At 40.1% G+C, this 72,089-nt stretch overlaps 1 protein-coding gene and 1 pseudogene across 1 annotated transcript; both read right to left on the reverse strand.

Moving 5' to 3' along the window:
• The window catches only part of LOC126031526 (uncharacterized), an 83-nt pseudogene extending 73 nt beyond the window's left edge, over window positions 1-10 (reverse strand).
• Window positions 11-13,330: 13,320 nt separating this feature from the next.
• On the reverse strand, window positions 13,331-35,404 carry FBXO30 (F-box protein 30). The gene is made up of 3 exons (XM_049789334.1): window positions 35,349-35,404; window positions 21,601-23,657; window positions 13,331-15,063 (listed from the first exon to the last, which is right to left on the reverse strand). The coding sequence occupies exons 2-3, from the start codon at window positions 23,644-23,646 to the stop codon at window positions 14,860-14,862; spliced, it is 2,250 nt and encodes a 749-aa protein (XP_049645291.1). The 5' UTR covers window positions 23,647-23,657; window positions 35,349-35,404; the 3' UTR covers window positions 13,331-14,859.
• Between the last annotated feature and the right edge of the window lie 36,685 nt (window positions 35,405-72,089).

A 72,089-nucleotide genomic window follows, 5' to 3' on the forward strand; every position in this document is an offset into this window, starting at 1 on the left:
GCGCAAAGCTTCTTGTGCTGCGGATGTGTTTGCGTCCCTAAGCAAAACCTTAGTGGGTCAGATAATTCCCACTGGGAATAAGCGGGAACACGAAGCGGACGGATATGAAATATGAAATAATGATACCACACGCAGTATGTGTGGGGTCAACACATCTCTGGCAGGAGTGTGACAAATTTAATCTTCAGGAAAGGGAGTATATAAAGGGAAAAAGAGGCAGTCATAACATGAAAGGAATGTAATGTACATTGTTTGATGTTAGAACAAATACACATAGCTTTAGGTGGTTTGTAACCTTAGAATAGAATAGGTTTCAGTTAGAAGTTAGAGGATAAAAGGAAGACTGAATTCTTACATATCAAAGAAGTTCCTGGCCCTACGTGTCATTACTGATGTAAATTAAAGGATAGTAGGAATCCTGGTTTACTCCTGATAACAAATATTCTTAACCTGAGGGAAATTGTACTCTAGCTAGGGGCTAAGACCCACTTCCTATGATCTGGTAATAGAGAATAACACTAAAGAAAGGGATACAATAATTATATCTAGTGAAATAGTCTAATTCTACACTGGCCAAGCCTCTTTGCAAGCAGGGAGAGTAGACCATTGTCTTGAAGATGCTATGTTTTGACTTGGCCTTCTGGAGTAAAAGCCTGATAGAAAGAGAGGTAGCTGGTGAGCTTTGAGTTGCAAATATACTAAGCCAGCAGGGAACTTCTAGCAGCTTGCTTTGGTACTGAAATTCCTCTGTGAGTGTAGAAAAGCTAAAGCTGAATTTCTGTAGTAGGAGACAAAAATCAAATAAAAGTAAAGAGAAAATTTAATGTCACAGCCGTGTCAGAATTATAGCCAATTGGGGCCGGGCGGTGGCGCTAGAGGTAAGGTGCCTACCTTGCCTGCGCTAGCCTTGGACGGACTGCGGTTCGATCCCCCGGCGTCCCATATGGTCCCCCAAGCCAGGAAGGACTTATGAGCACACAGTCAGGAGTAACCCCTGAACGTCACCAAAAACCAAAAAAAAAAAAAAAAATTATAGCCAATAATCCACGCAAAGAGTCAATAATTGACTTCTCTGAACGGGCCTTTTGGCAGATAATTCTTAAGAGGAAAATTAGGCACTGCACCAGGAAGGCAAAAGCCACGCCTGGTGCATGCTTCCTTATGCGGATGGTAACATTCTTGTATTTCTTTTTTTTTTTTTTTTTTTTTTTTTTTTGGTTTTTTTGGGTCACTCCCGGCAGTGCTCAGGGGTTACTCCTGGCTCCATGCTCAGAAATTGCTCCTGGCAGGCACGGGGGACCATATGGGACGCTGGGATTCGAACCGATGACCTCTTGCATGAAAGGCAAACGCCTTACCTCCATGCTATCTCTCCAGCCCCTGTATTTCTTAAAACCCATAGATAAGTGAGATTATTCTGTATCTCTTTCCCTCTGACTTCTTTCACTCATCATAATAGATTCTATGTTCATCCATGTATTGGAAAATTTCATGACTTCATTGCTCCTGACAGCTGTATAATTCCTAATGATGAACATTTTTCATGTTCAGTGCTTTTTTAAAGATTTTTCAAAAAATCTTAAAATGGGGCCAGATGAAGAACACAGAGGATAGGGCATTTGCCTTATACACAGCTGACTCACATTCAATTCCTGGCATCCCATATGGTCCCCAAGCCTTCCAGAGTTTCTGAATGCAAGGCCAAAAGAATGTGAGTGCCCATGGGGATGACCCCTAATCTTAAAATGGGAAAAGATATGGTCTAATTGGAGGATTCTTCTGGGCATTAGTGGCAGAATTCAATAGACACAAATCTCCTCGTTCACGTATGCGCACTCGTTTTCAACATGACTTTGTTGCTCCTTCCATCAAAAGGTAGAGACTATTTCACCAATCCTTGAATCTGGGATTAGCTGTGCTACAACTTTGCAAAATGGGACATTGATAATTGTGATAAGCACTGTTTTAGGAAAAGATTGCACACATGAAGGACTAACCTCTTGCTCTTCTTCTTGCAATTTCTTTTTTTTTTTTTGTGGTTTTTGGGTCACACCCGACAGCGCTCAGGGGTTATTCCTGGCTCCATGCTCAGAAATTCTCCTGGCAGGCACGGGGGACCATATGGGACACCGGGATTCGAACTGATGACCTCCTGCATGAAAGGCAAACACCTTACCTCCATGCTATCTCTCCGGGCCCTTCTTCTTGCAATTTCACACCACTAAGTCTGAGCTACTCTAACAGATGAGGAGAGATGACTGGTCTAATCACCCCATCACCCAGCCAACCACTAGGCAACTGAGTAAGGTAGTTCTTAGATCCGTTAGCCTTTGGCCATCGGCTGACAACAAATGTGAGAGCCAACCAGAATGAACTGCCAAACCAGGTCACACAAGAATAGCTCAACCACATAAATCATCATTAATGAAGCTTTTCAAGCTATACAGTTTGGGGGAGGGGTGTATGTTATGTGGCAAAAGCTAAATAAAACTGCATTAAATTTATCTGATAAAAAAATTTATCTGATCATTTTTCATGACTCATTCAATGTATATTCATGTATGTCTCATGGGTGTAGTAGGCACAGCAATTCAAAACCAAGACGTAGTTACTGCCTAGAGGCGTCAGTATGTAGAGATATCAGCAAAAAATACTGAATACCAAAACAAAACAATTTTCAAAAATGGGGATACAGGACCTGGAGATATAGTACAGATTAATTCAGGCACTTGCCTTGCATGTAGCCCACCCGTTTGATTCCCCAAAACTGCATATGGCAACCTAAGCACTATTAGAAGGTACCCAACAAAGCCAAGAATAAGCAAAGCTCTGCTGGGAGTAACCCCAACATATACACACACACACACACATACACACACACACACACACACACACACACACACAAATAGGGATATAAATGATGGTGACTCATTGATTTGGATAGCCTAGGGAAATAAAATACCTGAGTTGAATCCTCACCAATGATCTGGAATTAGACAAAGTTGGATAAGGCAAAAGAAACATGGGGGAAATGTATTATTTCGGTAATGGTAAAGAAGAAATGGACCCTGCGATGAATAAAAGAAATGACTAGGGGGGCAGAGATAGCATGGAGGTGGGGCATTTGCCTTGCATGCAGAAGGACCGTGATTCGAATCCTGGCATCACCTGTGGTCCCCTGAGCCTGCCAGGAGCGTTTTCTTTTTTCTCTTTCTTTCTTTCTTTCTTTCTTTCTTTCTTTCTTTCTTTCTTTCTTTCTTTCTTTCTTTCTTTCTTTCTTTCTTTCTTTCTTTCTTTCTTCGTTCTTTCTTTCTTTCTTTCTTTCTTTTTTTAATTATGAGAACAAAGATGCAAAGAAAGAGGACAAGGTAAAGTTACAGTGGAAGGACAATCACCTGTAACATAATTCTCAGAAGAAGTCCCCTTGCTGATATCTTAACTTTGAACTTTCAGCCAAAGAACATTAAGATAAATAAAACAGAATCCATGTACAATTACTTTGTCCCTCAAGTCCCCAGATTGTAACACATTATAATATTTCTTAACAGCACACAAGGCAATCTAAAGCCATAAAACTTATGTAACTCCTTAAATATTAGAGGCATAGTATTTTTTACATTTCCATGTACATGCATATTAGCTTAAGTTAACCTCAAATTTTAAGTGTTTTTTTTTTAAGGATTAGAGTCAAAGGAGCACAGTACAAACAGTGTTAGAGTGGCAATTGTTGTTTGCATAGGCCCACCAAAATATGAGGGGAATGGAAAGGAATCACCTTGGCCTAAATACAAAGAGACCCAACCCCTGAAGTTTCCTGGCATCAGACCAACTCTAGGCTCCAGGCAAACTAGTTTGTCCAATCCAAGACATTGTCTGTAGTGCCAACACACTTTTATTTTTCACAGTCTCTGTTATTGGTATCATGTTTCTGTGTTAAATATCCTGGAATCTGCATTTCCTACATTGAAGTCAGGATGTGGAGCGTCCTCTTGTTTCACCTCACCATTAAAGGGCAATGCAAAGTACCCTGTCCTGTAAGCAGGTAGTTGTTGTTGTTGTTGTTAAGTCTTCTCAGTGTTAGGGTCTTCTGTGGTAGAGAATTGCTTCCAGGTGATGTTATAGACAAACCTGGATGTTTCGTGGATGGCTTCCCTGGTTCAGGGGTGAATGGAAAATGCCCTTTCTTCTGAGGCCTGTTCCAGGTTGTTATGTCAATGTTCAGGGTGTAAGGTCCCTTTGCACTACAAGATTTGTGTGTTCCAATCTCTATTAGATAGGATCTTATTTGTATGTATAGTATTTTCCCATTTTAATGTGCCTATGCAAAAAAGGAGCAACGTCACATGGCGTTATTGGCGCATATGGGGACCATAAGAACAAGTCCAACAATCCCCATGACATGGTTCAATCATAAGCATTAAACTGGGATTTAATGTTCCTGGTTGAACAGCTCATAAAGAGAAGATAAAAAGTGGTTAGAATCGTCACTATATACGAGAATATTTAGTAAGACTTATAGCTGTCAGAGAAAAAACACAAAATATTCTAAAGAAATACGTGTCCAGTTTGTCTTTTGAAACAGTTTGGGGTTGTCACACACAATGCACGGCTTTGGTCTGTGATTAGGATTGTGCAGTACTAAAGTTACAAAGAGAAATGTGGATTAGTGATGTTTGGGGGGGGTGAGAGAGTTAAGGAGTAAAAATGAGCTTTGTAGGGTGTGGGAAAGGGCAGAATACAAAATGGATATTCTAGATACACAAAACAAACATAAAGATAAGGGATACTCTTAATACATGCAGTGCCCCCCGCGCGGTTTTTCATATGTGGACTAGTCAGAAATTGCCAGTGACAAACTTAGCACAACCGACCAAATGTCAGCACACCCCAAGTTAAGACCCACCATTTCTGGCCGCCTGGGCTGCCACCCCAGAAGGCCTGGAGGTCGGGGGCAGAAGAGGGGAAGGCTGGGGGCCTATCAAGGCTCCCAGCGCACCCAAGTTAGGGAGGCCTTCCACATGGGGTCTCCCCAAACCCCATGTGGCTAGAGCTAGCCTCCAGCTCAAGAGAGGATGGATAGAGAGCCGGAAGCCAGGATCTGCCCGCCCTACACCCTGTGCCCTTCCCTCCCTAGAGCTGAGGGAAGGGCGGGGAAAGCTTGGGACCCCATCCAGGAGGGACCCCCGACACCCACCTTGTCTGGCCGTCTGGGCTGCCACCCCAGAAGGCCTGGAGGCCGGGGGCAGAAGAGGGGAAGGCTGGGGGCATATCAAGGCTCCCAGCGCACCCAAGTTAGGGAAAAGGCCTTCCACATGGGGTCTCCCCAAATCCTATGCGGCAGGAGCTCGCCAGGAGCGTTTTCTAAGCATAGAGCCAGGAGTAGCCCCTGAGAGCCGCTGGGTGTGACCCAAAAACAACAACAACAAAACAAAAACAACAAACAAACAAAAAAAGAAATGACTAAGACAAGGAATGTAGAGCAGTTGCTCTGCATATATGAAGTCCTGGGTTTGATACCCAGCACCTGCAGAAAGAAAGGTGATTATGAAGAAAATCTATGTTCATTAAAGCTATTTGGTAAGCAGCTCAGATTATAGAAATATCAAAATCATATAATAAAATCTATAGTGACAAATATCCCAATAAACTTGATAGTTATATTTCCTTCCTTCCATTCTCTTTGATTTGGGGTCTGTTGTAGCACATAAACAAAACTATTGTAGTGCAAATGTCTGTTCACTAAATGTTTGTTTAGTCTGCAGCTTCACTGATTGAGCTAATTTAATTAAGCTATGGTCAGTCATTCCAGCTGGGGTGTTGCACTTACCTTAAATGACAAACACATTTATAATACTTTAGACATAAGATGTCTAATGTACAAAGTACCAAGTAATTTAACATTAATCTGAATCAACACTTTTCTAAAGTCAGCTCCTTAGAACATTTTCAAAATACTGCAGTCACATGCAAATAAATGCCTTCTTCCCTAAAGTCATGAAGTTAAACCTAGTTTGGAGTTTTGCTTGCTTGTTCTAGGACCACACTGGCAATGCTCAGGGCTTACTCCTGGTCTGTGCTCAAGGACCACTCCAGGGACCATATGTGGTGCCAGTGATCGAACCTGAGTCAGCAGAGCAAGGCAAGCACTTACCCCACTGTACTGTCACTCTGGTCCCAAACGTAGTTAAATTTCCTCAAGCCTATAATTGTTTTACAATGCTAAAGGAGAGTTCTTTAAAAGTAAAAACTTTTAAAAGTTTTTCTACAAAGTTTGGAAAGAATTAAAGAACTTCCACTGAAAGAGAATCATTGCCTGAAAGCTTTCCTTCTCAATCCCTGTACAATCTGATGTTGTTATCCAGATACAATGGTAGTAGTATGAAGAGCAAAGGCGGAGGGAATGTGAAAGGGTGAGGACATGAAGAAAAACTAGTACTCTCCTATGTAAATTTGGGTAAGGCACACCTAGAATCAAGCCTACACAGGGCTTGTCATGAGCCCTCAATAAAAGCTTGCTGAATGAAGACCACAACTTCCCCAAATGGAAGTCTTTTTTTTTTTTTTTTTGTAGTTTTTGGGTCACACCCGGTAGTGCTCAGGGGTTATTCCTGGATCCAGGCTCAGAAATTGCTCCTGGCAGGCACGGGGGACCATATGGGACGCCGGGATTCGAACCAATGACCTCCTGCATGAAAGGCAAACGCCTTACCTCCATGCTATCTCTCCGGCCCCCAAATGGAAGTCTTTAAAGTACCCATCAATGCCAAGATCTGAATACTTAGCCCACAGACAAAAGAATACAAATTTTATGTACATCAGTTCAATTTTATTTAGTCTCATGTTCATTGTTATCTGCACTCAAGAGAAAAAAGTATAAAAGCAAAGTATAAAACAATAAAAAACCCTGAAGTTGATACAAAATTTTTTCAAATGATTTTAAAAACATCTTTAAAAATGTGATTAAGATTTGCCACAGTCATAATAAAACATAAATGATTTTAAAAAAATGAACATTTGGCAATAGAAGTTGATTACTCCCTTATAAGAAAATTATGAATTGCACCTTATTTCTGCTACTTCTAGCAGTTAATTCTGTGATGAGATTCGTGAATTTCATTAAAACTTTACGTAAATTCCATTACAAATGCTGTAAATTAACTCTGGTTAACTTCAGCATTTGACAAACCTTGAACACATTCTACTTTTCACTTTGGTAATGACTGCAAACCATCAACCCCCCATTATGTTAAGGTAAAATATACAAGACAATTTACTTCTTTAAAATATACAATTGAACGGGTACCTAGTACTTTCACAGCATACCATCAACACTGTCTTACTCTACAAGTTTTTTTCTCTCCAAAGAAATGAGTAACCATTAAGCATTCACCTCCCATTATAGTTTTTTCAGTTGCAAGAGGATGCTAAATCTGATTTTTATGTAGATTGGCTTACTTTCGTAAAAATGTGGCCTTTTGTGACTTTTTTACTTACATTTTTTGTTTGTTTGGGGGTCACTCTCAGTGACACTTAGGAGTTACTCCTGCAGGCTATGCGCTCAGAAATCACTCCTGGCTAGGGGATCAAATGGGATGCCAGGATCAAACCAGGTCCATCCTAGATGGGCCGTATACAAGGCAAAGGCCCTACCACTGTCATCCTACATTTACGGAAAAGCCACTGTTAACAGAAATCATGAGAAAGGACAAAATGTAGGAAATTTAATGGATTCCTGAATTACCTTGCAGAGTGCAACTGAAGTTTTCAAGTTATCAAGACTGATACTTACTGATCAAATAAACAATACAACTTGAACATTTTAATGCAGTATAAACATATTTATAATTGAAATAAACTAAAAGCGATTTATTTCATGTTAGAAGTTTTTCAAAAAGTAATTGAAATGTTGCAGGGAATCAATATCACGTGCAACTTTATTTCAAATCCCTTCTAGAGAAATATTTTCAGGAAGATCCTAGTTTATCAGCTGACATAAGTAAATACTCACTAGTATTACTTGTGAACAGGTGTAACACTATTAAAGTTTTCTTTATTTATGCCTCAATATCAAATAGCATGAATAAACCTGAGTGCCGAAATTTATTTTGCAACAACAAATACTACAAATTTGTGAACTGTGAGACTTCAAAAAAAAAAGTTGCCTTGCACGCCGTCTGGATTCAATCCCTAGCATCCCATATGGTCCCCCAAGTCTCCCAGGAGGGATTTCTGAGTACAGAGGTAGGAGTGACTCTTGAGCACCGCTGGGTTTGTCCCCCCCCCCAAAGAAAACTAAACCTATTGTCCCACAACTACTAGAAATAGACATAAACATTTTAGAAAATTTAATATAAACTTAGTTTTCTGATCACCTGGTCAGAAAATTTAAACTTATGGGTGATTAATAACAATATAAAAAGGCCAAATGAAAATACATGACAAAGGACATAATTTCCCTTCAACACCAACCATTCAGGCAATAACATCTCTACCTTATTAGATTGCTGGATAATAATGCAGAATTGATGCTATTCTATGACTGGGGAAGGTGGTAGATAGTAAGGCTGTTTCTCTAGTCAGTTCCTCTGCCAAAGAATGTACTTAATGGGATACTGAGTTGGGGAGGAGATAAATCAACATATTTATCAGTATTACCTGTTTGGAGGCCAGAGCAATAGCACGGCTGGAAGGGCATTTGCTTAACACTAGGCAGAGCTGGATTTGAGCCCCATTATTCTGTAAGGTCCCAGAGCCTGCCAGGTGTAATTTCTGACCGCAGAGCCAGGAGTAACCCGAATGCCACTGGGGTGGCCCCAAACCACACCCCATATATATAATACCTATTTAAGAATATTGTTTAGCAGGTGTGAGGAAATTAAAATTAGCAATTTAGATTAGGGGGAAAAGTAAAAATAAAACATGATATATTTTTGCTTTCACTAAAAAATTTAACCTTTCTCAAATTATAAGCTCTCATAAAGTTTTATGACTTCCATATCTACAATACTAATTATGTACTGAAGAAAAAAAATGTTTTTTGGTTTTTGGGTCACACCCGGCAGCACTCAGAGATTACTCCTGGCTCTATGCTCAGAAATTGCTCCTGCAGGCTAGGGGTACCATTTGGGATGCCAGGATTCGAACCACCATCTTTCTGCATACAAGGCAAACGTCCTACCTCCCTGGTCTCTCTCCAGCTCCTGTACTGAAAAATTTATTTCTACCACATACATAAGTTTATATATAAAGACAGATGCTTTATTACAGCATGTCAAATATTAAAGATGATTAATTTTTACTATATTTTATAGTGTGCTCATAAATTGTCAAATTGTTCCAGATCCACTTTGTAGTTTACTAGCAAATCATTTTCCATATAACACATTAGACTATGAACCATCATAAATACAAGATGTTTAATATTCTTTTTTTTTTTTTTGGTTTTTGGGCCACACCCGGTGACGCTCAGGGGTTACTCCTGGCTATGCGCTCAGAAGTTGCTCCTGGCTTGGGGGACCATATGGGACGCCGGGGGATCGAACCGCGGTCCGTCCTAGGCTAGCGCAGGTAAGGCAGGCACCTTACCTTTAGCGCCACCGCCCGGCCCCAAGATGTTTAATATTCTAAGGTAAAAATAAAATGAACTCCAAGATGTTTAACGCCATTAAATTCAGGATTTGTTAGTCTACTTGGCCGATTTCTGGGAAAGATACCTATACGTGTCTGTGCAAATAATATTTATAAAATCATCAAGCACAGAGGCAATAAAACAATAATGTGGCATGTCTTATGAGTTTGGGGAAAGAACATTCAAAGCAACATATCATACTGTTCATTTCTACATTTCCTCCTGTAATAACCCAGTAATACTTTTCAACAAAGAATCAAATTTTATATGCAACAATATTTCCGAGTTTATTTCCATACTTTTAAATGTATGGAAATATTAAATGTACTCTCTCTTTTTGCATTGTAAAGTGGCAGAAGGGTGAACTGTACCAGGACCCATTTTTTTTCTCAAATACCCAATACAAAGATGAGTACATAAATATTGAGACCCTATTTTCTCATTCATACAATGGAAATATGGAAGGTTCTATCATTTGTATCTTGACCTTTTAAAGAAAATTAGTGCATAAAAGGTGACTTTAATGGGCTGGAGAGATAGCACAGCAGTAGGGTGTTTACTTTGCACGCTGCCAACCCAGGAGGATCTCTAGTTCGATTCCCGGCATCCTATATGGTTTCCTTAGCCTACCAGAAGTAATCCCTGAGTACTATTGAGTGTGGCCCAAAAAACAAAAACAAAAACAACAAAAAAAAAATAATAATAAATTTTTCTTCGCTTATTTAGAAAAGCTCACTAATGTTGGTTTTATAAATGTCAAGGCTTGGGCCCGGAGAGATAGCACAGCGGCGTTTGCCTTGCAAACAGCCGATCCAGGACCAAAGGTGGTTGGTTCAAATCCCGGTGTCCCATATGGTCCCCCGTGCCTGCCAGGAGCTATTTCTGAGCAGACAGCCAGAGTAACCCCTGAGCACGGCCGGGTGTGGCCCAAAAATAAATAAATAAATAAATAAATAAATAAATAAATAAATAAATAAATAAATAAATAAATGTCAAGGCTTTTGGTTTGGAAATCAGATGTTGACCAAATCCTAACAAAACACATCAATGAGTTATTATAAATACTATACAAGTCTATATAGTATACTAATATAAATACAGACAAGTCACTAACAGGTTTTCTTTGAAGGTATATATTCTTCCATCAAAACATCATGAGCTGAGTAAATGTGACTACCTGGAACAGAATTTATATAATCAAACATAGCACAATTTTTTTCCAACCAAAGGTGTTTTTAAGAGAAGGGTCAAACAGTTCAATTTTTTTTTGGGGGGGGGGGGCGGAGGCACACTCAGTGACACTCAGAGATTACTGACTTTGCGCTCAAAAATCACTTGTTTTAGGGGACCATATGGGACTCCGGGGATCAAACCACTGTCCTATCTTAGGTCAGCCACGTGCAAAGCAAACGCAGCGCCACCCTTCAGCCCCAACTGTTCAATTTTTACTACAGTTCTAAACTGCCAACTTTGCAGGTAATAATCACATCATCTTCCTATGTGTCATCCTACAATAAACATTTTTTAATGTTTGCATAATTATTCCTTTTTAAAAAGAAAAAATTAGAGCTGGGGTAAGAATACAGCCGTAGGGCACTTGTTTTGCATGCAGCTGATCCAGGTTTGATCTCCAACTTTATATATTGTCTCCCGTGCACCAACAGGAGAAATTACTGAGTAGAGAACCAGGAGTAATCCCCCACTGGCATTGCCCTTGCCCCAAATAAAATAAGCCCACATTTTGAGTTTGGAATACAAAACCTGAAACAAATCTGTTTTACATATATATAAATGTAAAAAGCTACATTCAAATTGCCAAGTGTACAAAACTATTACCTGCAGCTGGAGAGATAATTACTGCTTGTATGGAGCGTTCTTTGTACACTCAACCCAGGTTTTATCCCCAGGCTCCCAAATGGTCCCTTGAGCACTACCAGGACTAATTCCTGAGTATAGAGCCAGAAGTAAGCCATAAATATATCCAGGTGTGGTCCAAAAACAACCAAAAAACAATTACCAATATAATAATATAAACTGCCATTATCATCAAAGGCTAGGAATGTTCTGTTGAAACCCCATCTTCAAGATCTGTATTAAGATCTAATATAATAAAAATGACACTGGCAGGATAAGTAGCACAGCGCCAAAGACCAAAGTCAGTCTATACTACTGATAAATCAGAAACCCAATCATTAAATCTCTAACTAATAAGATTGAAAGTACTCCTACAAGTAATTTTGTAGAAACCAATCCGATCTTCATCTACTCCTACCCTTTTCTTTTTCTAGAAATCTAATATGTGTACATATTGCAACCACTAAACAGGAATGCAAATAGTGACTATGCTAAATGCTAGTGAATAAAAAATTCACACCACAATTTAATGTAAAAAACAAACATTAAATACATAATTTAAAATCCTAGTAAACAGTCATGTTTTAAATGTCCAACAAAACGACAGTACCTTATGTATTCTATAAGTCTATAAAACTGAGAAGACAAATGCAATTTATCCATTAGTTTAAATTAATAAATCATTAACGTTGGATCACAGATATATTTACATACATACATAAATCTATTCCAGTGCTCTGAGACTCACACGGAGGTGGTCTTCCACTGGAGGCTCTGATTCACTGTCTGGGAAGAGGTCTCAAATTAACATTTCTAACAAATTCCCAGTAGACCAGTAGAAAGACTACTACTTTGAGAATCAATACTTTTAAAGCATCAGATCAGCTCAAAAACCAATTAGAGACATTTAAGCTTACAGGAACTTAGCAATTTAGACAAAGGATAAAATTGAAGTATTTTCCTTTATCATGATAAAGGTCCTTTATCTTGTTGGTTACCAAAGACCAAGGATTCAACAGTCTTCTCACATGACAAATATTCTTGGTCAAATTCAAGTCTCTTCACGCTTAAAGAGCTGTATTTGATTATTCCCAAACTTGACAAAAATAATATTGCAAGAAACTCTTTTAAAAGACTTTTAATATCCTTACTTTCAAGAGAACCTTATGATGGGAAGAGAAAGCAAACACATTAAAGAAAATTAAATGCTGACCAGTAAAACAATGGTGGACAAGGATGAACAGGTAAATGCTATCACATGCAAAAAATCCACAATACAAAAACATTATGAGGTTCGAATTTGTCAAACAAGTATTAAGATTTTATTTAAAAGAAAGTTTTTCTTTTAAAATTACTGAGCCATATAAAGATAAATAGAAATATTAATTTTATTAGATTTTGGACAAATGTTTCACAACAAAAAACATTTTTAACAAAAGTGATGGTGGCATAACAGATGTGTAAAAGAAATGTAAGGTGGTAAAATATTAAATATCTCATGATCCAGTGTGCAAACAAGAATCTAAACTAGAAAATAGAAGATTTTTAAGAAACACAACCATAAAACATTAATTGTGCTATCCTAACCACAAACACATTCTTCAGCAAAACTTTAGAAGGCAAAGTGGTATTTTACAGTGATATCTGTGTAGTACTGTCTTTACAAAGATACCTGGAAACTTATGTTTGAGTTTTGCAGAGAGAGAGAGAGAGAGAAAGAGAGAGATTGTATATATAATCCAATCTCATCACTGGAGTCTCATGAGGACTGAGTATTTTACTAATTAAATTTACAGGTGAGGCAAAACAAGGGATGAGTCTTCAATGTCTTATTTTTTTTTAAATGTCATATTTTGACTATAATAAGGACTAGGTCTAATCCAAGTCATAAATCATTCTGAATTTGTTTGTAATGTCAAAGGAATGTTTCTTCCTAGCCTGTTTGCCATTTATGGGAATCAACCTCTGAACAATAGAACACGTTTAGGAACTAGTTTAGGAAGAGGAAACATTCAAGTTTTGTTATAAAGTAACTTGCTACCAAGTCATACTTTCAGATGTCAGAAATTACCTAGAAATAAATATATTAAAGTATGGATACCCATTTTATGATTTATTTTCAACAGCTTGTATATTCATTTTTTTGTAATTTCTTCTTTCCAATCACCTAGTGCAGTGACTGAATCCTGAGCTTTAAAAAAAATGCATGACAAGTGCTCTACCAGTGAACTATCACAGTCCTATTCTTTTCTATTGACCATATCAGATTAATAGTTAAATCAAATTGTATAGCACAATAAAATAATTTTTGAACAAAACTTCTGATGTTTTTGCTATATTTTGATTTTTTAAACAAATATATGATTGTTTTGGTAGAAAAGTCTGGGAAATTAACCTAAAAAAATTTTAGAGATTGTCAACAAAAAGGAGGTTTCTTTCTTCTTTTTATGATTGTCATCTTACAATATCAAATTTCACATTTTAAAACTTAAAACATAACTAATCTTTAAATCAAGGTGACAAAAAATTTTAATGCTTATAAAAAGTTAAGCCCTTTGCATTCTGAATATCTGAATATCTTTTTCGCACATTATACCCAATTCATGCTTAAAACGAGGTATTGTTTCTTCTATCCAAATATTAAGTGGCTAGTAAATACCATGAACAGTTTCCAATTAAATTCACAGGACTTTTTTTTTTTGCATCAATTGTTATTTAACATACTGCTATGAATCTTTGGCCGTACGTAGTATCTCATCAAAAACAAAGCTGCCTAAGATCACACCTGTATTAGAGTGATAAGTACATAAAGCAAAAATACTGGTAGTTTAAAACTTGATAAATGGCATTACCAAGTATTAATTATGATTTCAAATATTATGAAAGCAGAGTAAGGGAAGCGCTAGAAAATGGAAACACTGTAAAACTTTGCAAGGATTTTATGTGAATGCTTAAGCAACTGAATGCTTACTTGAAAAACTAAGGTTGAAAAAATTCTGAATCAAAGTTCTGTTGTTTGAATGCATGAGTTATACCACAAAAACAAGGAATTACGTGTTTGGTCAGGATCATGTTAGTTTAAGAAGCAAAATATTTAAGAACCAAAATATGCACACCATTAGAAATACCAAATCTGAAGATCATATAGCTAAGAATTAAAATCACCCCTGTCCAGCAAGTTCACACATTTCAAACAGTAAGGCAGCTTTTTCCAATTAAACAGTACTTTATAAAAATATATGTCACTTCAAAACATTATATACATTGTGACAATAAATTTAACTAGCTGTAATATTTAATACATTAATAAAGTGTTTCATATTATAAAGAAAATTGTACTAGGTGCTTGCATATTTGAGCAAGTGCAGTTACAGTTTTTAAAGTACAGGTTTTAAAACTGAGCGAAGTGAACGTCCTTCCTTAGTGAGTTCTCGTGTCACACACATACAGGGCAATGGGATTGCTTCCTCACGTTTTTCTACAATATTGTAACTGCACTTCTTCAAGTGGTCGGCCATGCTGAGGATGTCAGCAAACTTCCATTCATTGACAGAACAAAATGCAGTACTGAATCGCCAGACCTGAAAAAAAAAAAGTCTACTTCAGATTTAAACAAATCAATTTACTAGAATCAAAAACACTTCTTGCTCTAACTATATGTTTGTCCTCCTGGAGAAATAGCCAACATAAAGTCCCAATTAACTAGAAACTGAGGGGCCAGAGTGGTGGCGTGAGCAGTTCACAACCTAGGATGAACCAGTTTGATCCTCTGGCATCCCATAGGGTAAGCCAAGCCAGGAGCAATTTCTGAGCGCATAGCCAGGAGTAACTCCTGAGCATCACCGGGTGTGGCCTAGATGAAGGCAGAGAGACAGCATGGAGGTAGGGAGTTTGCCTTGAATGCAGAAGGAAGGTGGTTCAAATCCCGGCATCCCATATGGGATTCACCTGAGCCTGCCTGGAGCAATTTCTGAGCGTAGAGCCAGGAGTAACTCCTGAGGCTGCCGGATGTGACCACCCCCAAAAGAAAAGAAAAGAAAACTAGAAACTGAAATGTAGTATATTCATTTGAATAAAAACATGTTTATTAAATATTTATAAATCACCTATGACATTATTTCAATAAATGTGATAACCAAAAAGAAGTTCCCAACATTAAACTCTAATGTGGTTTACTAAACAACACCAAAATCATAACGTCATGGATTTATATATGAATCCATGTATAAAATAATACATGAAATAATGCATGTTGTACATTATTATTTTGTCTTATCCAAAGATCTATGCAGAATTATTTTACATGACAAAACAGAGGCCAGAGAGATAGCATGGAGGTGGGGTGTTTGCCTTGCATGCAGAAGGATGGTGGTTCGAACCCCGGCATCCCATATGGTTCCTCGAGCCTGACAAAACAGGTGTTATTTATTTCTCGAAGACTTTCCCCATTCCCATAATATTATGTGAAATTTATTAACAAACATACTCGGATATTATGCCAAGGCAACTTATCCTTCTACTGTAAGTATTATAGGTAATATTCTAGGAAAAAAGAGCTTCAATTTCTTAAAAACAATATAAAAATTCAGTATGCAGTGTTTTGTTTTTTTTTTTTTTTTTGGTTTTTGGGTCACACCCGGCAGTGCTCAGGGGTTATTCCTGGCTCCAGGCTCAGAAACTGCCCCTGGCAGGCACAGGGGACCATATGGGATGCCGGGATTCGAACTGATGACCTCCTGCATGAAAGGCAAACGCCTTACCTCCATGCTATCTCTCCGGCCCCAGTATGCAGTGTTTATAAAGAAAATATTACTTGATTTCTATCACTGTAAGATGCTTTTGTAAGCAAAATATTCTCCTGTAATCTTTGTGTGTCTGCTAGAAATATGTAGGTTACTTACCCTTTTGTGCATTCACCCAGCTTTAAACCCTGAGCACTAGCGATGTATTTATCCAGCAGAAACTACAGATACTACTCACTTAATGACCTACATGTTTAGCGACCACTCGCACTTACGACCATCTCTTCACCAGATCTACTTTACTAACTTTATGTTCTGTAATACATTGCAGTACTGTGTGTAAATTACACAACCTATGCAAATTAAAACAAGTGGAAGTTTTCAGTTTGATCTTTCTCGTTATTTTACTTATTCAGAATGCTGTATCATCAAGTACTATGCATATACTGTACTACTGTATACAGTACATGCAGTTCCTCACTTAACGACCAATTCGTTTAATGACCAAGTCGTTGAAACAAAACCTGGTCGTTAAGCGAGGAATATCTGTATTGTGACTTGCCCTCTCATCTTTCTGATTCAAAATATAAGATCTACCTGAACACAAGTAATAAGCGTGCAGAGAGTAGGACACACTCCAAGCTCTTCTACAGAATGAGAATATTGAATACACAAAAACAACAGACACTTGAAAAAGTAGCAGTGGAGTTGAGAAGTCCCGAGCACTCTGCAGGGGTCTCAAACTCAATTTACCTGGGGGCCGCAGGAGGCAAAGTCGGGGTGATCCTTGAGTGCATAGGCAGTAGTAAGCCTTGAACAATGGGGGCTGTGACCCAAACAAACAAACAAAAAAAGATTCCTCTAGGGCAGGGCCACAAAATGTGGTATGGAGGGCCGCAAACGGCTTGCGGGCCGCGAGTTTGAGACCCCTGAAGTTTCTCAGAAAAGGATGGTTGGGTTCGGAGAGATAGCACAGCGGCGTTTGCCTTGCAAGCAGCTGATCCAGGACCTAAGGTGGTTGGTTCAAATCCCGGTGTCCCATATGGTCCCCCATGCCTGCCGGGAGCTATTTCTGAGCAGACAGCCAGGAGTAACCCCTGAGTACCGCCGGGTGTGGCCCAAAAACAAACGAACAAACAAACAAACAAAAAAATATATATATATTAGAAAAGGATGGTAATGATGTTTCTGTTATTACCTCCAAATTCTGAGGGAACTTTATTTTCAGATGGGCATAGAAGCCAACATTGTTTACAAGGGGAACTCACTGGCGATCCTCCTTAAATGCTGTATCAATTATACTGAATGGAGCCATTTCTAGGAGTTAATCAAAATATAGAGTAGCTGCCACCACAAATTATAGAAGTCAGTAGCCTCCCTTACAGCTCCTCATACTCCTGAGTCTGGTGGGAAAACTAGAAGTCCTTCTTTTAGCTAACAGTCGATGGAGTCAGGTAGTCTTCATTACAAAATGAATCTGGGAAGACAAGCTCAGGAAAAGCAGGATAAGTCCCACCTGCTGGGACTAAATGGGCCAACTGTCACTCATTTACCATCAGATCTTCACTTAGACTGCTATATGGCAGGTGCTTACTAGGCAGTAGTTATTTTGGTTCCCAGAGAACTCTGCTTCTTAGGGAACTTAATCTAATGAAGAAAAATGACAATTCTGTAGTCAATTTCAAAATGGCACAGTGAATACTTTAGAAGTGGTACAAAATGGGTGTAGATAACACACACCATACAGATACTGTGCAGTGTACATAGGGATTTGAGTGGAGTGTCCTGAAAAGCTTCCTTGAAGATCTGAAGTAAAAGGGCATGAAGATCACAATCTTAAAAGAACCTCTTCCTTAGGTCCAAATTATCCTCCTATAACCTTGTGATACTCCTAACCATAAAACAAGGAGAGTTGACTAGTAAAGAGAGCAAAGTACTTATTAATTGCAGGCTAATATATTTCAAGCGTCAGTGTGGGCACTATGAACTGCATTATCACAGAACTTAAAGTAAGAAACAAGCAGCTGTAAGCAAATCAGTGTGGCTGGACACACTGCAACCAGAGGAAAGTGAAAGCAAAAATAATGACAATATTATCATAAACAGTCTTAAATATTTAATTAACAAAATCTGTCTCTACTGAAAAAGATATTATCAATTATTTGAATCCAGTGGCCAAGACAACAAAAACAAAAGCAAACGGGAATATTAACTAAATACTAAGAACATAAAACATTAATTTGAATAAATAAATGTACACCTATGTTCAGGGCAGTTCTATGTACAATAAGCAGGATAGGGAAACAAGGCAAAGTTCCATGACAGTTAAATAAATAAGGAAGCTGTGATATGTAGTACAAAGAAATATTATGCAGCCATAATAAAAGATGAAATCTCATAGTTTGCTGCAACTTGGATGAAACTGAAAAATCATGTTAAGTGAAGTAAGAGGGAAAAAAGAAATGCCAGATGATCTCACTCTTGTGATATATATACACAGAGGAACAAAACACAGAACAATAATGAAGGAGTGCAGAATCTCAGTGCAGAACTGGACTCGAGTACAGAACTGAGATTATCAAGCAACTGTGGGAGGTGGTACAAGGAAAAAGAGGCAGAAAAGAGGAGAGATATAGGACAAAGGTGGAGAGAGTCTTGGACATTTTGATGGTAGTGGTCAAGGTACAGTAACTTTGTATATCAAAACTAAGAAAATTGACATTATAACCATGTTACCTAAATAAATAAATACACACGCATATAAAATGTTAGGGGAGTAGACAGCTTAGTCTTTAAACACTGCAGTAACTATCTAAAAATCTATTAACTGGAATACTAAGCAGCTATTAGGAAAAATGAAGTAATGAAATTTGCTTAACATGAACAGATATGCAGAATACTATGTTGAGTGAAATGAGTCAGAGAGAAAGGGATACTCACTCACTTATGGGATATAAGAAAAATAAGAGTGTGACAATAATATCCAAAGACAACAGAGAGGAGGGACAGGAGGAAGCTTGCCACAAATAGTGGAGCAGTGAAGGTAGAGAGAAGAGACCACTATGACAATGACAGTTGGAAATGATCACTCTGGACAATAACTGGATGTTGGACGGAGATATGATATATGCACGTTACCCCTCTATTAAAAACCAGTGTAAACCAGTGTCTAAAATATATATATATATATATATATATAAAAGGGGGAAGACTCAAATGCCTGTCCCAGAGGTGAAGAGTATGAGAAGCCTTTCAGGGACATTGGTAGGAAATGTCCACAGGTGAAGAGTGATGTTCACTCTTAAGACTGAAACTCAATCATGAACAACTTTGTAATCATGGTGTTTAAATAAAAGGGGAAAAAAATTTTATCAAAGAAAATCTATGGTATTTTCCGGCATATAAGACGACTTTTGAAACAAAAAAAAGTCAACCAAAAATCAGGGTCGCCTTATACGCCGAATATATCCCGGAATAAACGAAAACTGTCTGAATTTTCCAACTCGATCCTGCACCAATCACTGCAAGGCTGCTCGGACCGCCTTTCTAACTCAGCCAATCCAAGCAGACTTTTTATGCATGCAAATTAGAAAATGTTCTGGACCCAAATCTACACAGTAAAAAGCCTGCTCAGATTGGCCAGAGTCATAACCTTTGAACCTTTGCTTGTTGTGATTGGCTCACTGTGGTACATGAGCACAGAAACACATGCAGCACATGCAGCACAGGAATGTTCTGTCTGATACAGCGAATATAGGCCTAAACCTATGTTTTAACTGCAAAATTAGGGGGTCGTCTTATACGCCGGCAAATACGGTATATCATGCCATTTCCTGTATAAAGATCAAGAGGAGAGATTCCCAATTTGAAGTAACAACACAGGATATAGGGTATTGTAATAAATCTAGGAAAGAATTAAAGGTGGACTAAACTAAGGAATTAAGAGTAGTGGGCCGGAGCAATAACACAGCAGTAGGGCATTTGCCTTGCAAGCGACCAACATAGGATGGACCCAGGTTCAATTCCCAGTATCCCATATGTTCTCCCGAGCCTGCCAAGAGCAATTTCTAAGCGCAGAGCCAGGAGAAACCGGAGTGCCACCCTGTGTGACCAAAAAAAAAAACAAACAAAATAAAAAAGTAGTAACAGAGCAATCCTGAGAGATAAGGCGAGAGATGCATTAGAACTATTTGATTCCCTGGTCATGGACATAAAAGGAGAAAAAAAAATAGATAAGCCCTTAACAATCAAATTATTAATTTAGGTAACTTAATAGGCAATATTGCCATTCTGATATTAAGTGGGATACACAAATGGATATTAGAGAAGTTTGGCTGAGAAAATGACTAGAGGATGTGTCTTGTACACATAAAGCAGGTAGATAGAGTGCTTGCTTTGCACGCAGCTAACCTGGATTCAATCCCTAGCATTCCATATGATCCCCTGAACCTGCCAGGAGTAATTTCTAAGCACATAGCCAGTAGTAACCCAAGTCCCCCCAGGCATGGACCCCCTCCAAAAAAAAAGAGAATGAAAACGATAACAAAATACACAAATGAAAAAACAAATGGCCTTAGCTCAATAAAATTAAGATTAAGTTCTATAGTGTCTAAATTAATATAAATAAAATAATTCTAATTGTCTTAGTATTTCAAGACTTATCATTCAGTAAAAAAAAAAAAAACTGCTATCATTTTGTGTTTGTTTTGTTTGGAGGCCATACCCTGTCTGCTCCTGTATACTCTTGGCTCAATGCTTGGGTACTGACCTCTGGATCATATACAGGGAACAAATAGGTATATGCTGTATGCAAGGCAAGCTGTTCTCTCTCTGGCTCATATTTAGTGGCCAATTTATTTGTTGGTTTTTGGTTTTTGGGTCACACCCAGCTGGGTTCAGGGGTTACTCCTGGCTCTACGCTCAGAAATCGCTCCTGGCAGGCTCGGGGGACCATATGGGAAGAGGGATTCAAACCACTGTCCTTCTGCATGCAAGGCAAACACCCTACCTCCATGCTATCTCTCTGGCCCCTTAGTGGCCAATTTAACTGGTTGATTTAATGGTTATATTTAGTGGTCAATTTAAATTTCCCACAACATACTAATTTTATTATTTCAGAAATATTACTATATCAAATTTACATTTACATCTAAATATAAATACTAATATAGATAAGATTAAACTAACCTGGGCTGGAGTGATATAGTAGAGCAGGTAGGGCACCTGGCCTTGTACACAGCCAACCCAGGTTCTACCCACAGAATCACATGTGGGTCCCTGAGTACAGACAGGAGAGATCCTGAGTGCAGAGCCAAAAATAAGCCCTGACACTGCCAGGTGTGTCCTGCCAAAAAACAACAAGAAGATGAAACTAACCTTTTCTTTTATCTGCCATGATGAGTTTCCCTCTGGATACTTCCTTTTTCCCCATTGCAGTATGACCATTCCACGAGACTGAAGCAGACTGCCACACACATCCCTCATTAACCTGGACACGCATGAGAGCTGGCATAAACTGAATCCATCCAGAAAGCCTGCAATATGTTGCAGCACCTCAAAAGGAAGACTACTCAGATGGTCAGTATGTAATCCCAATACACAGTTTCTAGCAGGCTCCACTAATACTGTAGAAACACAGGGCTGAACCCCAAATGACCTCAACTGTCGGTCATGGATTATCTTTGCTCCTTGCGTGGAAGGACAAAATCTACGCTGAGAGTAGGTACAACCATAATATGCTAATGGACACCTCTGTTCCATCCATCCATTGAGTCCAGCATGAATGTCACCATGCACATTCTTAAAATGTGATGAAAATTCTTTTCTTCTAAATAACTGTCCACAAACAAATGTAAACATTGAACGTTGCTTGGGTTGGTACCTGGCGACACATTCCAATACTAAATCCAGTCCCAGTGTCTGAAAAGGACTTGGATTTGAAAGTTGTGGGTTGGCATGATCACAAGCTGAAGCTGAAGCTATTTCGCCTACCATCGTGTTTGTAACTAGTATTGCAGACGGAAGTGAAAAAGTCTGCGTCCCGAAGTCAATGTGATAACCATCAACAATACGACTATCAGATATGCCCCTTCCTCCTGGAGAATCTCCTAGACAAAATAGTAATGCTGCTGTGATTAGATCTATTCCTTGGAGACCCATTGGGTCCTCGGCAACATCCAAATCTGATGTATCTACTGCTTTGTCTTCCTTTGGCTTAGACCAACATGAATTAGAAAGAAATTTAAATGAAGGAGTATGACTGAAAGGTAAGATGTCCAAATTCCTCAAGTCCCCTAAACCTACTTTTCGCCAATACAATTCTCCTTCATCCTCATCGCTGGGCATGAGGATATGCTGAACTGTGCCATTAGGTAAGGTATTGGATGGTATTACTTCCCGAAGTTGTGCTGCTACCGAAAGTGAACCTGAGGGATCTGAAGTGTCATCTGATGCTACACATTCTCCATTTGTTAAATTACTTTGCTTTGAATCACCATGTAAATTCTGATCCTGGTCTAGGACATGCTCACATATATTTTCCAAAGGAAAGCCATTACAAAGAGTAGAAGTTCCATGTGAGCTGGTGTTCAAGTCACATAATAAATCGCTTGAACCGTTCTGTTCAGACTGGACATTCAGACTTGTGTCATTATGATCAATTCCACCTACTGCCCCAATTTCATTCTCATAAAGATGGTCTTGGTCTTGGTCTTTTGAGTTTCTGTTCTCTAAGATTTCTCGGCCATTTTGTTCTTCCTCCATTTCATTTGCGGATGTACAAAGATTTGTACTTAACATGCCAATGTCTCTTGTGGCAGTATTCAGGATATCTAAAGCAGCAGCCAAACTTCTGGTTGTTTCTACAGTAGCTTGATAAAGTGCACCATAAGATTCTTCATCAACTGATATCAAGCCATTGGGATGTGGTATTTCTGGAACACTTGATTTTACTGAGATTTGTTCTCTGGGATCAGATACTTTGTCAGTGGCTTTTGACATCATGGTAGCTACTTTGAGAGATTCTAAGAGCATTCGTTGGTCTTGAAGGGCCAACGCCATATCTAATTGTGCTACTTCATCCACATCTCTGCTGAGATTCTCATAGGATTTCCGGTCTGCATAACTAACCGGCCAACGGTTCCACTCCATAGTACAGCACACCACACTCGCAGGGCACGTTTCTAGATGTTCAGCAACTTTATTTCGAGCCACTATAAACGGACATCCAAAATCACTATTTAAACAAGGCACTCGTTCAAAAGGGCATAAAAGTCGATGCTCAGCAGCTTTACAAGAATGAAAAACAGCTCCACAAACCAATGGACAGCCAATCAAGTCACAAGAAATCCCAGGCTCTGGTCTAGTCATACACCGTCTGCTGACACAATTCACACAGTGTGAATGCTGCAGCTCCTCCTCCATAATGGCTGGACCTAATTGTTGAAACAAAAAAAACATACTTAAAAAAGTGGCTAGTTAAAAATAATTGTTTAATAAATAAGTCAGGTTTACTTTTTTGTTACTGTTTGTTTTTGTTTTGGGGTCACGTCCGGCAGCGCTCAGGGGTTACTCCTGGCTCTACGCTCAGAAATCGCTCCTGGTAGGCTCGGGAAACCATATGGGATGCCCATTCACACCACCGTCCTTCTGCATGCAAGGCAAACTCCCTACCTCCATGCTATCTCTCCAGCCCCAACAAGTCAGATTTATTAATGAGATAGTGGTTTACTTTATGAACATTATAGTTTATTTTGCATGTCATGATTACATGTTAGAAGAACTTTAGTACTTAAAGATAATTCAGTGCATTAAATAGATGTTAAAATGATAGTTTCAGGGACCAAAGAGATAGCACAGCGGTGGGCTGTTTGCGTTGTAAGCAGCTGACCCAGGACCAACAATGGTTTGAGAATCCCGGCATCCCATATGATCCCCTGTGCCGACCAGTAGCAATTTCTGAGTACAGAAATAACCCCTGAGCGCTAAAGGGTGTGAGCCAAAAACCAAAATAAAAAAAAAAAATGACACTTTCATTTTTATATATAAAGCATCTTCATGAGCAAAAAATTCAAAATATAATGATTACATTTTAATATGCTATGCAGCATATAAGTCAATGCCAAAAACAAATTAATGCACATACATCTTTGAGACTTAAGATAAAAGTTAATGGGCCGGGCAGTGGCGCTAAAGGTAAGGTGCGCCTGCCTTGCCTGCGCTAGCCTTGGCCGGACCGCGGTTCGATCCCCCGGTGTCCCATATGGTCCCCCAAGCCAGGAGCAACTTCTGAGCGCATAGCCAGGACTAACCCCTGAGCGTTACTGGGTGTGGCCCAAAAACCAAAAAAAAAAAAAAAGATAAAAGTTAAAATTTTTAACTTTTTTTTTTTTTTTTTTGGTTTTTGGGTCACACCTGGCAGTGCTCAGGGAATACTAGGCTCTAGGCTCAGAAATCTCTCCTGGCTACAAAAACCCCTTTCTTACACCTATATTCATTGCAGCACTATTTACCATAGCAAGACTCTGGAAACAACCAAGATGCCCTTCAACAGACGAATGGCTAAAGAAACTGTGGTACATATACACAATGGTATATTATGCAGCTGTCAGGAGAGATGAAGTCATGACATTTTCCTATACATGGATGTACACGGAATCTACTATGCTGAGTGAAATAAGTCAGAGAGAGAGAAAAACGCAGAATGGTCTCACTTATCTATGGGTTTTAAGAAAAATAAAAGATATTCTTGCAATAATAATTTTCAGACACAAAAGAGAAAAGAGCTGGAAGTTCCAGCTCACCTCAGGAAGCTCACCACAAAGGGTGATGAGTTTAGTTAGAGAAATAACTACATTTTGAACTGTCCTAATAATGAGAATGTATGAGGGAAATGGAGCGCCTGTTTAGAGTACAGGTGGGGATCGGGTGGGGAGGAGGGAGATTTGGGACATTGGTGATGGGAATGTTGCACTGGTGATGGGTGGTGTTCTTTATATGACTGAAACCCAAACACAATCATGTATGTAATCAAGGTGTTTAAATAAAATAAAATAAAATAAAATAAAATAAAATAAGAAAAGAAAAGAAAAGAAATCGCCCCTGGCAGGCTTGGGGGACCATATGGGATGGCAGGATTCGAACCACCATTCTTCTGCATGCAAAGCAAACACCCTACCTCTATGCTATCTCTCCAGCCCCTAATTTTTAACTTTTAAAGTTCAACTAAACTGACTTTTAATGTACAGCATATTACAAAAATATTCATCAAAAACGTAATCTTGAGGACCAGAGTGAATGCACAGGAGGTTATGTTTGCCTTGCACAGGGCAGACCCGATTTGATCCCCATTATCCCATATATTTCCACACGCACTGCAGGAGTAACCTGAGAGCCACAGGATGTGGCCCAAAAAGAAAAAAAAGCAAATAATTTTGAAGCCAAAGCAAATGTACAACAAATAGGGTGGTTGCTTTGCATGCAGCCAACTAGGGTTCAATCTTTGAGTGCAGAGCCAGGAGTAAGGTCTGAACACTATTAGGTCTGGACCAAAAGAAAAGGCAAGATTGAATTCCATGACACATTCAAACAAAACCAAAACTGAGGATGGCGTGTGTGTGTTTGGGGATTCTGAGGGTGGAAGGCAAAATTTTTATTTTTTCATTTAAAGACTGTTCGATTTCCAAGGAAGCGCTGATTAATTTTTTTCTGAAAAGATGATGACAGCTCATCATCTTGGGAACTTCATATATAGTTCAACTATTTGTCTCTCCAATCTATGTCCTTAATAAATTCTACCACAAGCCAACAACTCATTTAAAATACACAGGAAATTTACCCATAACGTACTTTCCTGCAAATGACTCTGAAGACTAGTTTCCTTCCATTCACTCATCAAATACCTATTCATCATTTAAGTATTTAGTATCAGTCATGGTGTTTTGGTATGGAAGCACAGATTAGTAAATCATAGCACCTCCTCCTTCCTATGGAGCTCAGAGACAATAATATTACGTATGATCAATCTGATAGCATTTGGGGGGGATCTATCTTCAGTACACTGAACACTCATTAAAATGATACTACAGTGACCCTCAATGTCAAGTCAAAAAGGCATTTCCCCCATAACACTACCTCTCTACGATTCTCAGAATATTCTTTAATTATCTTCCAATATATAACTATTCTTTAGGGAATCTATGTAATTTCTTGCTCACACTATACTTTTCTCCTAGGAGCTCCAAATTTTCAAACGCCTCAATATATGCTAAAAACTCACCCAAAGCTCCACCTTGATTCCTCTCTTAACTTCAGATCTCTGTAGCCAATTACATTGGTAGACAATAATTTTATGGACAAAAGTCAATTCTTAGTCTATTTATTTCAGTGTATGAAAGACTGATAGCAGATATAATTTTTTAATAAATTCTGTGGTTGCAGGTGACTAATATGAACTAATTACCCTCAAACAGTAATTTATTTTTTCTATTCTAGACTTAATTTTTCTCACACTGTAATAACAGACATCTATTTTTGACAGTTTTTGCTGTTTAAGTAAATAAGTGTTGAATTAGTATCATAGCTTTCATTTAATTATGAAGGATAGAGGGAAACAAGCACACATTTACCAACTAAACTGTATTTTGAATTATGTTAAAAATTTAAGTTATAGGGCCAGAGAGATAGCATGGAGGTAGGGCTTTGCCTTGCATGCAGGACGGTGATTCGAATCCCGGCATTCCATATGGTCCCCCGAGCCTGCCAGGAGCAATCCCTGAGCTCTGCCAGGTGTGACCCAAAAACCAAAAACCAAAAAATAAATAAATAAATAAAGTTATAAGTTAAGAGGCTGGAGTGATACTCCAACCGAAAGGGCATTTGCCTTGCATGTGCCAACCCAGATTGGGTTCCCTGGCATCCCATACGGTCCCGCAAGCCTACCAGGAGAGATTTCTGAGCATAGAACTAGGAGCAAAGCCTGAGAGCTTTCAGGTGTGGCTCAAAAACCAAAACTAAACAAAACAAAAAAGGACTTAAAGGTTATGAGTTAAATACTTCTGAATGTTAATGGCCATTTTATAGGACAAGCTAAACCTATAATTAGATAGACATGCTGAAAAGACTCAAGAAATAACATACTGGGGCCAGAGAGATAACATGGAGGTAAAGCGTTTGCCTTGCATGCAGACGGTCCGTGGTTCTAATCCTGTCATCCCATATGGTCCCCTGAGCCTGCCAGCAGCGACTTCTGAGCATAGAGCCAGAAGTAACTCCTGTGTGCACGCCGGGTGTGACCCAAATAACAGAAAGAAAAAAAAAGAAAGAAAGAAAGAAAGAAAGAGAGAGAGAGAGAGAGAGAGAGAAAGAAAGAGAGAGAGAAAGAAAGAAAGAAAGAAAAAAAGAAAGAAAGAAAGAAAGAAAGAAAGAAAGAAAGAAAGAAAGAAAAAGAAGAAAGAAAGAAAGAAAGAAAGAAAGAAGAAAGAATAAGAAAGAAATAAAGAAAGAAAAAAGAAGAAAGAAAGAAAGAAAGAAAAAAAGGAAGGAAGAAAGAAAGAAAGAAAGAAAGAACATACTAATGATGACAAACATTACTAAGTTAAGCAGACATTCAGAGAACCTTTAACAAGAATTAAGACAAATTTTCCTGAGTGATCAGACTGTGAAAACAGTTGTAGCTTTCTTATTTTGCAACAACTAGACTGAATCTCACATGCTGAAGGTTAAAAGCTTGACTTGTGCTGAGAGAAACCTAAAAATACAAGCAGATCAAAGGAAAGTGGCAGTGCTCTCAGAAATTGTAGGCACAATTTATGTTACATGCATAGCACATGACTACAGTGGGCAAAACATAACTTAAAAAAGCTCACTTAATTCTAAAGTGTTTTAAATAGCAACTGTTAAGAACTGAGTTAAGCAAAGCAACTCTAGAGTGTAGAAGGCTCTCAAACTTCAAAATAAATAACATCTTCCTCTCTGACTATAATAAAATGTTCTATAAAAGGCAGCCATAGCTATGAGTCCATGATATTTATTAATTACTATAGAAGACTCAGAAGAAACATCTTTTATTTTCTGTGCCTATTTGATCCTTTTTAACACATATCATGCCATTTAATGCTCCTAACAGCCTAGAGGACAAAATTCAGAAAGGCTTGGTCATCTATTAAGTGGCAGAGACAGGGATTTAAATTTGAATCATACACAGTAACAGACATATTTATTACTTTTAAAAGTTTAAGAATAAAAGGCAGCACACTTCAGTAACTGGTGGTACAATTTTAAGATGTTATTTAAGGAATGAAAATTGCACAACTTTGCTAGTAGTTTACTCCAACACTTAATCACCCCTGTAGTCAAGTCTTTTTGGACCTTTTTTTTTGGTGTTTGGGTCACACCCAGCATCGCTCAGGGGTTACTCCTGGCTCCATGCTCAGAAATCACTCCTGGCAGGCTCAGGGGACCATATGGGATGCCAGGATACGAACCAATGACCTTCTGCATGAAAGGCAAACGCCTTACCTCCATGCTATCTCTCCGGCCCCAATCTTTTTGGACCTTTATAACAAACTTCTGCGCTTTCAATATGTGCTTTGATTTATTTTAAAAATAAATTACACTTCCAATGTTCTGTATAAGTGTAAGGAACAACAATTTAGCAATCCTAAATACAACTATATAAACAAGGAATAAAAATGTAATGACATTTACAATTAAATATACTAAAAAAGAAAAAATTTAAAATGCACTGAGGCCAAAGCGATAGCACAGCGGTAGGGTATTTGCCTTGCAAGCTGCCAACCCAGGACAGACCCAGGTTTGATCCCCGGCATCACATATGGTCCCGAGGAGTGATTTCTGAGTGCAGAGCCAAGAGTAACCCCTGAGCACCGATGACCCTGTGACCCAAACAACAACAACAACAAAGATTAAGAATACTACGATTAGCAGTGCTTCAAGTTTAAAATGAACTAATACTAAAACCTCTCAACATTGCTTCTGTAAAACTTTCTTGAAATTCATTATTATTGTTATTATTTTTGTTTGGGGCAAAGTCAAGTGATGCTCAGAGGTTATTTGTAGCTCTGCACTCAGAAATTACTCCTGGCTATGTTCAAGGGACTATAAAGGATGCCAGGGTTCAAACTTGGGTCAACTGCATGCAAAGTCAGTGCCTAACCTGCAGTACTACCAGTCCAGCCTTTAAAATTAGTCTTAACGGGGCCGGGCGGTGGCGCTAGAGGTAAGGTGCCTGCCTTGCCTGCGCTAGCCTAGGACGGACCAAGGTTCGATCCCCCCGCGCCCCATATGGTTCCCCAAGCCAGGAGCAACTTCTGAGCGCATAGCCAGGAGTAACCCCTGAGCATCACCGGGTGTGGCCCAAAAACCAAAAAAAAAAAAAAAAAAAAAAGAAAGTTAGTTCTGAAGGGGCCGGAGAGATAGCATGGAGGTAAGGCGTTTGCCTTTCATGCAGAAGGTCATCGGTTCGAATCCCGGCGTCCCATATGGTCCCCCGTGCCTGCCAGGAGCAATTTCTGAGCACGGAGCCAGGAATAACCCCTGAGCACTGCCGGGTGTGACCCAAAAACCACAAAAAAAAAAAAAAAAAATTAGTCTTAACATTTCTAATGCCATTATCTTCTAATAAAGTTACATTTAAAGCTGAATGAGTAGGAAGGTCGGATTAGATTATAAAATACCTGTAAATAATTAAAAGCTTTATTTTTATTTCCATTTTTAACAGAAAATTATTTTTTTTAACATTGAAACTATTTCATTGACACTAAGAAGACACAAAGAATTAAGGAAGATCACTATTATGGCTATCTACTCAAAGAACGTTTTTATTAACCTTAATAACTACATTATTAAGGTTTATAAATAATACAGGGGTGAGTCTTTAAAGGAATTGTTGGCTAAAATTAGTTTAAAAACATTAACACTAATACTACAAATTGTGTTAAGCCACCTCCAAGAGTAAGCCACAAACGACATCAATGTGCTTAAGCACCTAAATTAAGTTTTGGACTTTTAAAAGTTACTGCATGGAAGAAAAAAAAAAAGTTACTGCATGAAAAATCCGTAATTTGAAAATATAGGGTCTATAAAGAATTTTACAAGAAAGTCTTTTATTTTCTATTTAATTTTGTATTTTCATGTTCAGGAAATACATTTGGTTTCTTGAGTTTTGTTGGTAGGTTCTTTCTTTTGATTCCAGAAAAAGAGAACATTAAAATTCCTCCCATAAGGACTAGCCTGGGCTAGAGAGACAGATAGTAAGTAAAGTACCCGGGTATGGTGCTTGCTTTCTTTTTTTTTTTTTTTTTTTTGGTTTTTGGGCCACACCCGTTTGACGCTCAGGGGTTACTCCTGGCTATGTGCTCAGAAATCGCCCCTGGCTTGGGGGGGACCATATGGGACGCCGGGGGATCGAACCGCGGTCCTTCCTTGGCTAGCGCTTGCAAGGCAGACACCTTACCTCCAGCGCCACCTACCCGGCCCCTGGTGCTTGCTTTCTATGCTGCCAACCTGGGTTCAATCCCCTGGCATCCCATAGGGTCCCACAAGACCACAAGGAGCGTCTCTGAGTACAAAACCAGAAGCAAGCCTGAATACCGCTGAGTATGGCCCCAAAACAAAACCAAAAAGGAATGTCTGTAGAAAGATGGCTTTGCGGTCCTCTCTGTGGACAGGCCTGAGTGATCACTGCTTACTTGGGCTGGCAGACCGGACTTGTGTTGATTACTGCAATAATTGTATATCAGATTATCCAATTACAACTTTCTCTTTTTCATTTGAGGCGCCGGGTGGCGACTACTCCTCTCTGATCCTTTATAATTAGCACAAGACAAACATACATAATTTCTGCAAAATCTAAAACTTTGCAGTTCAAGTTAAATTTCTTTATTCCCCTGAAATAAGTTTGGAGATATCACACATTTCTAATAAAAATAACAGAAAAAAAAATCTCAACTTCTTACATCTGAGCTAGCCTCAAACCTGAGGTGCTGGACTCCAGCAGTAACATGACAGCCCATATTTATTCTTTCGTTTTGTTTTTTTTTTTTTTTGGGGGGGGAGGGTTTGGCCACACCCGGTTGTACTCAGGGGTAACTCCTGGCTCTGCGCTCAGAAATAGCTCCTGGCTGGCTCGGGGGACCATATGAGATGCCGGGATCTGAACCACCGTCCATCTAAGATCTGTTGTGTGCAAGACAAAACGCACTACTGCTCTGCTGTCTCTCCAGCCTCGAACGGATAATTCTTTACCAACTTTATATTCAGTGGTAGGCATGCAACCCTTAAAAATGTTTTTATGTAATTAAAAAATCAATTTCTTTAATTTTCCAAATAAGGAGATGTCACATAAAATATCTGAGATTATAACACCAGGATAATTTTAAAATACAAAAAGCAAAGGGACGTGGAAAGAAAGCACCAAGGCCACGCCTAATGATGCTGCTCCAGAAGCATGCAGGACCAGGCAGTGAACCCAGGGCCTCCACATGAAAGACATGTGATCTGCTCTGGGGTGGGATTACCTCCCTCAGCCAGGTACTGTTCTTATCATCTGCCTCTGAGGCTCAAAACACACACCTTTGACTCTCTAACTAGTATCATGCTGACTTCTAGGGAAAACTGAAATCAAATGTTAAGGTTTAAAAAAGAAAGGCGGAAGAGATAACTGGTTAAGGTATAGGTATAGGTATAGGGTGAGGAAAAGAAGCTCCTAGTCCACGGGATAAACACACGACTTAACTTTATAACTCATACAGTATTAGATGAGGCAGAATGCTATTTAGACAAGAAATGGTTGCTTCCATTTAAGGTTGAATTGGAACGACTAGCTTGTTTAGTTAGCCCTCATTACAAAGAATATACAAATGAGATGTGAAATTTAGCAATTAAAAGCTTTCATAGAGTTGGGCACAGGGGTTCATCAGGAATGCAAACACTTGCTGACTGATTTACTACTGGCTAGTGTGTTCTGCTTTAATGATCATAATAAATCTATAAGCTCAGATGGGTATTCCAGACCAATAGTTATGCAAGGAGGAGCAAGGGGAAGGAATTTAACATTAAAACCCTAACTCCAAAGCACATGCCCTTCTTTCTGATAAGCACAAAACAGCAAAACAAATTATAATGTAGTTAGGCTTTTTCTTTTTTTTTTTTTTTTTGGTTTTTGGGCCACACCCGGCGGTGCTCAGGGGTTACTCCTGGCTATCTGCTCAGAAAGAGCTCCTGGCAAGCACGGGGGACCATATGGGACACCGGCATTCGAACCAACCACCTTTGGTCCTGGATCGGCTGCTTGTAAGGCAAACGCCTGCTGTGCTATCTCTCCGGGCCCTGTAGTTAGGCTTTTATTAAACTTTGGTTCCAGCTTTTAGATTTTAGAACTTGAAGTGTTCACTGTTATGGTTCCAGTAATGATATAATCAAAACATACATGAAACATTTCTAAATATGGTCAGGAGTAAGTAGCTTATTTCAAACTAAAAGTTCAACTTGTAATGTTCTTCTAAAGAAGCAAATGGAAAATACTGTACATGTACATAAAAACTAAAATAATAAATATTTAATCCTTAAACCAGAACCACTTCAACTAATACTAACAAAAATAATCCACCCAGAGCCAGAAAGACAGCACACGGACTGACTGGAGTGCAATCTTTGCACGCAGGAGGCCCAAGTTTTATTCCTGGCACCAAGTGGTTCTCCAACCACAAGGAACAACCCGCAAGGAGGCAGGAGTAGCCCCTAGGCACGGCCAGCGGAGGCAGTAGCCCCTAAACACCCCAAACTAAAAGCATAGATAAACATGACCCACCCAAATAGTGGAACTAGTTGATCAAAATGAGCAGGTCAGAAGGAAGCTCAATGGAGTGAGTGAGTACAAAGCATGCAGCTGCATGTGGCCCCCAAAGAAAGGCAAAATGAGCAAGGAAAGAAATGGGCATTAATCTCCAGTAGGAGATGAAGAGAAGGGGCTTCCAAGAAACCTAAACTTAGTAGTAACCTTAAGGCAATTACTCTACCATGAAAAAGATCTCTAACTCTTACAGGCTGTTTGTAATTACAGTCTATGTGTTCATTAGACCACAAACATGTATTCAAGGAAATGGATACACTTTCTGTATTGCTTTTCTTAAATATTGGGCCATTACAAAGTTTGCTAAAATCAAATGAAAAACTACTGCTGACTTATGCCAGTGGAAAAGATTTGAAAAGATTTTTACAGGTACCTTTTAACCGAGGCATGTTTGTTTTTGTTTTTGTTTTTGTTTTTGCTTTGGGGCCACATCCCATGGCTCTCAAGGGTTTCTCCTGGCAGGCTTTGGGATGCTGGGGACACAACCCGGGTGGGGTGCACAATACCCTGTACTATCGCTCTGGCCCCAACTGAATTCAACCAACAGTCCATCGCCAGTCTAACCTACTTCATTCATTAAAGTGAATTTGAAATTAAAGCACACTACCTATATCTATTCTTTTGGTGGAAAAAATCATTTAACTAATTGGCAGTCAATTAAAAGACTTATTGAAGACATGCAGCACAGGGCCGAATGCATACAGAAAAATATCAGTTTAATTTACATATCAAATCTATATTTAGCAATATTTAGTTTGGGTGACCTAAAAGTATCTATTTTCTATCTCCCAAAATGTGCTGTTCCTCTTTACAGTATATTTTAAGATAAAGTGTATCTTTTAAAATACTTTCCTAGATACAAACTCCTAACCGACATGAAACTATCCCAGAAGTTTGGAGTGCTTCAAGTGTGCCTAGATTGGAAACGTCCTTCCTTAGGAAACTGTCGAAAACCTCCACCCGCAAACACGTAAAGAACCACGCCCATCCAACAACAACAACAACAAAAACAACTTACGTCAGCGCACTTAAAAACCAAGTAAAAGCAAGCTGGCGATTTCCACAGCTACCCAAATACCTTGGTGATCCCTCAATTAAACTTCTGGAGTAAGAAACAATGACTAAGCATAAAGAGGAGTGATTCAGCAGCAAAGGCAACCAAAAGGTGTTTTTTTTTAAGGCTCCTTTTTGCACTACGGGTTGAAACACTGAACAGATAGCAAGATGCTGCCTGGGTGCCTGCAAGCCAGCACGCAGGGAGCAAAGAGAAAAAGAAAAAGCCAACCAAAATTGGGGGAGTCGGTTTGCTGTTGTGTTTTTTTGTTTTGTTTTGTTTTGTTTTCCTATTTTCATTTTGCAGGCGGGGGAGTTCCAAACGTTCATCTACTACAGCGGTAGATCAACAAACAGAAGGCCCATAAATAACTCTGGAAGCTTGGCTCCGGGTGGGGTGGAGCAGGCAATGGGGGAGAAGAAAAATCAAAACATAAAGAAAAGAAAGGAAGGTCCATTTCTTCCCGACAAGCATCTTCTCTCTCGGGGCCTGGGCGAAGGGCAGCAGAGCAAAGCAGACACGGCGAAGAAAAGAAGAAGCAGAAGCAGAAGAAGCAGCAGCAGAAGAAGAGACTCAGGGCGGCGGCGTTCGCTTCCAGGAATGGAGAAAAGTTGCCAAGTTCGCCCGGGCCCGGGGACGGAGGGAACCCGGGGGGCGCCGGGGAGCCTCGAGTTTGCGATGAATCAACAGGCAAATAAGTAAATAAATGGGTAAATAAACAAAGCAATAAACCAATAGTTAGATGAGTAAATAAGTAAAAAAAAAATAAATAGGAAATGCATTCAAGAAGTCGATAAGTAGAGCAAGCAAGCAGGCTGCGCTCCGCAGAGCCGGGCCGGGGTCTTGGGGCTCGCGTGCGCATGCGCAGGGGCTTCTTTTTTTCCCCCCCCCACCCGAGCCCCCACCCCGACCCCAATCCAACTCTCGCGACGGGACGGGGACGCGACGAGAGGCCACGCGACGTCCGGGGCCAGCGCAGGGCCGAGCCGGGCGAGCCTTGACCTCCGACCTCTGACCTTTAGCCTCCGACCCCTGACCCCGCCTGGTGAAGGAAAGAAAAGGCGGCTCACAGGGTCGCCATTGGCGGCCCCACCAGAGCCTGAGGAGGGGAGGCGGGATGGAGTCGGCCGCCGGCCTCAGCCCACACCGTCTCCGTCTCCGTCCCCGGCGCCTCCTCAGGCCGCGCCTCACGACACTCACCGGCCCAGGCCGGCCCGCACGGCGCCGACGACTCCGTCCGTCCGCCCGTCTCCAAACGTCCCGCCGGCTTCCGCCTCGCCGCCTTTTCTTCGCTCTCTCCTCACCACTCCTCCTCCTCCTCCTCTAGCGCCCCGGCGCCGCCCCTCGCGCGCCCCGCCCACCAAGCCTACCGGATCTCCGTCGCGGGGGCGCGCGCACGCTGAGTCGGGCGGGGGCGCGCACGCTAAGCTGGGCGGGGACGCGCGCGCCGCCCACCCAGCCTGCCCGATCTCGGAGGCTGCGGGGACGCGCGCGCATGTCCGCTGAGCCGGGCGGGGACGCGCACGCACGCTGAGCCGGGCGGGGACGCGCGCGTACGCTCGCTGAGCCCATCCCATCTCGGAGGCGGCGGGGGCGCGCGCGCCGCCCCTGGCCTCGCCGTGACCCAGTGTTGGGTCTTAGCACAGCGCGCCAGACCTTGGAGGTCTGATGGGCTCCATGGTTCGCGTGGGCACCGCCTGGCTCTCCAGTAAACACTGCTCTCATCCAGTTGGGGTGTAGAACTTTTTTTTTTTTTTTTTTTTTTTTGGTTTTTGGGCCACACCCAGTAACGCTCAGGGGTTACTCCTGGCTATGCGCTCAGAAGTTGCTCCTGGCTTGGGGGACCATATGGGACGCCGGGGGATCGAACCGCGGTCCGTCCAAGGCTAGCGCTGGCAAGGCAGGCACCTTCCCTTTAGCGCCACCGCCCGGCCCCCTGGGGTGTAGAACTTTTTATCCATACCCTGGAAGGACTCCTGTAGAGGAGTTTGGAGACTGAGGACATGAGCCAAGTGTGTCCGCCCCAACTTGGAAGCGGAGCTTGCTACCCGCAGCCACTGAGAGTTCATTTCTGGTCGAAACCCCCAAGTTGCCTCGTTTACGTTTGATGAGCACCGCCGCAGGCCTTACCGTTAGCTAACAGATTTATTATGGAAATTGTGGAAATTGTCACGTGCACCTCACTGTTTGTTAGTTGGCTTGAGAATGAATGTCCATCTGGATCAAGTCACTGTCACTTGGCCCAGTGACACCAGTGACAGTGCTTGGGCCTTTGTAGGGGCCTGTGTCCTGTCGGAGACGACAGGAGGGGCCACCGAGGCCTAGTCCACACTGGCTGCCTGTTCTGCAAAGGCCTCGAAGAGTGTCCTAAAGTTATTTTTCCCGGTTGTTTTGCGCTTACATGACCCAAGGATTGAAGAAGTATCCCAAGGCCAAAGCCTTTGTTCAAAGCCAAGGAGCAGAGAAAGCCGGATTCACGATGCCCAATGGGTAGTAGATGACCTTCATCTCCACATCCCTCTCTCTACCTTCATGCCCGTCATGCCAGGAACAGACACAAGAAATTGATGGTAAAAAGAAGATACATGGAATCCTGCCCCTTAGAGTCCCTGCCCAGAGTCAGGAAAAGACTGCTTTTATTCTCCTTTTTGGGGGGACTACATTTTAAGCTTGACTTCTGTTTCATGGGTAGAATCCCATTAATAGGCTCTCTTGTAGAGATTTAACTCCCAGACTTCAACTCTAAGAAAGTCTCTAACAATTTTGTCTAAGCTGATTCAAGGACTGGGGTCTGCAGTTTTGAGAGTAGAGCCCTGTTTCACCTATCACAGAGTTCCATCTCCAGCACTAGCCTCCCTCACAAACAAAACCAAAAGGTGAGGAAGGAATTTAGATCATTTGCTTTTTATTGTGCTGTAAAATTGTGCTGTTCATATCCATGCCTCATGCCACAAATGAAAGGTTTTAACAGCAGTTTTTCGCAAGGTGTCATACTGCATTGTGAGGTGAAAAAAAAGAAATTTGCTATGTTTGACCTACCTACGTCTTAAAGAAGAGTGCCTTGGATCACCTCGAAATACACTCTGTAGGCTATCTCAAATGTAGACAAGACATAGCTCCTAACCTTTTTAGAAAGCCACCCTCACGTGTGATAAGATAGAAGAATCATAATCAAATAACACCCCAAGTAAAGTATGTCTCTAGTTCAGAGTGAAAGTGAAGTTACCAGAGAAAGCAGTTCAATAGATAAGACATTTAGCCATCTAATTGCATAGGTAAGACATCCTACAACCAGATTGTTCTTCCCTATGTTCAATAACATGCAAGTAGTGCAAATAGTGTCAATGTTCAAGTAAGTTTTCTTTCCCAGTTAGACCAGTCTACAATGTTCAAGAAGCTTTTCTTTTCTCGGGTAGCTCAGGGACCAATGCTGCAAATAAGTGAGAACCAAAGTTTAAGTCATTTGCTAATTAAGGAAAGCTCCAGTGACCAGACATAAATGTGAGACTGTTGGGGGCTATGAAATCGCAGCTGTGAAATCATGGGACAACCAAAATGACCAGCTGTGATTGTGGTCGGAAATACCATCTGTGTGTGTGTGTGTGTGTGTGTGTGTGTGTGTGTGTGTGTGTGTGTGTGTGTGTGTTTAAAAGATATACTCCTAAGGCATTTTAAGAAAAATAACCTATTTGAATCACATAATTGCCAGTGTAGAATTATTACTAATTATATTTCCTATATAAATTTATTTGAAGTATAAAGACTATGACAATATTCAGTTATATGATGATTTTGAAACAGCCTGCCAATGGTTGTGTGCATAACTTCAAATCAGCTTCACTGTTTTACACAAATACTCAAAATAATGAATAAAAAGCAGCCTGGAATATTGGAAATGCAAAACATCCAGCTTTTGTCTTATAAATTTTGCTCCTAGGACATTGTGAAAATTATCAGTGTTTGTTAGTTGACTTAATGCAGTACCTAGCAAATAGAATAAATGTCCATCAATCAAGTTTCATTCTACTCTTAAATAGACTGTTGAGTGCCAAGGTATTGTACCATTCTGAGTAGCCACTATTAGCTAGAACTATTTTGCACACAAGCAAATAAGCTGCTAACCTCTGAGGTAGGAGTAAAAAAGATTTTATCTGGGTCAATTATCTATAAATGTATCTTGTACACATTTTAGGGTAATATTTTTTTGCATAAATTGCACATTATTAAAAAATTTATATAGGCTAAGTATGTTGAAAGAACCACTTGGTTTACACTATTGGAACTCTTCAGTTCATAGACATGCTGTATTTTCTGTTTGATTGCACTGATGGCATAGTTACTTACCTATGTCTTAGCAAGTCACAGTGGGCCCAAAGAGTATTTGGGACAACCAAGTTGTTACTTAGTGCTAGTTAATAGCTGTTTCCAGTTTATATCTCCTAATATTGTTAAGCTTCTGGAATTCTCGATAAGTACAATAAAGTCACTAGAATTGTTTTTAAGGTTTTCAAAAATGTGTGTGATTGGGGGAAAGGAGTAGGACTCAACAACCCAAAAGATTATACCTCGTTAGCAACCCTATCCTAGTAGATTTATCCCAAGGAGAAATAGAAGTAACCTAGTTCTTAATTATTTAGTTAGAGCATGAGGGCTCTTCCCTCAAAAATAAAATTTGTATTCTTATAAGAGAGACCTGAAAGACTTTCCTTGTCCCTTCCACTCTGTGAGGTTACAGTGACCCTAAGCCTCATCACTCTTGTTTTAGACCTAACAGCTTCTATTTCTGTTATTTCTGTTATTTTTAATCAAAAAAATTAAAACAACTATTTAAACAAAATATGTGTTATTTTTAAGCCAACCAGACTTTGGTGTTTCATAATAGCAGCCTAAAAGTGCCAAGACTGTGAGTGAATTACTCTTTATATATAGCACACAGATTTTTTAAATTTTTTCTTTGTTTAAGCGCCATGATTACATACATGATTGTAGTTGGGTATCAATCATAAAAAGAACACCCCCCCTTCACCAGTGCAACCTTTTCCACCACCAAAGCACCCCATCTCCCTCATCCCCACCCCCTACCTGCATTCGAGACAGGCATTCTCACTCATTAACATTGTCATGGTAGTTTTTTGAGGAATCTCCATATTGTTTTCCATAAAGGCTGGATGAGACAGCATTCCCACTAGCAGTGAATGAAGATTTTTTTTTCTTTCCACATCCCCCCCCCCAGCACTTCTTGTTCTTTGTGATGTGTAGTACACAGATTCTAAGATAGTCCCAAAGACTCTAGTCTCCTCATCTGCCCACTTTTGTATAATCCTTACTCTTTGAGTTTAAACAAGATCCTAAATTGTTTCTACCTGATATAAGTCAAAGTTAATGGATTATCAGTTCTTCTTCTTTGCTTCTTAAACATTGTGACTTTTGGGCCCGGAGAGATAGCACAGCGGCGTTTGCCTTGCAAGCAGCCGATCCAGGGCCTAAGGTGGTTGGTTCGTATCCCGGTGTCTTGCAAGCAGCCGATCCAGGGCCTAAGGTGGTTGGTTCGTATCCCGGTGTCCCATATGGTCCCCCGTGCCTGTCGGGAGCTATTTCTGAGCAGATAGCCAGGAGTAACTCTTGAGCACCGCCGGGTATGGCCCAAAAATAAAAAAAAACAAAAAACAAAAAACACATTGTGACTTTTGTTAACACTGATTTAAAAAAATCATTTTGGGGAGAACATGTAGCCTGGAACTGAAGGTTTCCATTGGACACTTGCCAAATAGGAATTGAGATTCACCACCTCTAAGCAAATATCCCAAAGAAGCAAAATCTTGTCAATAACCTTGAATATTGGGATGGAAGAAGGGAAGAATATTCCTTCATAGCCAGAGTAGAAATGAGAGTAAGTTCTAGCAATGGTCTTGATTGCAACATGATGGCCTCGAAACAGAGGCCCTACTAAACCATGTTTCATAGAAACTGTGGTAGAAATGCTTTTGTTTTGAGCCACTACGTTTGTCACCATCTGTTGTGTAGCAATAGATAATATACCACAATTTTTTTTACTGATTATGCATACCCCAAACATTGGCTATTGAAAGTTTCAGTTCTTGCATGTAAAGTGATCATAATAGTGTCTGGCATGTATAAGGACTCAATACTGTTGTACATGTATTCCTCATCCAGATTCTAGAAGGGAAGACAGACTTCACAGCAGTGAAGTTACTGTAAGCAGAAATTGGGAGAGAGTGTTCTGTGCTGCCTGTAACTGAAGCATTGTGCAGGACAGAGGGCAATTCTTTTTCTCTCAGGTACACCATAGGAGCAACTTTGCTGCAGTTTGCCTGATCTGCAGAGGTACCTCTTTAAGAAGGGTATCAATTTCTGTGGAGAGAAGAACGTCCTCAGTGAATTATCTCCCAGGGAAAGCCTAGAAACAACTGAGCCAGACTGGATGATGAGCTTGTGGGGGTAGTGAGTCGTGCTACTATGAGCTGAATCCTTCCTTTAAGTGTTGTAGTACCAATCTGGTAAACCCATAAACCTAGGGAAAATATTCTTTAATCTGTCTTGCTTATTCTTGAGTCCTCTGGTCCCTGAATAACATGTGAAAGTTGATGTTAAATGCTTACCAAATAACTTTTGTAGAACTGCCAATAATTGGAAATCGATATCTGTTCCTGATTAGATATGACAACAAGGTTTGTTTCTTTTACATTAATGGCAATGAGCAGAGAGATAATAAATACTCTGGGCTAGAATGGTACCTGGTACATTGATACCTTGGTGCCCTTTTTTTTTTTTTTTCTTTTAGCTTTTTGGGCCACACCCATTGACCCTCTAGGTGTTACTCCTGGCTATGCACTCAGAAATTGTTCCTGGTTGGGGGGACCATATGGGACGCTGAGGGATCAAACCACTGTCTGTTGTAGGTTAGCATGTGCAAGGCAAATGCCCTACTGCCGCTCCAGCCCCTAACCTTGGTGCATTTCTGAGATGAGGGGCGAGCTGGTCCTCAGGGCAAGAGGATAATTTTATACTCCAGTGACATATCTAAAATAACAAGCTCAGTTTATCATAGTTGGGGCAGTGATAAAAAAGAGATGAATGTAATTCAATCAATAATTATGAATCAGAAAAAATACATGAATCAGGGGGCCGAAGAGATAGCACAGTGGTAGGGTGTTTGCCTTGCACACAGCCAATCCAGGACAGAAGGTGGTTCGAATCCTGGCATTTCATATGATCCCCTGTGCCTGCCAGGAGTAATTTCTGAGTTCAAAGCCAAGAGTAACTCCTGAGCGCCACTGGGTGTGACCCAGAAAACAAAAATAAAACCATGAATCAATATTAGCAAGTCATTATATTAGGAATAATTCTAGCATATACATCTTGAAAGTGAAATGCAGCTATAGAACAGAACAGAAAACCTAAAAAGCAAGTGTTGATCTTGACCATTGACTCCTCCAGCCTCAGAGGGTTGGATTAGAGAGTGGGAGTATTCTCCAGACACAACCATTTACAAATCAGATGCTCATGTCTAAGAAATAACCTCAGATTCCTTTCTGGACTTTTTCTTCTTGAAGAAAACATTTTTTTAATCTTTTTTTTATATATAATTTTTTATTTTGATCATAGTGGTTTACATGTTGACAATAATATTTTAGTTAAATATTTACATAACATCAGGGGGGATTCCCATCACCAAATTGTCTTCCCTTCACCTCTGTTTTTGTCGTATCTCCCATATCCACTTCCTTCACCCCCAGGGCTGCTAGAATATGTGGTCCCCTATGTACCTATCCTACCACCTAGTAGTCTTGCATCTGATTGGTCTAGGTGTCTCCCTAATTTCCCCCTCTAACTGGGAGGTAGGCCTAGCTAGTTAAGTTTGCGTGGTTTGGTCTGAAGAAGAGAAAAGTAGTAAACTGGGGTAAAAGTCTAATACTCCAAAAGTGGGCAGAGTCCTTCTAGAGGTTCTCATCATCGATTTGGGGGGCGATGGAGAAAAAAGAAAATGAAACATTCCATCAGTACAAAACAAAACAAAACAAAACAAAACAAAACAAAAAAGTGTCCATTATCCAGTGAGGACTCCAACAATAATGGTAAGCACCACACATGCACAGAAGAAAACATTTTTAGGAGAGAGTTCTTTATATCTTCTTGTTCCCTCCTTCCTGGCTGGACTCAGAAATCTATGAAACTGTGTGACTAACTGACAAACCCTCTGGCTAAGAAGCAAAGTTATAAATACATTTCTCTGATAATTAGGAGGTCTTCTATAATTACCTGTTAAAATTAGTCAACTCTGGCTGGAGAGACAGTTAACTGGGGAGGAAGCTTGCTTTCTACAGGACTGACACCATTTAGATTCTCAAAAGCCCAAACTCTACCTAGAGTCCCCCAAACCCTACCTAGAGTGATTCTTGAGCACAAAGCCAGGAGTAAGCTCTGAGCACTGCCAGTGTTCCCCCCTCCAAAAAAGAAACTAAATAAATAACTCGATAAATAAAAGCAACCAATGATTTGAATAGGAAATCTTTATTTAAAATGATTTAGGATAGTAGGTGTAGAAGATCTGAGCCTGAAAATGGAAAATTCTCAGGGCTATGAAACAGAAAAATGGATTGATGGGGAGAGGGAATGGCTCTTACTTCAGCTATGAAAATGTGCATCCTATTTTTCCTACCTATGGTTTTGGTGAAAGATGAACTGTTCATAGAACAGTCCTAAGTCTGATATAATCAAACCTGTCTTAGGTACACCATCTTCAATTTGCCTTGATGCCCAGGGCAAATTTTGTTCCATGTAGAAGTTTTATTGAATTTCTAGAAACAAAGGAAGAAGCAAAGTTAATTGCCCTTGATATCCTTTCACAGAAATGCTGAAGCAAAACTCACTGCATTTTATGTTCCAAAAGGCATTAGCACTTTCATATCACCCATCTTTTGTAAGTAAGAAAGACAGTAAAATCAGTTTCTGAGCCAAGACGCAAGTCTGGGACCTGACTCCCACACACTGTGACTTAATTAATAAGATATTGAAAACAAACACACTCATCTGAAAACAAAATTAACCCTAAGTTGAGTTGCAATTCACTTTTCAGATGCTTGATTTAATTTCCAACTTGAAATGGAAAAATTGAAAGCAGGCTCACAACAGTCTGTGTCATCACAACCTAAACGTCTAATCATCTTTGGGTGCTTAATCTTCCTTAACTCTCTCTCAGACATTCCAGACTTCAGTGGATGTCTGCACCCCAATTCTGCTCACCCTCTTCTCAAGACATCTCCTGCAGAAAAACATTCTAAGCAACATATGCTTCCATTTCTTCCCTCCCTTATTTGAAGTCATACAGTCATATTCATTGGAGAAACAATTTTCTGCATGACTTCCAGTTACTTCCCAAATTTTGTTAAATGCTTATATTAAAACAAACAAATAACAACACTTGTAGTCAGAGAGTTAATTAAGTGGCTAAGATGTTTGCCTTATGTATTGTGACTCAGTTTGATCTCTAGCTCTGTATACAGTCCCCCAAGCCCCAGGAGTGATCCCTGAACACAGGAGAGATTATGATCTAGGCACAGCCAAGTATGATCCCAAAAACAAAATCAGGGTCACTTTTTGTAAAATCACCCCACACACCATATCTCCAACCCCAAATGAACAAGTCTGAATCAGGGTCGCGCATGAAATAATCCAAACCAGGCTGAGGGCATAACATGTATAGTCTGGCAGTCTTTTACCTCATATGGAGATTGCTTGGCCTGCCAGAACTGCCTTTTTTTTTTTTTTTTTTGGTTTTTGGGTCATACCCAGTAGCGCTCAGGGGCTACTTCTGGCTCTGCGCTCAGCAATTGCCCCTGCCAGGCACAGAGGGCCATATGAGATGCCCGGATTCGAACCACCGCCCTTCTGCATGCAAGGCAAACACCCTACCTCCATGCTATCTCTCTGGCCCCAGAACTGCCATTTTAATTGAGTACAGGGACCACCTGTGGGTGGGGCAGTAAGAACATAAAGCTCAGACTATCCTGAGCCAGTCCCACCCAGGTTTACAAGGAAGACAACCTCTATTTGGAGGTAAATCCAAATTGTAAACAAAAAGACAAAGGAACCAGGGATGCTCTTTGTTTGGGATAAAATAAGGTGTAACGTAACAACTTTTGAAATAGGGAAAGGCAGAAAGAAGACATTTAGTACTTTTCATGGCTGATGGTAAGAACAAAATAGTAAATTCTTCCAATATAAATATTGTAGAGCCCCATGGTTAGGAACAGCAACACAAAAGCATCCTAAATTTTGAGAAAAAGATGGGATTCAGGATTAGGAATAGAGAAGTATTGGTCCTGGTGAATGACTAAAAAAAAGGGGGGGGAGGAGCTATCTAAAAAGGAAGAATCTACTCAAGAAAGTCTACTTTATTCCCTGTGACCCTCGAAGCGTGAGGCAAACTGGGCATACCATAGTAATGTCTAAGTTCAGTGAGACTTGGCTTGAGCAAGAGTAGGTCTTCTGCACTGGAAGGCCACATGCCCAGTCAGAAGAAATATTCTTCATGTTGACCCTTTGCTCTAATTTCTGTGAGTGTGGAAGTGGTTGGATAGCAGTTTGAATTTGCTAATTTTTTTTAATGATTTCTTTATTTAAGCACCATGTTTACAGACCTATTAATAGTTGAGTTTTACTTATAAAATGTACACCCCCCTTCACCAATGGGCTTTGCTAATTTCATTAGCAGAAGCAAGTTATTTTCTTCCCAAAGCAAGAAGAATCCACCTTCACTGTTGTATTGGAACTAAGCAAACTAGGGGCCGGAGAGATAGCATGGAGGTAAGGCGTTTGCCTTTCATGCAGAAGGTCATTGGTTCAAATCCCGGCATCCCATATGGTTCCCTGTGCCTGCCAGAAGTGATTTCTGAGCCTAGAGCCAGGAGTAACCCCTGAGCACTGCTGGGTGTGACCCAAAAACCTAAATAAATAAATAAATAAATAAATAAATAAATAAATAAATAAATAAATAAAAGATGGAACTAAGCAAACAGTGTCACACACTTACATTTATAACACATTTAAAATTATTTCACTTTTTGTTTTATTCTGTTTTTGCTATTGTTTCTTATTGCGTTGCTGCAATAAGATCTATTCCCAGTGATGTTCAGAAGCCATGTGGTGCCTGGGATCAAATTCAAGGCCTTAGACATGCCAGCATGCCTTAACTTAAGGCACATCCCCAACCCACACATTGTTTTTATAAAATTTATCATATTTTCTTTTTTTACAAAAAACAAACAAACAAACCTGATTGATTGTTTGGTTTTGGGGCTACACCAGCTGTGCTCAGGGGTTACTCCTGGCTCTGCACCCAGAAATCACTCCTGGCAGACTCAGGAGACCATCTGGGAATCAAACCAGGTCCCTCCCGGGTTGGCCATATGCAAGGCAAATGCCCTACTGCTGTGCTATCTCTTCGACCCCTGCTTATTGTATTTTTAAGCTATACACAAAATGGACCTGTTACATTGGCAGTCCAGGGGACATGCTGGGAACTAGGGTAGAGGGAGGTCAACACTGGTGGTAGGAATGGCCCTAATTCACTGTCAGTATGTGCCTGAAATAGAACTGTAAAAGACTTGTAATTCACATTGGTTTCAATAAAAAAATATTTTTATAAAAAGAAATAATACAAAAAATATTGTTGTATTTTGATTATCAGCCTTGTGAGTTGTTCTGGTTATTTTAAGTTGTCATGAGAAGAAATAAAAATATGCTGCTTCTGGGGTTGGAGTGGTGGCACAAGTGGTAAGGCATTTGCCTTGCATGCAGCTAACTAGAATGGACTGCAGTTCGATTCCCCAGCATCCCATATGATCCCCCAAGCCAGGAGAGATTTCTGAGTCCATAGCCAGGAATAAACTTTGAGAGTCACTGTGTGTGCCCAAAAACACAAAAAATAGAAATGCTGCTTCTAAAATCAACTCTCCCTCCAGAACTCAGAGCATAGTGGATAGTGGAAGGAGAGTTAGACTCCCCTCTGTATTTGATGAGCAAATACTTTGTGCCCTTGGAGTGAATAACCTATCACTTTGTAAATGAAGGCACATGGCTGTGGGGGGCCAGTGTATTCACCTAGAGTCCTAGACAGAATCAGCGCAGCCTCACTAGCAGACTTGCTATCAAAAGCCCATCCTACATGAGGCTGTACCGCCTATTAGAAAGAGCATCATAGAGCCTGGAGAGATAGCATAGCGGCGTTTGCCTTGCAAGCAGCCGATCCAGGACCAAAGGTGATTGGTTCGAATCCCAGTGTCCCATATGGTCCCCCGTGCCTGCCAGGACCTATTTCTGAGCAGATAGCCAGGAGTATCCCTGAGCACCGCCGGGTGTGGCCCAAAAACAAAAAGAAAGGAAGGAAGGAAGGAAGGAAGGAAGGAAGGAAGGAAGGAAGGAAGGAAGGAAGGAAGGAAGGAAGGAAGGAAGGAAGGAAGGAAGGAAGGAGGGAAGGAGGGAAGGAGGGAAGGAGGGAGGGAGGGAGGGAGGGAGAGAGAGAGAGAGAGAAAGAGAGAAAGAAAGAAAGAAAGAAAGAAAGAAAGAAAGAAAGAAAGAAAGAAAGAAAGAAAGAAAGAAAGAAAGAAAGAAAGAAAGAAAGAAAGAAAGAAAGAAAGAAAGAAAGAAAGAAAGAAAGAAAGAAAGAAAGAAAAAGAAAGAAAGAGCATCATAGGACCATTACTTCCATTTTCTGGGTGTTTAGAATGTCTTCTTTCTAGTTTTCACAGCTCAACTTTTCTGAACTAAGAGACATGGTCTGTTCCGCTTCTGTATAATTGGAAACAGGCTAATAACAAACCAAGTCTCCTAACTTAACAGTGATGTTACACCTTTTTAGAGTGGCAGTGTACGCGTTTAAAACTTAGAGTCTAGGAGTTGGGAAGATAGCACATGGTTAGAGGTACATGGATCAAGCTGGGTTCTATTCCCCCTATTCTATTTCCAGCATTGTAGAGTGTAGCCCTGGAGGGCCCTGAGCAACTGGAGTGGGGTCCCTGGCACAGCAACTAACATTACATCTATCTGACCTTGCATCAAGCTGGCCTGGTTGGCAGAGTATCAGAGCAGTGAGCCCTCAAATTCCCTGAACTGTTTGGTAGACCCAAAACAAATACTTTTCATAGTTCCACAGTGGTCCTCAAATTGAGCTGGATTAGATAGTTTAGTTTCTGATGTCAGAATGAAAGTTACTTCAAGTGAACTACATTACAACAGAATTTCATGCTTGTTTATGAGTTAGAGTCCAATAGCTTTGTTTGTCAACTTTATTCCCAGATTCATTTAAATAATAAAGTTTACTATAAACCACATAGACAAGAACCATTTTCTAACACAAAGAACAAAAATTTTGCCGTGAGATTTGGAAATAAAGTATCTAAACTTTACAAGAAATGCCAAGTTGCTTATGAATGTAATTTGCAGTTTCCCTCAATTGATATTGGTTAAATACTGGATGAATAATAATAAAACAAAGTCAGAATACTACAGGGAAAAAGTCTACTGTATTTAATGTCACTCAGAAACAAACCAGGCAGAGAAGGGAAAGCAATGTAACTGGAGTCAGAACTGAAATACAACCGCTTTAGGAAAGCGTGGTCACAGGGAAGGGCAGGACCAAGGCCAAGTCTCCTGCCCTACGATTTCTGAGACTATGCTCTGCTGTGACCTCCCCCAGCCCATTCGCCTCTGGCTGCATGACCTGTACTCCCAAGCCAAGTCATTCTGGCATGACTAGTGTTGCTGGCTGCTTCCTACTCTGGCCCAAGCCCGTCTGGCCTCAGGCCACTGGTTTGCTTGTGAGTCCTCCCTGACTATCTTGGGAATGAAAAACAGGCATACTAAGAGTTAGAAGATTATATTCACTGAGAGGATTTTTAAATAAAATAATTAAATCCAGTACTATAAAATGATTATGGACTTTGCATTAAGATGTATGTGTCTACTATCTCCTATATTGTTACTTCCATTGAACATTCTTCTTTTTTTTAATTTTTTTTTATTTTTCAGTTTTTGCTTTTGGGACACACCCAGTGGTGCTCAGGGGTTACTCCTGACTCTACACTTAGGAATTACTCCTGTTAGTGCTCGAGGAACCATTTGGGATGCTGGGGTTCAAACTAAGGTCAGCTCTGGGCAAGAAAATTGCCCTACCTGCTGAATATTGCCCTGGCCCTGTTCACTATCTTCTATCTTCTATTAAAATATGGTTGTCCTCTGTATGTGCTTAACTTCCCCCCTTCGAATACATTTGCCATTTTCAAGAGTTATAAGAGTACATGAAATAAAATTCAAGACATAGGTATACTCAGACTAAATAGAAGAGAAAGAAATCTAAATCAAAGGAACATGTCTGGGCCGGGCGGTGGCACTAAAGGTAAGGTGCCTGCCTTGCCTCCGCTAGCCTTGGACGGACTGCGGTTCGATCCCCCGGTGTCCCATATGGTCCCCCAAGCCAGGAGCAACTTCTGAGCACATAGCCAGGAGTAACCCCTGAGCATTTACCGGGTGTGGCCCAAAAATCAAAAAAAAAAAAAAATAAGGAACATGTCTAATAAAAAAGCAGGTCTCAAATGACAGAAGTGTACAGAAGTCTGTAGCTTGTACTAGATATATTAAATTTTGTAAGTTAATGTAAGACTAATCTTTGTATTAAGCTTAACTGACATTTAGGACTTTATACAAAGATACTAAACTTGGTGCTGAAGTGTTTTAGAAGAGCAAAGTACAGTCAAATATGACAGATTTCTTTTGTTTTGTTTTGTTTTGTTTTTTGTTTTGGGGCCACACCCGGTGACGCTCAGGGGTTACTTCTGGCTATGCGCTCAGAAGTCGCTCCTGGCCTGGGGGACCATATGGGACGCCGGGGGATCGAACCGCGGTCCGTCCTAGGCTAGCGCAGGTAAGGCAGGCACCTTACCTTTAGCGCCACCGCCCGGCCCCCGACAGATTTCTTTTCTTTCTTTTTTTCCTTTTTGGTTTTTGGGTCATACCCGGCAGCGCCCAGGGGTTACTCTGGATTCTGCACTCAGAAATCACTCCTGGCAGGCTCGAGGAACCACCATCCTTCTGCATCTAAGGCAAACGCCCTACCCCTGTGCTATCTTTCCGGCCTCTAATATGATGTTTCTAATTAAGAGATTAAGAGGTCAGCAGGTGTGTGCCTAACCATTTACGAATTTAAAATCTACTCAAGCTGGGACTGGAGTGATAGCACAGCAGGGAAGGTGTTTGCCTTACACAGACCCAGATTCAATCCCTCCATCTCATATATTTCCTGAGCTTGCCAGGAATAATTTTTGAGTGCAGAACTAGTGGTAACCTGTGAGCACCACTGGGTGTGGCCAAAAAAAATAACAACTACTCATGTAGTTTCTTTGGTTGCCTTGGCTTCTCTAATAAACTATTATTTCCTGATATTTTGATTTTATTTTTCTATTGAGTGAGGAAGTTCTGTTTTTTAAAATAAACTATGGTTCATTTAAAAAAAGTTTTACTGGGGGGGGGGGCACACCAGTAGGCACTCAAGGGTTACTCCTGTCTCTGTACTCAGAACTCGCTCCAGGCAGGCTTGGGGAACCATATGGGATGCTGGGATTCGAATCACCATGGGTCCTGGGTCAGCAGCTTGAAAGGCAAATGTCCTACTGCTATCTCTCTGGCCCCCCAAAAAGTCTTACTATTTTACCTGCTTATGCAAGTGGAATCATGATGTATCTCATGTATTTGCTAAGAATAATGTCATACAGGCACATTCATGCTATTGCTATTGGCAGGGTTTCTTTTTAAAAGTTGAATATAGGGCCCGGAGAGATAGCACAGCGGCGTTTGCCTTGCAAGCAGCCGATCCAGGACCAAAGGTGGTTGGTTCGAATCCCGGTGTCCCATATGGTCCCCCGTGCCTGCCAGGAGCTATTTCTGAGCAGACAGCCAGGAGTAACCCTGAGCACCACCGGGTGTGGCCCAAAAACCAAAAACCAAAAAAAAAAAAAAAAAAGTTGAATATAATTCCATTTTATATAACTACCACATTTTCTTTATTCAATCTTCTTTCAGTAAACATTAGAACTCTTTTTTTTTTTTTTTTTTTTTTTTTTTTTTTTTTTTTTGGTTTTTGGGCCACACCCGGCAGTGCTCAGGGGTTACTCCTGGCTGTCTGCTCAGAAATAGCTCCTGGCAGGCACGGGGGACCATATGGGACACCGGGATTCGAACCAACCACCTTTGGTCCTGGATCGGCTGCTTGCAAACACCGCTGTGCTATCTCTCCGGGCCCACATTAGAACTCTTGGCGTATAGAAATAATGCTGCAGTGAGGGGCCGGAGAGATAGCATGGAGGTAGGATTTTGCCTTGCATGCAGAAGGATGGTGGTTAGAATCCCGGCATCCTATATGGTCCCCCGAGCCTGCCAGGAGTGATTTCTGAGTGGAGAGCCAGAAGTAACCCCTGAATGCTGCCAGGTGTGACCCCCCCCCAAAGAAAAAGAAAAAGAAATAATGCTGCAGTGAACATATAAATGTAAATATGTTGTAGAAATCTTTACTTCAAAGTTGGGGGTTTTTTTGGGAACTTTTTATTTTTTATATTTTATTTTTTATTATTAATTTCAAAGTTGTTATTTAGTCTTCATTCCATCTCCACAACACATTATTTCATGAAATTTAAACTCTCAACAAAATAAATCAATTTTCTGTCTTTTTAAACTGCAGGAAAATTTGCTCCCCAACACAACCTCTATGCAATAACAAGATTTATCATCTCATAAAATATGTGTTTATTGACCATTTAATTTGTCTTATATGTATCTATATTTACTTCTGCTGAACTCAACTATATCTAAACACACTTATCAGGAAGTAGTTCAATGTCTCAGAAGCCCAGAAGAACTAAAAAAGTTCCTCAAAGAGCAGTTAAACTGTCTCAAAATACTCATTAACAAAAGCACACACATTAATAGAAGATGCAGTTGAATCATTTAAAATCTGAATGTTCTTGTTTTATTTCTAGTACCGTTTAGTGTCGCTTTCACTATCTCAAGGTAAAAGATTAGGGACCACAAACTGAAATATGATTAATAAGTTGAAATAACCTTTCATAATAAAAGCAGCATAAATTCCTGAGTATCTGATAAAAGTGACATAGTAGAAATATTTAGGCAAAAAGACGTCAAAGACGTGACTCCAGTTTGATCATTCCTGTGAAAGTGTAGCAACTGATATACCACTCTGTAGCATGTAAGAAAACTGAACATGTTAAACATTAAAAAATAGAATCATGTGTGCTTATTATAATTTCTATTTTATAAGACAGATATTACACAAAATAATTTTTCAAAAATGTTTAAAAAGGTAAAACTTTTAAAAACAGCTGTTCATATTACTTGACTATTAGGAATCAAGGAACAAAAGGAAAACCGATTCATACAACCACATTGGTGGGGAAAGGTGGCATTGAGAAGAAGGAGAATTGTAGTCCTGCAGGGAGGGAGGTGGGTATACTGGTGAGTGATGTGACGAAAATTCTGTGCATGGGGGGGGCCAAAGCCATAGCACAGCTTTTAGGGTGTTTGCCTTGCAGGCAACCAAGCCCCAAGCCACGTTGAGTCCTCAGTCAGCATTCCAAGCCTGTCTGGAGAAATTTCTGAGCACAGAGTTAGAAGTAATCCCTGAGCATTGAAACTCCAATTCACAATACTCTTAATAATGAGATTTCAGGTGTACATTGAAGTTCTCTTATTATCTCTCCCTCCAGAAAGTGTTGAGAGCACTCTAGGGGATGAACAACTCAAACCAGGTGTTTCCTGCTTGTCTTGGCAGAAGGAGTGTAGTATGTGTGAGGCAGTACTATCCTCTGATGGAATTGAGATGTAAAACTTGGTGCCGGTAAGTGATCATATTTCGACACATTGAGAGACCTAGATCAGTGTGAGAAAAAGCTGGCACAGGTCAAAGAGGCAGCAAATGACAGTGAATGTAAGTGAGTAAAAGCAACATTCAAGTTCTTGGCTCCAGTGGTTTTTAAGACACAACTGAGAGGCCAGAGCGGTGGTGGAAGTAGTAGAGTGTTTGCCTTGCATGTGGCTGACCCAGGACAGACCTCAGTTCAATCCCTGGCTTCCTATATTGGTCCCCAGAACCAGGAGCCATTTCTGAGCACATACCCAGGAGTAACCCCTGAGCATCTCCGGGTGTGGCCCAAAAACCCATTAAAAAAAAAAAAGACTCAACTGAATATTTGTTTTTCCTCTGATATGGATATACAGTCTTTTTTTTTTTTTTTCATTTTTCTTTGTTTGTTTTGGGGCCACATCCAAAGTGCCCCAGGGTTACCCCTGACCCTGCACTCAGGAATTATTCCTGGTGTTGCATAGGGGAGCCAAATGGGATGCCAGGAATTGAATCCAGGTCAGCAGCATGCAATGTAAATATCCTACCCACTGTGCTATTGCTTCAACCCCTGAACTCTATCTTCGGAATTTGTAAAATAACTCATTCTTTTTCTCTTTCCTATATTTGTTCTCATTGTGTTTCTGCCACATTCAACCAAGAGTCTTTATTGATGTTGCTTTCAGTTGAAAGCATTGAAAAGTCTGGAGTATCCATTTATTCATGAAGGAAAACTTTGCCCTCGTATTTTTCTATTCTTGTTATCCCCCAGCCTATATTTGCACAAAGTGATTTTTTTTCTCACCTTGGAATGTGTACATGTGGCATTACAGGGTTTTGTTTGTTTTCTTTTGTTTTTGTTTTGTTTGGTTTGGTTTTTGGGTCACACCCGGCAGTGCTCAGGGATTACTCCTGGCTCTACACTCAGAAATTGCTCCAGGCAGGCTTGGGGGACCATATGGGATGCCAGGATTTGAATTGCCATCCATCTGCATGCAAGGCAAATGCCTTACCTCCATGCTATCTCTCTGTCCCCTACCGTTTTTTTTAAAGAAATTCAGTCATATATCTTATAGATGTGGCTTATACAATATTTTAATTTTCTTTTGCAAAAAGAGCAGTACTGCAACAATTTAAATATCTCCTTGCTTTTGTGAATATATTAGAAGTGGACTCATAATAAGCCCTCCTTGGGAAAAGAAATATGGGAGGCATTACTTTCCCCAACTTTAAACTGTATTACAAGCAATAGTTATCAAAACAGCATGGTATTGGAATAAAGACAGACCCTCAGGTCAGTGGAATAGGCTCGAGTACTCAGAGAATGTTTCCCAGATATACAATCACCTAATTTTTGATAAAGGAGCAAGAAATCCTAAATGGAGCAGGGACAGCCTCTTCAACAAGTGCTGTTGGTACAACTGGTTAGCCACTTGCAAAAAAAGCAAACTTAGACCCCCAGCTAACATCATGTATGAAGGTAAAATCCAAATGGATTAAAGACCTTGATATCAGACCTGAAACCATAAGGTCTATAAAACAATACGTAGGTAAAAACATTCCATGACATTGAGACTAAAGTCATCTTCAGGAGGAAACTGCACTCTTCAAACAAGTGGAAGCAGAGATAAACAGATGGGAATAAATTAAACTGAGAAGCTTCTGCACCTCAAAGGAAACAGTGCCCAGGATATAAGAGCCACCCACTGAATGGGAGAAACTATTCACCCAATACCCATCAGATAAGGGGCTAAAATCTAGAATATACAGGGCACTGACAGAACTTTACAAGAAAAAAACATCTAATCCCATCAAAAAATGGGGAGAAGAAATGAACAGACACTTTGATAAAACAGAAATACAAATGGTCAAAAGACACATGAAATACTCCACATCACTAATCATCAGGGAGATGTAAATCAAAACAACTATGAGGTACTACCGCACATCACACAGAATGGCCCACATCACAAAGAATGAGAACAAGCAGTGTTGGCGGGGATGTGGAGAGAAAGGAACTGTTTTTCACTGCTGGTGGAATGCTGTCTAGTCCAACCTTTATGGAAAACAATATGGAGATTCCTCCAAAACCTGAAATTTGAGCTCCCATATGATCCAGCTATACCACTCCTCGTGATATACCCTTGAAACACAAAAATACAGTACAAAAATCCCTTCCTCACATCTATATTCTTTGCAGCGCTATTTACAATAGCCAGACTCTGGAAACAACCAAGATGCCCTTCAACAGATGAATGACTAAAGAAACTGTGATACATATACACAATGGAATATTATGCAGCCATCAGGAAAGATTAAGTCATAAAATTTTCCTACACATGGATGTACATGGAATCTATTATGCTGAGTGAAATAAGTCAGAGGTAAAGTGATAGACACAGAATAGTATCAGTCATCTATGGGTTTTAAGAAAAATACAAGGCATTTTTGCAATAATCCTCAGGACAAAGAGAGGAGGGCTGGAAGTTCCAGCTCATGACATGAAGCTCACCACAAAGAGTGGTGAGTGCAGTTAGAGAAATAACTACACTGAGAACTATCATAACAATGTGAATGAATGAGGGAAGTGAAGCCTGTTTAGAGTACAGGTGGCGGTGAGGGAGATTTGGGACATTGGTGGTGGGAATGTTGCACAGGTGAAGTGGGTTATTCATTACATGACTGAAACCCAACTACAATCATGTTTGTAATCAGGGTGTTTAAATAAAGATATATAAAAAAAGAAATTGAAGAAGTGGACTCATAAAAAAATATAGAGACATGATAACTAGCATTTTCCCAGGAAGTTCTACTTCTGTGGCTACATTAAATTAACAGGATTCTACATGCCTGGATGGATAGAGTAGAAGGAACCTTAACTTTTGAATAGGCAGAAAACCAGGTTCTAATCTTTACAACTTGCACAAGTTTCTTAATCCCTCTCTCTTCCCACCTAAGTAATTTTTGGAAACATAATGGAGTCTATCTGACAATGTTAGTGAAGAAAATATGTAGCATGCTCTATTTAGTATCAAAATAACTGGAACAATGATCACTGTTGGCTCCCTATAAAATGACATTTTGAGAAGACTGGAGTAAGCAGGCTGAGTAAATGCTTTGCATGTAGGACATGGGGTGGGTAGTCCTCCAAACACAGCCAACAGTGACCTTGAGCCCAGAGTTGGGATTATCCCTGGATACCACTGGGTGTAGCCCCCCAAAAAATAAACCTTTTGAGAGTTTTATAATTATTCTTCAATTTCAAAATATACAAACAAGTTTTACATATATACATCTTTTGAAGTCTACAATTTACTCAATTCACTTTATACAAATACCTTTTTGTTTTGTTTTGAGGGGGAAACCATACTCAGTGGTGCATGAGTGGTTTAGTGCACATGGGACAAAATGATGTCAGAAACCAAACTCAGGGCCTCATATATAAAAAGTTAGTGCTCTATGGCTAGGCCATATCCCTGGCTCAAGGAGAATATTCTTGTGTGTGTGTGTGTGTGTGTGTGTGTGTGTGTGTGTGGTTTTTGGGTCACACCTGGCAGTGCTCAGGGGTTACTCCTGGCTCCATGCTCAGAAATTGATCCTGACAGGCATGGGGGACCATATGGGATGCCGGGACTTGAACCGATGACCTTCTGCATGAAAGGCAAACACCTTACCCCCATGCTATCTCTCCAGCCCCAATGAGAATATTCTTAACAATATGACTCTAAAAATTTTCCCCTCCAAGGAAGAATGGACACATTTATGCATAGCTAATTTTCTTTTTAATCTTCTTGTTCACCATCTGTCATTTTTCTCTATCCTACTTTCAGTGAAAATAGAGCCAAATTCAATTGCATTAAACCAGTGTAAATTACTCACCCCTTAGATTCTTTAACTTTATTATTTTATTTTTTTTCAGTGGCCATATTGTATGGATATCTTTTATTTAAGTGAGTATTCTCAAATTCATTCTTGAAATCTGCAACAAATTAAGAACAAGGAATGCAATAAATATTTTTGCTATCTTAGCATGTTTCACTGAAGAAGGGGGTAAAGCCGTCATATGAGGTGTAATAATACTTGTGTTTCATGATTACACAGTGACTCTTCAAGTGTTGGAATATTCTATTTTTACTCAAAACAAAGGGGTTTCTCAGCTTCTTCTTTCCTTTTTACCAATCCATTTGACATGTAAAAGTCCACTTAGACTAGATTAGGTTGATAGGTACTTTTGTCTTTCACTTGTTTAGCAGGCCAGAGAGGTCACAAGGTGAGAAAGAAACCACCCAACTCCATGCTTTTCTCCGTTTTGACTGTCTTGTTTTATTAATTTTCTCAGAGATCCAGCTTTAGACCCTCTGACCTGGGGTTGGAAAGAGGTGTGGGGCATTTTTTTTGGTGGGGGGGGGCATTTTTACATCATGATTAGATAATGAGCCTTCGAGTATCTATTCTACATTGATGTTTTTGTTCTTATGCTGGATAAATTCTATGAGAGATGCCCCTGATTTTTAAACTTTGTAGTCAATGGATTTCAATGCATTTTTTTGGCCATCTATGAAGAACACTACAAGGTCAACATTTCTTCAATTTAGTTGAATATGTTCAATGCTGAGGGCTACATGGATCAATGAAGGCTGTATCTAGCTCTGAATGCCTAAAAGACATTTAGAGGATTTATAGTCTTTTCTTTTTTTTTCTTTTGGATTTATATTTTTATGTTTACTAAGTTTGTCAATCTCCTTCTGAAGAATAGATGATATTTTAATCTATTTGGTCAGGAAAATCTGAATAACCTCAAGGCTAGATGCTATATTGTCTGCGTTTTATGATCCACTTTTACAATGTGTTACAGAAAAGTAAACACTAAGAGAAGTGGCTTATTTAGGTTCACAACATTTTTTCTCAATTTAGTGGATTTTTATTTGTATTATTTGTACATAGCATATGGTAATAGTGTCTCAATTATACATGCATGTACACATACAGGATTTTGGCAGAATATGTAGTAATTACTTTTAGTAACAATTAAAGAATTTGAAAGCAAATTATTGTCCTAGAAAAATTTGTACCTCTAACCCAAAAGAAGATCTTATGAAAACAAATACAAAATGTTATTAATGGTTGGAAACAAACCTGAATGCCCATTAGTAAAGAAACAGATGACAGAAAATTTAGCACACACGGTTCCCACATATTAAATACCAAAAGAGGCAGTCACTGTAAAAGCCAAATATCCACATGCATCGTATTTTACTCCTTTGGAGCCACAACCTGCAGCATTCAGTATTTACTTCTGGCTCTGTGCTCAAGAATCTCTGCTGGTGGTGCAGAGAGAGACCATCTGGATGCTGGAGAATGAACCCAGGTGAGCCCTTGCATTTGCCAAATGACTCCCTGGATGGTGCTACAATTCTCTATTGACAACACCTAGCAAACTCTTTGTAAGTATTCAATTATACTTGTAAATTAAAATAAATTAGTATAAAGAAAAAGTTGTTGTGACTGTACAATAAATATTTTTAATTTTTTAAATTTTATTTTATTGAAATTCCCATAGTTGACATTAATATTTATCTATTTGAAAAAGTAGGCATTTCTTACTCTAGAATAATTAACTGTATGTTACACACAATATTACAGTGATAGTCAGATAGGACAAGTAAGGCACCTGCCTTGCACTATGCTACCTACCCAGTTTCAATCACTGGTACCCTATGTGGCAGGGGTGGCGAACAAGTTCGACACAAAGAGCCAAATTTTTAAACTGTGAGAGTCAGAGAGCCACACCACGCAGTGACCTGTCAAAACAGACAAACACTCACACAAAAGCATCTAATTTTAACAATAGTCTATTAAACACATATTGCATTTTGCCATTTTGAGTGAGGGTCAAAATCTTGCAGTGATTGTGAGGGTGTGCTGCGTCCTCCACACTAAGAACTAACAGCCAGATGTGACTCAACATGTGACACACGGGTCCCCCCCGCCCCCCCCGCTCGCTGGCCCGTGCAGTTGTTTCCGAGGGATGGGAGACGGGATGACGCGCTCTCTGAGGAAGTCCCTCCTCAGAAGCAGCAGAACAAAATGCAAACTTGGCAAAGAGCCACAGGATACAAAATGATGATGAGAGGGAAAGAGCCGCATTCATTTTGGCTGGGAGTCGCATGCGGCTCAAGAGCTGCGTGTTCGCCACCCCTGCTATATGGTCTCCTGAACCCACCAAGAATGATCCTGAGTGCAAATTTAGAAGGAATCCCTGAGCACCGCTAGATATGACCTAATTCCTGTGCCCCATCCATGTAAGAGCTCATTATATGCTCTTGTCCTCACTGCAATTCAGAATAACGTATGGTTTTAAAAGATACTATTTCAACTCTAACTTTCAGCATCTTGGTTGAAAGCTAAGCAACAGAATGAAACCATTCGCAAAGTCATCATTACATTAGGAACTCATTTCTTTTTTCTTTTCTTTTTTTTTTTTGGGGGGGGGGGGTCCACACCCAGCAGTGCTCAGGGGTTCCTCCTAGCTCTGTGCTCAGAAATCGTTCCTGGCAGGCTCAGGAGATCATATGGGATGCTGGGATTCGAACCACCGTCCTTTTGCATGCAAGGCAAACGCCTGACTTCCACGCTATCTCTCTGGCCCCAGTTACTCATTTCTTAAGATTCTCATCTATATGCTTGAATTTGGTTCTCTTCTGTTTTTGAAAGTAAGAAATGAAGGATGTGAGATGGGGATAAGAGAAAAATTTGTTCTAGACCATTGCTGTGATGATGGGTAGCTAACATGCTAAAATTGAGGTAACACAAGTGCTTTCCTTTTTCTAACCCTAATCACTGCATGTGATAAAACAGAAAGTAGAGACAACTTGATTTCTCTGTCTGATTTTCCCCAAAACTTCCATTCATCACTTTTTATATTTTTATTTATTTATTTATTTATTTATTTATTTATTTATTTATTTATTTATTTATTTATTGGGCTGCATCCAGTGATGCTCAGGGGTTACTCCTGGCTACGCTCTCAGAAATCGCTCCTGGCTTGGGGGACCATATGGGACGCTGGGGGATCCTAAGCTAGCGCCAACAAGGCAGACATCTTACCGCTTGCGCCCCCATTCATCACCTTTTAAATAGCTTTTGTTTGTTTGTTTTGTTTTGGGGCCACACCCAGTAAAGCTCGGGGGCTACTCCTGGCTATGCGCTCAGAAGTTGCTCCTGGCTTGGGGGACCATATGGGACGCCAGGGGATCCAACCGCGGTCCATCCTAGGCTAGCGCTGGCAAGGCAGACGCCTTACCTCTAGCGCCACCATGCCGACCCCTTAAATAGCTTCCAAAAACATGAGTTTTTCTCTGGAGAGATATTCCAGTTCATTTTATTGATGCCAGCATTTTCCTCAGTTCTCAACCAGCTTTGTCTTTCTTGAGTGCCTGTTTGTTGATTGTCCATTGTAGTAAAACTAGAGGGAAGAGCCAGTACACTAGGTAGAAATCCAAAACTGAGGTTGGAGAGAGTACAGTGCATTTGCCTTGCATTTGCCTTGCAAGTTGTCAACTTGGGTCCACCCTTACAGCCATGCATATGGTCACCTAAACCCTGCCAGTAATGATACTTGAGCATAAAGCCAGGAGTAAACCATTTGCATGTAAAGTTTAAACTTTACAGTTCCATTAGTCACTTATTATAAGGCACTTTGCTTCTCATTATGTATTAACTAAGTTAACATCTTGCAATAGTACTTTTAGAAAAAAGGATTATTTGGGCCCGGAGAGATAGCACAGCGGTGTTTGCCTTGCAAGCAGCCGATCCAGGACCAAAGGTGGTTGGTTCGAATCCCGGTGTCCCATATGGTCCCCCGTGCCTGCCAGGAGCTATTTCTGAGCAGATAGCCAGGAGTAACCCCTGAGCACCGCCGGGTGTGGCCCAAAAAAACAAAAACAAAAAAAACAAAAACAAAAAAAAAAGAAAAAAAAAGAAAAAAGGATTATTTGTAGGGTGACCATGTATCTTATCATTCATACCAGAACTCTTTATTTAGAGTTAATAAATAATGTATGGGGGTGTAGTTAAGTGGCAAAGCACTTGCTATGAGAGAACCTGGGTTTGATAACATGACCATCAACCCTCCCACATCCAAAAACACAGTGTAGAAAGGGTCACTTAATAATTACTCAAGGCAAAGCAGCAGATATCTAGTCTTTAGTAACTATTCCTGATTTTTTCGTTGTCAGCCAAATTTCTCATAATACCATAAGCTGCTTTGTGAATGGGAAAGTATTTTGCTTCTTTTTTTTTAAGTGCCTAACATCCCTTTGGTTCATTTGGATTTTTGTTTGTTTGTTTGTTTGTTTGTTTTGGGCCACACTCTGTGAGGCTCAGGGGTTACTCCTGGCTATGCACTCAGAAATCTCTCCTGGCTTGGGGGACCATATGGGACGTTGGATTGAACCGTGGTCCGTCCTAGGCTAGCACGTGCAAGGCAAAATACCTTACTGCTTGTGCCACTGCTCTGGCCCCCTCAACAGCCTTTGTTCAAAACTGCTCAACTAATGCAATAATCAAATAATCAAATAATCAAATGCAGTAATCAGACCCTGTGTACACAAAATACCATACAACTTGGGAAACTTTCCCATGGGTCCTCAAACTTTTTAAACAGGGGGCCAGTTCATTGTCCCTCAGACCATTGGAGGGTCTGACTATAGTAAAAACAAAACTTATGAACGAATTCTTATGCACACTGCATATATCTTATTTTGCAATGAAGAAACAAAACAGATACAAATACAATATGTGGCCCATGGGCCATAGTTTGAGGACCACTGGACCATGGTAAAATATGGTAGATCATGTTTCTGACCCAGAAGTCAGTCTTTGCTGAGGGTGGGAATAACCACGTTAGACAAATCCAGTCCTCAGGGTTAGTTTTTTGATTCTAGTTCCAGAGCTACTTTCTATTTAGGAAGAGTCCACAGTACAATTCAATTAAATTTGAAGATGACACAAAAAAAGTTATATCAAATTCATCTTTAATTTTAAAAAAATCTGCATACATTTATGAAATAGATGCTTAGTTAAAAAGATAATTAGGGGGCTGGTGAGGTGGCGCTAGAGGTAAGGTGTCTGCCTTGCAAGCACTAGCCAAGGAAGGACCATGGTTCGATCCTCCGGCATCCCATATGGTCCCCCCAAGCCAGGGGCAATTTCTGAGCGCTTAGCCAGGAGTAACCCCTGAGCATCAAACGGGTGTGGTCGAAAAACCAAAAAAAAAAAAAAAAGATAATTTAGATAGACTGAAGAGATGAACGAGATAGGTGGTTTATAGGACTATTACTTCAGGAAACACTCTAGGTGGAGGTCCTATAACTATTTCTGTAATTGCATTATTAACTATGCTAATCTCTGCTACTTCCTCTAGAGAAGATTCCTTCCAGACAAACACATACTCCAGAGATCAGCTGCCATAGTCCCCTTTGATATGTAAAAGTATAGCTTGGTTAGATTAACATAGACAGGCAAAAGTCTGTCAATGTTTGGCTTTCTCCTCCTATGATAGTTGGTTGAAGGTAATAAATATGCAGTACTTCTGCTTCAGGCTGATCCCCGGTATTATTTCACTTGTAGAAAAAAATGGAAGATTGGAGACGATGCCATAGATCAAATTTAAAATAGGAGACTTTGATTTAACCTCAGAGATGCTGTCAATGTCAGTCTTTCCTTACACATTACAAAAAGAGAAACTTTCCTCTTTTTGTCTCTGGTTTCTTTCACAATCTTGAAGGTAGAGGATTGTTTAACTTGTGAAATTCCCTTTATATAATCTGCTCTGGAAGGCACTTTGTATAAAGACTGTGCCAACCTTTATGCTCTCTCTCTCTCTCTCTCTCTCTCCTTTTTTCTCTTTTCCCTTCCTAAATTCTAGGATGATATATTTACTGCACTTTTTGTTCTCCTGCTGCCTCTCAATGTTATCTACCAAAAGGATAGATAAAGAGTAAACATTTAACAATAATAGGAGAAAGGGATTTTTTCTTAAATTAGGTCTAAAGATATGATTGTCAGTATCTTATTAAATGTATCTTGTAGGGACCGGCGAGGTGGCGCTAGAGGTAAGGTATCTGCCTTGCAAGCACTAGCCAAGGAAGGACCACGGTTCAATCCCCCAGCGTCCCATATGGTCCCCCCAAGCCAGGGGCAATTTCTGAGCACTTAGCCAGGAGGAACCCCTGAGCATCAAATGGATGTGGCCTGAAAAACCAAAAATAAATAAATAAATGTATCTTATACAATTAGGAATTTTCAGCAATAAAATAGTGGGTTTTGTGCATTTAGCAAAACAGAAACAAACCCTTGGATTCTGGACAAGAAAATTGAAGTTTCAGGGTAGTGGTGGGGGATTAGGTAGGAGTAACATACTGATGGTAACCAGTGTCCTGTGGATGTGGTGTTGTGTTGTCTTACATTTGAAAGTGTGACTCTATACTTATCAAACATACAGTGCTGTAAATAGTTGTTAACTAAAAGAAAAATAAGGAAAAATATCCAGGGTGCTCCTATATTTTGGGCTTCTGCTGCTCTGTACCAAGTGGTGCTGTTTGTTAGAAATGCCTAAGGCCTTGTTTATTCATGTGGCTGAAGTAAGATTCTTGGGACAGAAAAGCAATAAATGCAAATAGCCAGAGTCCATGTTTATTTCACATTACATGAAAATCTCTTGTATACGTTTTTAGCTTAGTCATTGGCTTCTTTTACAACTTCTACTATTTTGGGGGGGGAGGAGGGAGTTAGAGTTTTAGAAATATTTATTCCAAATACATATTTAATTCTTCACTTGTAGGGAAGAAATAATTCAGTAAAGAGTAAGAATGCTGGGAGAGAGAAATTACAGTGAGTAAAGTGCTTGCCTTGTATACAGCCAGGCCGAATTCAATTTCTGGCACCATGTATGGTGGTCCCTTAAGCACTTCTAAGAGTAATCCCTAAGCACACAGTCAAGAGTAAGCCCTACTTACCACTGGATGTAGCCCCAAAATAAAACAAAACAAAACAAATAGCAATACTTTTCTAAGAATAAAATCTGGGGGCTGCAATGATAGTAGAGTGGGTAGGGGATTTACTTATCTTGCACATGGCAGACCTGGGTTTCATCCTCAGCACCCATATGGTTCCCCCAATCCTGTCAGGAGTGATCCATGAATGAAAAGTTAAGGGGAAGCCCTAATATGTAAAGTGTGGTGTAGCTCCAAAGCAAACCTAATCAAACAACAACAGAAAAAAACCCAAAAATTTGACCTTATGGACAATTTCTGTACTGTTCATATACCAGCAGTCAGCTTCCTCGTCCTTACTCCTGCCCCATCACTACTGGCAAAGTTTTTCCTAGTTCTATTATTGACCTCAATCAGCCCATCCATGGTGAAGATTTCGTTTAATATCCTATGCATATCTTCAATATTCTCTTTCTTATACCATCAGAGTTCTGGGAATGTTTTGCCATAAACTTAGATTTGAGTTATCTCTCTGTAGTACCCTGCTCCCTTTAAGCCAGTCCCTAGCTTCTTAAACTCTGGGTTGCAACTCCAAAAGGTTTAGTGGTAATTAAAAGTAGGGTCCTGAAAGATATACGAGCTGTAAAAGATACAAATACAATGACCAAAATAGGATTTAAAATAGACAGAAACTCAACATGTTCTTAGCAGCATTCGTTTGTCTTGCATTTCGTGGGCAAAAAGGGGTCATGAGTGGAAAAAACTTTAAGGAGCCCTGGATGAGTGTTTGTCACACCTGGTGTCCAGTTACTCATATTGCTAGGATAGACCAGTCATCACATTACTCAACAGTATTACAAGCTTTGTTCCTAACCTTGCCAAGTTGTTGTGACTATGCAACTTAAACTCCAAGAAAATTTTGGTTTGTCATTCTTACTCAGTTCATTTACCCAGGAGGGTTGTTGTTTTAACTTGAATTCTCAAGACTGAATACCTTTTAAAATAGAAGCAAGAACCCCAGGATCCTAATTCTGTCGAATGAGTCACTTTTTTATTTCTGCTGACGACCCTCTAGGGAATCAGTCTAAGGTCTAAATCTTACTAGAGCCACGGATGAATTTCCCAATGGGTCAGGCTGTGGGGTGTGGAAATATGTGGTTTAGGAATAACTTGTGAGTTACAGCACAAAAGGCAGAACACCTGCTCTCAACATTCCTCCCCTGACCACCTAACATTTCTGCATCCTGGGAACAGTCCCAGGAACTGAATATAGAGCTCATTTATTCAACAGGTGTTAGCGAGTCATTTTGCTCTGAATGCAGTTTCTCTTACAGAAATGACATACACTTAAGACCAGAGAAATGGCTTAATTGGCTGGCTGCATGATTGCTTGCAAAGACCTGGGTTTGATCATCATGTACACCGTGTGCTCACATGCATATGCGTACACGACACACACACTCTCAAATGGCATAGACTTCCAAACTATTTTTTGTGGAGAATCTAAGGCATATGTGAAAATGATTTAGAAATTAAGGCTCCACAAATATATCTTTCCTTTCTGATATCGGTCCCATTTTACTCTCTCCAGTTTTACTGTCACCATTACCTGTCCTCCTCCACCCTAAAAAACCTATTGAATTTAAGTTCAGGGACACTTTAATTCATTGCTCATGTTCCACTTCAAGCTTGCTTATCTTAATCTTCCTTGAGTTTTTTTTTTTTTTGAAAAATAATTTGGGGGGCCAGAGAGATAACATAGCAGTAGGGCATTTGCCTTGCATGCAGCCAAGCTGAGATGGACCCGTGTTTGATTCCTGGCATCCCATATGGTCCCCTGAGCCTGCCAGGAGTGATTTCTGAGAGCAGAACCAGGAGTAACTCCTAAGAGCCTCCAGGTGTGGCACAAAAAAAAAAAAAAAAAAAAAGAAAAAAAAAAAGAAAAAAATGGTTCAGCACATTCAGCAGTGCTCAGAGATTTACTGCTGGCTCTGCCATCAGGAATCACTTCTTGAAGGCTCAGAGCGATGATGCCAGATTCTAGGGATTAAACCAGAGTTGGCCCTATTCACTGTATTATTGTGCAGTAATGTACTATTACTTTTTTCAATTGCTGAGTTAGCATGTTATTCTTTTTTGGGGGGGGGGCCCACACCCGTTTGATGCTCAGGGGTTACTCCTGGCTAAGCGCTCAGAAATTGCCCCTGGCTTAGGGGGACCATATGGGACGCCGGGGGATCAAACTGTGGTCCTTCCTTGGCTAGCGCTTGCAAGGCAGACACCTTACCTCTAGTGCCACCTCACTGGCCCCAAAGCATGTTATTCTTATGTTGGTTTTCTTATTTTTTTATCCTTCACTAATTCACTAGTTTTTGCATTTGACCCCAAGCTCGGCTTTTTATGAAAATCACCAAGGATGGTTTCAAACAAGATAATTATAGATATAAACTTTTGACTAAAAGAAATAAAAATTACACAAAAATTTAGTGCAAGTTATTCCAGGTTCTTAACCTTTCTTATATAATTATTTGACTCAGATGAATAATTTAACTCAAAGGCTGGAGAGTTAGCACAGAGGGAGGGCGTTTGCCTTGCATGCAGCTGACACAGGACCAACCTAGGCTCAATCCCCAGTGTCCCATATGGTCCCCTAAGCCAGGAGCAATTTCTGATTGCATAGCCAGTAACCTGGAGCATCACTGTGTATGGTCCAAAAACAAACAAAATATATATAACTCAGAAATGAGAAATGTAACTAAGTAGATGCCATCTTTATTATAATAATCAGACGAAAAGGAAAACATGAAATTAGTTTTGAACATTGAAAATGTTTGGACTTCAATGTCTTGACTTAAATTGCATCAGATTAGTCAAAAGTCTCACAATATTTATATGTATTTTTGTTTTTCTCCTATGCAAAAATAGTCTAACGGGAGTTGGCATAGAAGAACTAGATCATCACACATTGTCTGTTGCAGTAACAAATAGCAACCTATTACTTTTGTGACTTGACAAATTTTGAGGAAAGTTCTCATAACAGTGTAACTTACTTCCATCTCAGAAAGATCCTTCCATGACAAATCAACTTTTGTAGCAAAAACAAGCGAAAGATGGACAAAATGTGCTTGTTTCTCTTATTATTTCAATCTATTCATGGATGGAACCAAGTTCTAAACTTACATGGGCCAGATTCCAGTTTCTAAATTTGGAAAGCTCTTACTTAATTGTAATAGTTTAAATGCCATGGGAAGAGGGCAAGAAAATATAGTCCAAAGCACAAGAAATGCCTCAGGAATGATTTTAGTAAAAAAAAAATAATAATAATAAAGGCAAATAGTAGAAATACGCAGAGAAAATCTCAGGTTTGGTGTATGAACAGGTCTGTGTCCCATAAATAAAAGGGGAGTAGGAAGGATGAATGGGTAGTGACACTCATGCAGCAGCATAACTGAGTAAATCTTGGCCAACTTATATATGTGAGAGCTTTAATGGCTTCTATAGTGGGGAGAGGTAGCTGAAAGCTATTCCATTGGGCTGGAAGCTACATGGAACTGAGGCTGCATAATAACTGCTTTCCTCCAACTGAAACACAAGTTCTAGATACAAGAATAAAGAAATCGGAGGCCAAAGAGATATCACCGAGGTAAGGTGTTTGCCTTGCATGCGGAAGGACAGTGGTTCGAATCCCAGCATCCCATATGGTCCCCTGAGCCTGCAAGGAGTGATTTCTGAGCATAGAGCCAGGAGTAACCCCTGAGCGCTGCTGGGTGTGACCCAAAAACCAAAAACAAACAAACAAACAAAAAAAGAATAAAGAAACCATGGTATAACTACCCAATGAAATATTATCAGCCATTAGAAAAAATGAAGTCATGAAATTTGCTTCTATATGGATGGATATGGAAAGTATTATGCTGAGTGAAATGAGTCAGAGAAATAGAATAATCACTCATTGGTGGTATATAAAATAAAATATAGTATAATAATATTACCCAAAGACAATACAGACAAGGGCCAGGAGGACTGGTCCATGGTAGGAAGCTTGCAAAGAAAGAGGAAGTGTAGTTAGGTCAGAGAAAGGACCACTATGGCAATAATAGTTGGGCATGATCACTCTGGACAAAAACTGGGTGCTGAAAGGAGGTAAAAGAATATGCACGGTGGAGCCGAAGAGATAGCATGGAGGTAAGGCGCTTGCCTTGCATGCAGAAGGACGGTAGTTTGCATCCCGGCATCCCATATGGTCCCCCGAGCCTATCAGGAGCGATTTCTAAGCAGAGAGCCAGGAGTAACCCCTGAGCACTGCCGGGTCTGACCCAAAAAAACAAACAAACAAACAAACAAAACAAAACAAAAAAAGAAATATGCACGGTACCCCTTTAGTAACAGTATTATGAACCACAGTGCTTAAAGGTAAAAGGGGAGAGAGAGAGAGAGAGAGGAGAGAGAGAGAGGAGAGAGAGAGAGAGAGAGAGAGAGAGAGAGAGAGAGAGAGAGAGAGAGAGAGAGAGAGAGAGAGAGAGAGAGAGAGAGAGAGAGAGAGAGAGAGAGAGAGAGAGAGAGAGAGAATGTCTCCACTAGGGGCAGACAAGAGTGGGAGATAGGAAGAAAATTGGGGACATTATTTGGTGGGAAATGTTCACTAGTGGAGGGGTGGAAATGGAACATTAAATGAAATTCAATTATAAACAATTTCGTAACTATGACTCTCATGGTGATTTGCTTTAAAATTTACTAAAGTAAAAAAGGGCATGTTCTTTTTTTTTATGAATTTGTTGTTGTTTTGGGGCTACACCTGGTGGTGCTCAGGGGTTACTCTTGGCTCTGTTCTCAAGAATTACTCTGGCTGGCTCAGGGGAGCACCTGGGGTGCTAGGGATGAAACTAGGTCAGCTGGTGTACAAGGCAAATGCTCTACCTGTGGTCCTATCACTTTGACTTTATTATTTTTTGGAGGTACATCTTGGGGGCCTATTAATAGTTAGATGTCTTATGCTTAAAATCTTTTGAAAGTATGGGGCCGGAGAGATAGCATGGAGGTAGGTGTTTGCCTTGCATGCAAAAGGACAGCAGTTTGTATCCCGGCATCCCATATGGTCCCCGAGCCTGCCAGGAGTGATTTCTGAGTGTAGAGCCAGGAGTAACCCCTGAGTGTCATTGGGTGTGATCCCCCCCAAAAAAAAAATCTTTCAAAAGTACATTTCAATATCTCTGCATCCTTACAAACTATGCGACCACTTGAACTTTAAGATCATATCAAAGGGAAGATTACTGGCTCCTACATGCATTTTGCTTGTTAAGTCAGACCTGAGTATTGTGGTGAGTCATTAGTCTACTTTAGGAATCTCCACAGAGCAATTCTATACCCTGTGCTGGATAATGAGGTCTGTATAGGAGACAAAGTCTAATTATTCAGCTGAAGGAAACACAGGAACAGTATATAAAATAATCTTAAGGGTAACTGGGGGTCAAAGCTGAAATTGTTGCCAAAAATACTTGTTTCTGGGGCTTCCAGAAGTAAGAGAGGCTGCCCACCTCCCTCTAAGAAGATCCCAGAATTCTCAGCTCCATGAAGAGTGTACCTGGGATTTTTGTCAATTTGGTGTCTCTGCAGAGCTTAGTTGTGAAGTTGGCTATTGGCATGGCAGAAGCTGTGGGGTGTGGGTGCGGCTGTCCAGGTTTTATTAGGGCAGGCACTTGGCCCATCGCCTTCCCAAGGGCATCTCAGAGTTTTCATCCCAAACATTGGCTTGCTCATGAGTTGTATCAGCTTAATTTGGCATTTCTTTCGAGATGAATCAAGAAATTGGTCTGTTGTCTACATGGTGGCAATGGTGGATATGCAAAAAGCACTTTTTCATATACCTATTGGTATAACTTCCTTGAGGAAGTGTCTTCAATTTTTCCAATTTTTTGATCAGGTTGTTTAGTCTTTTGTTGTTGAGTTTTGATATTAAAATATTTTAAAACTCTTTGTCATGATCATTTTTATTATATATCCACATGAGTAGTTAACTTAAAAAGCAAATTGTCACATGCTCCCTGAATTTCACAAGAGTAGTATTTTATCTGAGAGATGAACTAGTTCACCTTTCTCAGTTGAGTGACTTAAGACAAATTCCTTAGGGTAATTACTTATTGCATCTCCTTATTTTTTTAATTTATATTCTACTGTGTTTTGGTTTGGGTCCTAATTTAGGGGGAACTTAGAATTTAGTTAAGGATATTTATTATTATACAATTCAGAAAAATCTTAAAACCATGAAGGATCCTGAGCAGGGGAATGAATTTTTTTTTTGTTTTGTAAGAGCAGAGAGATAATAGAGTAGAGATGTTAAGGCATTTGTCTTGCATGCAGTCAACAGAGTTTTATCCACACTGTTGTTTATAGTACTTTGAACACTGTCAGGAATGACCCCTGAACACTGACAGGTTCCCAGCTTTGTACAAAGCCAGGAAAAGTCCATAACCATCACTGGGTGTGGCCTCCAACCCCCAAAATTATAAAATGAAATAATTAAAGTTTTAAAATCAGTTTCAGTAAAGAAAAATGAAAATATTACAAACAATAAAGCCTTTTGTAAATAGACTGCTTGTTGCTACTTGGTGCAAAGACGGGTCTTCTATAGTCGTTTAGCATTTGAATAAGATTTTGCTTATGAATAAGTTCTGAAAAGGCTTGGGGAAGAAAGGCAAGTTAAAAAAAAAACAGCATGACATTCGTTCCAAATGAAAAGCCCAAAGGGACCAAGGTTAGATGATGTCCTAGATTTCTAGGACACTGAAATGATTATTTGTTTCTTTTTTGTAGTGCCACATTTTTAGGTCATTAGAGACCAGCAGACTTGTTAATGCACTATCCTTTTATTGTTAATATCCTTAAAAAAAAAACCATACCCCTGCAAACCTAAATGTTTATAGAACATTTCAGACACAAACTCATTTGCAACACTTATTCCTTTTCTATTTCTCATGAAGGACACAGTCAGACATAGTAATTTACCATAAACAGTTCCATTTCAGTAAGTAAACTACTGGTTTTATTTCTCTGGGCTCTATTGTATCTTCCCTAGAGTTAGAGATACTTCTGGTCCCTGACTTCAGCCTGTTTGATCCCTATTATGCTTTTCCTGATTAAATTTGGGAGAGAAACAATTATTGTTTTTCTTTTCAATTCAGATTACTATTATAATTGCAGTGAGAATCACTACTTATACATCTGAACAAGTTCCAGAGCAGGATTCACCTCAGAAACTGTACCTGGGGAATGGAGCAATAGCACAGGGGGTAGGGCATTTGCCTTGCACAAAGCCAACTTGGGTTTAATTCCATATGGTCCCCTAAGCCTGCCAGGAAGGATTTCTAAGCGAAGAGTCAGGAGGAAAAGAAAAGAAAAAAAAAAGAAAGAAAAGAAAGAAAGGGACAGGAGAGATAGCATGGAGGTAGGACATTTATCTTGCATGCAGAAAGTCGGTGGTTCAAATCACAGCATCCCATATAGTCCCCTGAGCCTGCCAAGAGCGATTTCTGAGTGTAAAACCAGGAGTAACCCCTGAGTGCTGCCAGGTGTGACCTAAAAACCAAAACAAAAAAAAAAAAAAGAAAAGAAAAGAAAGAAGAAAGAAAGAAAGAAAGAAAGAAAGAAAGAAAGGAAGGAAGGAAGGAAGGAAGGAAGGAAGGAAGGAAGGAAGGAAGGAAGGAAGGAAGGAAGGAAGGAAGGAAGGGAGAAAGGAAGGAAGGAAGAAAGAAAGAAAAAGAAAGAAAAAAGAAAAAGAAAGAGGAAGGAACGAAGGAAGAAAGAAAGAAAGAAAGAAAGAAAGGAAGGAAGGAAGGAAGGAAGGAAGAGAGAAAGGAAGGAAGGAAGAAAGAAAGAAAAAGAAAGAAAAAAGAAAAAGAAAGAGGAAGGAACGAAGGAAGAAAGAAAGAAAGAAGGAAAGAAAGAAAGAAAGAAAGAAAGAAAGAAAGAAAGAAAGAAAGAAAGAAAGAAAGAAAGAAAGAAAGAAAGAAAGAAAGAAAGAAAGAAAGAAAGAAAGGAAAGAAAGAAAGGAAGAAAGAAAGGAAGAAAGAAAGAAAAAGAAAGAAAGAAAGAAAGAAAGAAAGAAAGAAAGAAAGAAAGAAAGAAAGAAAGAAAGAAAGAAAGAAAGAAAGAAAGAGAAAGGAAGGAAGGAAGGAAGGAAGGAAGGAAGGAAGGAAGGAAGGAAGGAAGGAAGGAAGAAAAGGGAAGGAAGGAAAGGAAGGAAGAAAGAAAGAAAAGGGAAGGAAGGAAGGAAGGAAAGAAAGAAAGAAAGAAAGAAAGAAAGAAAAGAAAGAAAGAAAGAAAGAAAGAAAGAAAAAGAAAGAAAGAAAGAAAGAAAGAGAAAGGAAGGAAGGACGGCAGGAAGGCAGGAAGGCAGGAAGGAAGGAAGGAAGGCAGGAAGGAAGGAAGGAAAAGAAAAAAGAGGGGCCGGCGAGGTGGCACTAGAGGTAAGGTGTCTGCCTTGCGCTAGCCAAGGAAGGATCGCAGTTCGATCCCCCAGCGTCCCATATGACACCCCCAAGCCAGGGGTGATTTCTGAGCGCTTAGCCAGGAGTAATCCCTGAGCATCAAACGGATGTGACCCCCTCCCAAAAAAAAAGAAAGAAGGAGGGAGGAAGTAAGAAAGAAAAAGAAAAAAGAAGGAAGAAAAAGAAAGAAGAAAGGAAGGAAGCAAGGAAATGGATATAGTGAGGTTGTGGGTCTGAGTGATTGTAAAGCAGGTAGGGTGCTTGCCTTGCATACAGACTGCCCTGGTTTGCTTCCTGCACCATATGGCCCATGAGTCCACCAGCAGTGATCCCTGTCTAGCATTGCTAGGTGTGACCCCAAGTAGAGATGAAAGAGTGGGGAGAAAATAGAAATTTTCTATTTAAAAAAAAATAGAGTTAGAAAGCTGTAAAGTAGAGACCAGTTACACTTGTATTCTGGGGGGTTAAGGAGGGAGATATGTGATACATGCTGGGAACAAGGGTGGAGGGAGGACAACATTAGTGGTGGGAAAGCCCC

This window comes from Suncus etruscus, chromosome 15 (genome assembly GCF_024139225.1).
Source record: "Suncus etruscus isolate mSunEtr1 chromosome 15, mSunEtr1.pri.cur, whole genome shotgun sequence".
NCBI lineage: Eukaryota > Metazoa > Chordata > Mammalia > Eulipotyphla > Soricidae > Suncus > Suncus etruscus.

Excerpts from the sequence above, each read along its gene's own strand:
- FBXO30 (XM_049789334.1), bottom strand. The coding sequence starts at position 23,646 with ATGGAGGAGGAGCTGCAGCATTCACACTGTGTGAATTGTGTCAGCAGA. Across the intron at positions 15,064-21,600 it reads CATGGCAGATAAAAGAAAAG|GTCTGGCGATTCAGTACTGC; the intron begins GTTAGTTTCATC and ends TTTTTTTTTCAG.